Raw genomic sequence first — 60,948 nt, forward strand, 5'->3', positions numbered from 1 at the left:
AAAAAGCATTTACAAAAGGACATTTGTATTTTAGGGCCAAAGGAGATGTGTAACAGAACTGTTACGTTGTGTGTCCATCACTCCACGGCAAGCCAGCCCTGAGCAGGGCAGACACAGGTTTGTACACAATGCTCGGATTCATGACCTTCTTTCACTTATCAACAAAGATGTGGCCTACAAACTATACAACTCAGTGCTGAAGCTCTCGCCTTGGATATTTGCAGCATTAAGAACTAAGACTTTTTTCTGTTCCTTTTTTTTGCCCTTTCATTATCTTTTCCAAATAGCAATGTTCCTTATCTATTTACTTAGACTTATATACTTCTACTCCAAACCCTTGATTTCTGTGACTCTGATGGATCATGTTTTTCTCAACTCTTTACTGAGCTTCTGACTTATCAGGCTTCAGCACAGGTCACTAGTCTCTAATGAATTTTATGGGTAATCTGGAGAATGTTTCTAATATGTTACAAAGATTCTGATAAGCTCTTTATTCATTATCCATCCTAGAGCGTGGCTCTGGGGGTGAAACCACTTCTCAGGGCTGTTAGGTTGTTTAATGCTTACATATTTATTTCTTAAAGGTCAATAAGATCATGCTGGCTGGCTTGTAAAGAAGTACCAAAATTACACCCACTACTAAAGCCTGATGCAGTACTGATTGTAGTCAATAGAAAGATGGAAAATGCCAGTCTTTTTTCAGTGATGATACTCTGAGAAAAATCATAAGTGCACGGAACTTCACATAAAATAGTGAGTGCTCTCTGTTGAAAGAGATTTTCATTTTCTTGTGGAAAATCCTGTACAAAATAGACTGAAACAATCAAACAATGGAAATTATAATAGGTGATTTTTCCCTATGTATATTTTTTCAGAACAGACTACACAGAGGAGGGGCAGTGTCACTTATTTGTGATCCTATTCAAGAAGCTCTCTCCCTGTGACTTCTTTTTTAGTACGTTCTGAAGCTTGAAGATGTCAATTGAGGGGAAAATACAATTAATAACAAAAAGACTCTAGCTGATCTTGGTTGGGAAAGGAAAAGTTTTTCAGAGTTTGTTCTAGTGAGACATCTAGCTGCCCTTGCATGCTAGTATCAGTACAAAACAGAAAGAAAATGGTTGCATACAAAGCTGAAAGTTTCAGATGCAATTAGGAAAAAAATAAATTTTTATTCATCAGTGAGAGTAAGCTGAAAAATCACATCCTGGCTGAGGTCTCTTTAAGTCTAATACACGTGTAAATTCAAACATGAAGGCTCCAGCACAAATAATCAGATTATTCTCAACCTTAGAGTTATGCGCTTCTCTGGAGTAAGATCTTTATAAGAGAAAAAGGAACAAGTCTACCCAGCTGCAATCCCAGTGAGCTCATACCAGGTTTGAATCTACTCCAGGAAAGATAAATGGCTACATATCCTTAATTTACAGGACTATAAATATCAAGAATGCTGCTGATGTCAGACTGGAGTGTACAGTACTCCATCAGGTGACATTTCTGTTTGCTATGACACAAGTAGCTTTTAGAAAAGGACTACAGGACTGAGCTGCCACAACTTATTTTTAAAAATTCTCCTTAAAACCTTCTGTGTCCCAGTTCCTGTGCTTTCCCATTGAAAGTTTATAGCTTGTTTTAGCAGAGCTCTTTTATGAAATGATGTGACTGTAGCAGCTTTAGCATTTGAAAGATTAAATGTTGTCTGCCATGTTACTCACCTGGGTCTTAGCACTTGCCCCTTTACTGAGATTGCTGAGGGCTAAATTTTGCCCTGACTCATTCAGTTTTTGGGCTCACAACAGAAGTGTGGCACCTGGAGGGGAAGACAGACACTAGAGGTGTCTATAATGTCTATAGTTCATCCATGTACTGTAGCTACTAAACTACAGTTCCAGTTCTTGGCATATTCAAACTGTGCCTCGAAAAGGGAACAGAAAAGGTCAAAAACTTAGATACTACTTCTCCATTATAATGGTGAAGTTTTAAAAAGTCCAGGGCTTTTATTCTGAAATTTATTATGCATTCTTTATTTTGGCAGGTCTGAGATAAACCAGCAAACATACTAATGAAGACAAGAACTGTCCTGAGGAAATACCTCCTATTAGTTAATAAGCAGACACAGTGGCCTGGATTAGGAAGAAACATGACAACATTGTTGAAAATGAAGACATGTATCCTAAGTGAAGCCAATGGGTTCACAGAAGCCAGGGCTGTGTAACCTGCTGCTGCACATCAGGGTTCCAGGAGAGGAAATGAGCATTACACATGGTGAGAGCAATGATACACCAGGGTGAGATAAATTTACTGCTTAACTGCATTTCATCTCAGAAATATTAAAGTAGCATTTCTGTACTGAGAGAGATTCCGGAAGAACGGCTGTCCAGTGCAATGTGCCTTCCAGACGGAAAGATGATTGTCAGCTCTCTGGTTCATTAGTTTTTATCTTCACTGATAAATGAACACTAAGTGGTCAGTTGTTGACAAAAGCCCTCTTTTTAATTGGATACGTGAACTGGACCTTGCACAACCTGGCAACATGCTATCATCCCTGGACCTTGTCACTCAGATAAAGCCATCTTGGCTCCTACAGGAATGCGGGTGTTCAGTGTCGACATTTCTGCTGTTTGGAGGAGAAGATCCCAGACATATATGCTCTAATATAAAAACAGAAAATCTCCCAAAGTTTTTGTTTAGCAGAAATTTGCCCAAAATAGGCAATAACCAAGAGAACCACATTTGAAGCCAGATAGAGAAAGTTGCATAGCTTGTTCATAGGTCTGGAGGCAGATATGACCAAACACACAGAGCAGTTTGCAAGAGACTAGGGAGACCAAGATGCCCCTTAGTCAGGAGTTCTGCTGTCACTCTGTCTCTCCATGGGCCTCCTAGGGAAAGGAGGCTCAAGATGTCACTAAAGAGACTGTGCACACATCTGCCAAAGCTTTCTTAGCCCTTGGTGGGTCCACTAGTAGAAAGAATTTGCCAGCACTGTCTCTTTTTTCTGAATAGAGTTCCAAGATATTTTCTATGAGAATTTCAATGGCTGTGAAAGTTAGAGTTCATGAACTGCATATTTTTCCTTCTTTTTTGTTTTGTCTTCCAGATTTCTTTTTAGCCATTGATTTATCTCTAGCTGGGAAATCTCCGAGTCTTTTGAAATACTTAAATTTTTGTTTTGGATTTGCTACAGGTCTGTATGAGGGTCAGTCAAATTCCCCATCACAACAGATAATACTGCAGACACTCCTCCTTCAGCTTCAGGACAGCTTCAGCTGCTCCCTACATAGATGACAGTTCCAGCCTAGTCCCAAATCCTGGCCATCACCCCACTGCTGCCAGTGGAATACACAAGGAATGGCAAAGAGTCCAGGGCCCTCTCCTCACCCAGAGTGACTTCAGACAGCCAAAATTAAATGGGTAGTTTCACATCTGTGTGATTGCTTATTTAGCCCATTTCATGGCAAGTGCTCACACAGGATGAGCCACCACAACACCTGAAAGAAGCTTAACTACTAGCAGAAAAATGGTGACAAGCAGCTGGGGAACAGCAAGAGCAGATCCCATCTGCCTTAACATAGCTGGAACTGGAAAGGACCTATGACCACAGCCCAAACATCCCTCCTTTTGAAGCAATCCTAAACATTCACTAGAGAGCGAAAGGTCAGCCTGTCCCTCACAACATGCCTTGTCATGCCTCATCTCTTGAGCTTTGTGGTCCTTTCTCTTCTGTAAGATAGACATCACAAATTAAGAAGTACTGAAATAGGACCAGTTTTATGATTTGTGTTAGTAGTCCATGGAGCTCTGAAAAGACAACTTCTGCGAAAGACAAGTTACCACAATTGGCTTGTCAAGACTGCTCTCCTGGTGTCTGTTGTGTGATCCCACTGCTTGATGCAGTTCCAGGAGGCAAAACCATATAATCAAAAGAGAGTTCAAAGAAGGGAGACTGATAATAGGCCTGGTCTTAATTTGATAGCTGTATTGCTTAATTCTTAATTTATTTTGATGTTAGTTTTAATGATCCAGACTGAGTGATAGTCCAGGGCTTCTTTGCTGGGTGTTGATGGATTTAAGTTGTTGAGGTTTTCTTTTTGTTCTTTTTATCTATTTCATTATGTTTCAGTTTGTTTAACTAACATAATAAAGTTATTAATAAAGATAAATTATTTCTGTCATTGAACAAAACAGTTCAGAATCTTTAAAGAACTGAGTAGTGATCATCCAGCCGACTTAAAAGCCTGTATTTAAATCTTACTTCGTAAACTTATTTAAATCACATGTTCTTACATGTTCTGTCACTTGAAAGTTGCTTCCTTTGAAACTTTCCTCTTTATGCTTTCATACAGGAAATACGATAAACTTGTTTATTTCATTTGTCAGTTTTGTGTTTCTGAATTTCTTCATCAAATCTGTTATCTTCCTTAAGTATCCAATCCTTGCCCAAGTTATGTGCAGAGAGGAGAATAGTTTTACTGCTGTAATTCCAGTGCTGGAAAGACAAGAAAAGAGCAAGCAGAGGTGCTGACTTCTGAGAAATGCAGGAAAAAAAAAAAAGACATTAAATGGGCACTTCATTTTGGAGGTAACCTTGCAGGATGAGAAAGTCCAATATTTTTAGGATCATGGGATAAATTCATGTTGGAAAAGTCCTCCAAAGGTTAAATGGCTCAACTTTTCCAGTCTAATGATGCATCACAGTCAAATACTTGCTGATCTCCTTACTCCTTTTTCTGAACTTGTATTTTCTTAGTTAACTCTACCTTCTATTGCTTTTTACTTTGAACTGGCCTTATCAAGTCATTAGCATTACATAACAGGAGTACATTTTATTTATTAGTGAATTGGGAAGAGCTAATTAAAAACAAACAATCTGTAAGCTGGAGGTCTGCTGAAATCAGCAATAGAGGTAATTTTTTAAATATACTTGTGAAGAGGACCCTAACAGACGTGGAAGCCTCTCTTTTTCCTTGAGTAGTGTGGAGTTTTTCAAATTCTTCAGCTTTCACAAAGGGGAACAGGGTGATAGGCCTCAGACATTAACAGAGCCAGGGGAAGGAGAGGAGCAGCAGCTCCATTTCAAAGGAGAATGAAGGCTGGGAATCCCCAGGGTCTCTTTAGGCAGGAAGAGTTAGTTTAAGAAGAAAAATATGATAACTGTTGAGAAATAAGCAATTTCCATTTTTTTAATTTTTTTTTTATCATTGCATCATTCACTCTCCAGTAAGAAATTTCTCCACTTAATGCCCTGAGGAGGAGAGACTCTCTCTCTACTATGGAAATGTTGGTAGGGTTATCCATACTTTTTTGTGCTTTGGAACAGACAAGAAACGCTATGTCTAGATGCACAAAAAGGCCAGCCTTATTTGCCACTCCCTGGTTTTCACCAAGTACAGAAGTATTTTCTTTTCCAAAGTTTATTGTACTGGTATCATTTCTCCAGCTGTAATGCCTCTAGTGAATCTGCAGAGAAGAATAGCAAAGTTGTCTCCATTTTTATGAAAGTGGCAAGGATTGGTTACAACTACAGTGTAAGGAAGTTTCTGAGCTTACTATGGACCACTGCTAGGAAGAAAACTCCTGGCAATTCTGTGCTCAAGCAGCCTGTGAGCAGATGAAAGGTAACAGAAGTGTTCAACAACGTGCACTGACCCTCACCTAGTTAGCGAAGTGAGGCTGTCAAACAAAACGGGGCAAACTGCACCCCCACGGTTTTCTTTTGTATTGTGTATGCCAGCCTTGGTGTTTCTGTTTGTGTGGCTGGTAGCCAAAAATTATTTAAAAGGCCTTTTCAGACTGTAGCAAGGAAAAAAATCCCTCCCCCATTTTGAACTTGGGGGTCTAACAGACTCACCCTTTCTGTCTAGATGACAGAAATTCGGGATTAGGACTGCTTTTTTCCTTAGTGCTCGTACAGTTTACATCACAAATACATACTGATTAATACCTAGAACTTTCCACACAGAATGAACCCAAATCTAACAGTGATTGTAGCAGGATTTTAACAGTCATTAACCATGAGTATTTACTTCTATAAATTTTCTTTCCCATGAAAAACACACATATATGTGGATGCATTTTTAAGGAGTTGGGAACTATTCAAAACAAAAGTTATTTTGAGGGTTAGGAAATAGCTTGTCTTACAGCTGCCAAGTGATTTTGGAATAATTCTTTGTATGATGGAATGGAGAAAAAAATGGAGATAAAAACATTAGTCCTTCAGTTCAAGGAGACAAGATGTTTAAAAAAGGGAAGAATAAAGAAAGAAGGGAATGAAAAAAAGCTTTTCACGTTTTTCTGCTCCTCCATCTAGATCTACCTGAATTTTCTGTCCTGAAGATGTGAGGAGGAGCATACTCCTGCCTGTGCCCCTTGGCAGGCTAGATAAAAAAGGCAGGCAGCCCTTCTTCCAGCATTTTTGTCTCTCATTTTAAGCAGGTTTGAAAGAGAGAAGGAAAACATGCATTGATAGGCATGTGGAAATGTCATTAGTCAGGTTTAGATAAGTTTATAAATGTACAAAGTAGCTCTCAGGGCTAAACATAGGGTTGAGGTGAAACATCTGAGCCTCATCCAAAACTAGGGACCTTCAGCTGGGTGTAAATCAGGTATTGTGATACATTCCAGCTGAGGCACCAGTACAAGTTCCTGACTTATATTTAGGATATTATAAAACATTAATGAATAGTTGCAATAATTGAGCACTGAAAAACAGTGAAATGCAACTGTCCCTCTGATTCATTTTGTGCTTGTTTTGTATTTTAAAGCAGGAAAAGAGGATCCTTTCATTTACCTTCAGTACACTTTGTTCCAATTTCACAGGATGATGGAAAGCCTTCGGATGGGCATAGCCATGGTGATAAACACTTGACTGTCTGACTCCAGCCTTGCACAACCTATGAAAGTTGCATACAGAAACCAACATTTCTATAAGCATGATACTGCTTTACTTTCATATTGTGGACTAAGATGAGGGTAAAACAACAAAAGCAAACCATCACTCTTCCTTTCTTTTCCTTCTTCCTCTTAAAAACAGGCATTTTTGAGAGGAGAAAGGATAAAACCTGTGCTATAGTGGTGCTTACCTGAGGCCGGGACAACACACTGAAACAAGAGTGAAACAAGGAAAGAAGAAACAAAATGTTTTCATCTTAAAGCACCTAAAAATAAAATTAAAAAAAAATACAAATAAAAAAGCAAAAAAACAAACTCAGGACATTAAAAGTTATAAGTATTATTATATAAAATTGCTAAAATTCAAAGTCATGCCACTAGTAAGTCTTTTTACTTAACAGATATTCTTATGCAAGCTGAACAGAAACCCCTACCTCCCCCCCACTTCCAAATCTTGTTGACTTTTTGTCAAGATTAGCTTTTTACCCAAAACATAAGAGTATTCTTTCTGGAGGTGGTGAGTACATTCTATATTTAGGATGGTCAATCTGATCAATTCTGCAGACAGATAAGTTTTAAAATATGTATCTAGGTAGTCAGAGAAATTAATTTTGGAAATACTACGTTTTTCTCCCCCAAAGTTAGCAGGAAAGGAAAATTAAGCTCTTAGATAAAGTTTATCGGTATAAAATTTACAGAGGAACAAGGGAAAAAGAGGAATGAGAAAGAGTATGGCACTGAAAGAAAAACAAGCACCAAGCCTTTAAGATTTCTTGAGTGCAAGTTGAATGGCCGCTACTTCTTCAAACAAAGCAGACATCTCTCTATTCCTTCTTGGTATCAGGGCACATTGCTTGCAGTGACATTAACTCTTTTGATTTGCCATTAATGGGAAGCTGCTTGCTTGGATGTTGCTGTAGAGTCAAATGTCAGGGGGAAGATACATATTCTGCAAGCACAGAGGAACAGGCACATAGAGTTTGTCTTCAAAAGAAATCTCAGAGTCCTTCACCTGGCACTGTCAGGCCAGAAGGAGATGCCACACTGTGGGAATCCTGCAGTGTGGCATTTCATTTTATCAAACCCAGTCCCCACTTGTGAAATCTGAGGTGTGACAGACAGAGCACTGTCAGAAATTGTGGGGACAGTCAGTGTGGGATCTAAGTAAGTCTCAGAGTGCCGCTTACACCCGCGAAGCACTCCTAGCCTTAGCAGCTGCAACTTGTTTTCACAAATATCTGACAAGTTTCCTTGGATTCCAGCCAGTTTGAGCTGCACCAAACACTTCTCTCCTTCCCCTAGTTCCACAGTCCTTTGTAACTGCTGCTCAAAGCTTAGAGCATGTACCAAATGAAGCTCCTTTCCTCCCCTCAATGTGCAGACATCCCACCCCAATTAATTAACCCAACAGTGGCTTTGTCTCTCGGAAGCTGTGACTTCCCACACTTTATCCCCCTCATTCAGCTTAAAGACATCAGCACATTCCTGACTTCATCACTTGTTAACTCCCTTTTGCTAATAGCCAGTGCATCCTCTCTCGATGGCCTCCTCCGATTTCATATGACTTGAACTCAAACGCAAAAAATGCTGAGGGTTGTTCACTTGCTATGATGGCATGTAAAAATATCTAAAGTTGGGTTTTAGCATGGCTTCTGCATCCAGAATTGAGAGGCTTTCAGACCTTCTCAGTCTGTGTTGCAACGCTGTTCATCTTGTGAGCACCTGGTAAGGGGCAGCAAAGCCTGAGTCACAGCAAGACCTCTGCTGTTTTGTGTTTGATTACCAAAGATTAGTCCCCTGGAAAAGTGCCAGAGAACTTAATGATGGTGGCAACCAGGTCATTATATAAAACATCAAGTGAAAAGTTATTTTCAGCTGCTATTCAAAAAAATCAAAAACCACATTCAATATAGCATCATTATGTGTTCCAGACAGATTTTTAGCTATGCCACCAAACCCTAGAATTTATGATAATTTTAAAAAAAATTATATTTATATTTTAGAATGATAAAAAGTATTTCAAGAATCAAAGGGTTCTCCAGAGATCATCTGCAACACTCCCTTGCCTAAGTACAGGTTAATTTATATCTGTTTCATTCCACACCTGCTTGTTCAACATGGTCCTTAAAAACCATCACTGATGCAGACCCCCGATGGAATTCTCTCCTTTTCTTGAAATAGATTGCAGTGTTTAGCTTTGCATTTGATAGAGAGATTTTAACTTGTTTGCTCCTAGAATTTAGTGTTGAAGTAGACAGCAGCAACAGCTGCTTAGAAAAGAAGTCTGAAGTACAGGAAGATGGAAAATTGTAAAACCTTAAATATTAAAAAAAATAAATAATTTTTTGTAATAATATTCCACAAAATATCAGGCATACTCAGCTTGAAAAGTCAGAGGACACACATAAATTTTTAGCTGTTCATTTGACTCCAGACTACTTGGATTAAAACAATTTAGATGGTCAGACAATAGTAAGCATTCCCATAAGATTTCTTTCAGCAATCTTCATATCCAACTATAATGAAATAAACTCCACCTGAATTAATCAAGAGAAAAGTTCCTGAAGTCGGGGATGTTTTAAAGTGAAAATATAAGTTCTTTGTCCTTTTCACACTACACAAAATGTATTCCAATCATTTCTAGCTTATTTTTTCATCTGTTCAGAGGAAAATCTAAAGATGTATTTGTTTCTAAATCAATAACCTTGAGTTAGCAGAGGTATCCAGCCCCAGGCACTGAAGTCTGTATTTTAGCATAATGTTTCCTTACATCATTTTCTCTTCTTACAGACCTAAATATACTCACCCTTGAAAGTCACTACAAAATCAATTGAACAACTGTCATTTTAAAACTGTTGCAAGAGTTTGTCTATTAGATACTTTAGTACATGATCTGTTCCTCTCCAAACAAAATAGTCCACAGTCTCCTGTGCTTCCATCACTCTCTATGTCCAAAAGACTCTTCATTTTGTACATCATCACTATATTTCCTGGCCCTCAGTATTTGCTGCAGTTTTGCAGGTTTTTATCACAACAATGTCACCAGACCAAGTTGTTACTGTTGTTAGCCTTCCTTTCTGCTTTGAGCTCTCTAGGCTGGCTTGAAGGGGAACAAGCTGACACTGAATAGGAATGCTCCAAGCCATTCCCTTTCTTTCCTTTAAGCCTTAGTTTCTGCCAAGGGCTGGACTGCAAGGAGGAAGAGAAACATATGGGAAAGCTAGCAGTCCTGCCTGATGGTTGCTAAGAAGTGTGCAGACTGCTGTAAATTAGAGCAGCCTCTGTAATATTTTACATCAATGCTCCTCTCAGCATGCCAAAACCTGAAGATGAGAAGGTGCTGCTAACTTTGGGTTGTGAGTAGAGGGGCATAGCAGACCTTAAACCCAAAGATCTTCAGCAATGATTTTTTTTCCCTTCATTGTAGACAAGAGATTGCCAGAACAAAGCTGTGAGGAACAAATCAATGAATATACACATTTCATCTGGTAATTCCTCTGTTTCTAGAATCTGGTGTGACATTTTCCAGAAACTATTGCAGTCATGATGTGACTGTGTTCTAGTTGTGACCTAGAACTGCAGGAACAGGTCAGCAGCTGACATGCAGCTTGGGAAAAGCTTCTGAAATTGAGAATGTATGCCCAGACTGAGGTCCACCTCTCAGCTTCTAAACACTAGTTTTCAGTGGTTGACCATAGATTAAATTTGTTTTACAAATCAGGCAGACAAGGCATTTACCTCTCCAGCCATCTCCCTTTGGAAGTGCTGTAATGTTGCATTTTGTATGTAGAAAGAACAATGGCTAACCCATTTTTTTTTCATAGAATATTGCAGAGAGTACCATTCAGAAAGTTTTTACTGACAGGCATTTCACATCGATAGAATGGAAATTAAGTCCATGCCTGCAGAACACTTTCTTACAATCTATGTAGATTTTGCCCTATGAACAGTCCTTCACATTTGCATTTCCTCCTTCTTCCTTTGAAACCAGCACCCAAACTTCCAACTAAATGAGTGCTGAAATCTGTTTGCAGTTTATGTGTTTTGTGTCAGAAACAACTGGGCACAACAGTAAGAAAAGTTTTCATCATACCTGTAACAAATACATTTGTTAGGAAGCAAAAGATGAGTTTGACTGCTGATGATCGGTATGTTTGCCTCTTCATTGTAAAATGTAAGTAACAATAACATAAACCAGCCCTGTTTAAATTCTTGTTTATAAAATTCAAGTAGTATTACATTTTTTTTAATAGCTGGCCTAGAAGAAGCATTAAAGTAGCTTTCATGCAATTCATAATGCCAAAAAATAAATGCAATTCTGCACATTCTTTCCTGAGAGCATCCACAAATGACGTGCAAAGCATACACATTGGCCAGAGGCCATGAGCAAAAGCATTGTGTTAAAACTTTGTATGACATCAAGCCAAAAAACTACTTAGCATTTGTATCTCAGATCTCAACTGAATTATGAATTAAATAACCAAATCAAAACAAAAAGCACACACAGCACACTACATCGTGTATCTTGTTATACACACACATATACACATGCATGTAAGTGGCATGGATCTGTTGTGAATGGATATAACCTTGGTGTTCTTGTGTGTGTGTGTGCACTCGAATGCAAGACAGAGACAAAAAAAAATATTTGGAGCTACATTCAGAAAAGAACACACTCCCTATGCCAGTAAGTGGATTATATCCCAGGTGGGCTCCCTCTGGTGTTGAGAAGATAATGTATTTCCCCATTCAGCCTTATTTCTTTATGTCCATCAATGAGGGTGTTAAAAATCGCTAAATGTAGTCATGGCTTTATTATTGCAGAGTTCCTTATTCACATAGACCCTTATAGATGGCATAGAATAGTTCAGCTTTTCTACTGTCTCTCATCCAGTGTTCATGAATAATATGAGGCATATACACATATATGTATCCAGATATCTGCACACTTCACTATGCCCAAACAGCTTTCCGTGCATGTACATATCGCTTCTCACCTGAGACACGCTGCAGTGCCATACTGTGAAACTCATTACCTGTAAGCAGTGTAACTCTTCACAGTTAAACAGGAGAATCTGAATGCCCAGAGAACAGCAGGCCCTGCAAAAGCCAGGATCTGATTCTCCAATATGTGGAGAATTTTCACAATGCCTCTTAAGCTCAGATCATGTCTCTTCATAACACTCATGCACTTGTGAAAGTCCAGCCCAGGAACCATATGAGGCACCCCAGCTAATGGGAACACATAATTATCTATTTAACTGCTAGATTCTCAGTTTTGGAAACCAGGACTCAGCATTGTTTAGGAGCATTGTGTCATAGACAATGGGTAGAATAATTTTAGCCATGAATATTAACTAGGCACCTTAACCCCAATCTTCTTCAGCTTTATTTATCACCAATTTACCACCTTCCACTACACCTAAGGAAGTAGTTCTGGAAATTATCTCCCACTTGTACTATAAAACTATCATTCAGTGAGGGAGTACAAAAAAACATCTTTGCCCTTATTTCCCAGATGGTACATGCTTAACTGTTTATTTTGTGATGCAATCCTTTCCTTGGAAAAACAGCACCTTCCTTCTTGTCCTGTGATGGAGGTGGAATCAAGGTGACTCCAACCTGGCTGGCTGGAAGAGCATGACCTCCCTGCAGCCACAGCACACCTCTCCCCTGCTGAAGTTCACAGCAGAGCTGGGTCACTTCCTGCAAACTGACACAGAAGGGAGAAGGAGACAATAAACACACGCGTCCAGCAGTTGCTCACAGATGTTCACTGACAAGAGAGAAGTAAGGAGACCAGGCTCAGCTCCCAGGCCCAGGGAGAGCATGTCCTCATGATCCCAGACCTCTGCTCCTGCTCCCAGCACACCCAGCTTCCTCCTCCTCAGCTCCTACAAGCCCTCCCTCTCCATCTCATTCTTCCCTTCCAGCCCGCGGCTCATTCATTGCCACCCACGCCTGGCTCCTGCCTCCTCTGTCCTCACACCCTGTGCGCTGATAGATGCTGGCAACACAATGCTTGGGCCAGATCCCAGGCTTGGTAAAAGCAGGGGAAAAACCCAGCATTCACTCTAGTGGCCTTCTTGGACTGAGTCCTGAACACATAAAAGCAAAACTGGTGTTAATTTTCCTTTCCCTGGGACAGTGCCGTTAGAGTTGGCACGTTCTCCTTCCACCGGTGAAATAAGAAGCGGGGGGGGTGGCAGCTGGGGGAGCAGGAGCAGAGGAAGAACAGAAAGCATACGTAAAAGGAGGAATGATTGCACACATGTGCTATGAATTCTCCAGCTCAGATTAATGTTTTCCTGTGAATTTAATTGGCTGCCTTCTGGTTTCGGCCAGATGACCAGTTACATCTCAGGACAGATATAAAGTGGAATCTAAATGAAGTATTTGGACAATGAGTGCCAATATCTGTGAGCTATTCCAGAAAATTATTAAATAAACAAAAAACATTGCAACTTCTAACTGCAGACAATAATTATTATTCTTGTTAATTCGCTTGTAATATTAATTCCTACTACTGACACAAAAACCCCACAAATCAACCAACTGCTGTTTCAAAAGATAAGCTGTCCCTGCATACTCATCACATGTATGGCACTGAGATCTTCTCTTAATGAACAATCTAGCATCATTTATTGGAACAACTAGAGGGTTTCACTGAAAATTAACTAAATTTCAATTTTCTTCTTCTTAAAATGTTCACCTTCCCAATTCCAAACTGTTGTTAAATGGCATTGAGAGAATAAAACTGTAGTAGTTTTGTAACTGATAGTAGTTACAGTGGGGGGAACCACACCTGAGTAGCAAAAGTGACAACAGACTTTTATTGCTGTCCTCACTTAGATGTGGACTTAGTTCTTTTCACCAGCCTGTCCGCTGATGTAGGCTGGTAAATTGGCTCTGGTGCAGCCAGTTCATCCTCATGAAAGTGTCAGCATGATCAACCTGTGGGCCAGGTTCCCCCCTTACTGCCTCTTGTGTGGGCTAATCTTAAACAGCTACCGAGAGTCATCATCCACAAAGGAAAACTTCCTGCTGGCATCAGCCCACCACAGCTTCCTCCTAGACCAGCTACTCTCCTTCCTCTGTGTGGGTGTGGACACATGGCACAGGGAATTTTCTCATAGCTTTGGCAGTTCTTCACTGGCTGGTGGCATAATTCACTGGGGAAAATGTCCCTGATCCAAATTGCAATCTGTCCCGGCCTTATGAGCTTGCAGAACTAAGCAGCGCAAGAGAGCAAAGCGGAAAGCAGCTGTTCCTGCCTGGGGACAATTATGCACAGAATTAAAGAGGTCCAAATGCCTACTCCTGCATTTGTTAGGAAACATCCACTCCACCCTGCAGCCCAGGACCCCCAGAGTGTAGTGCCAGAGGAGAGGCAACTGATCCCTGACAGCTCTCAAATGCTCGTGTAACCAGATCAGGAGGCACCATCTGAAGTAAATGTGGTTCAGTGGATGTTCCCCCTAGAAAGAGTGGAGTTACATAATACTGTCAGAAAGAACAATTAAAAAGGCAAATTGCAGAGCCTTGGCTGTGCCTTATCATTCCAATCTAGCTCTGCCATCTTGGTCTGGACAGCATTTGTCAGAGCGTCCTCAGAGAAGGGAAGGGGTCATTACATAATAGAAACATCTTGTAATAACATGACAGCACCTTTCAGAAACAGATCTCAAATCCATTTTTCAGCTCTAACTCATACGTGTGTAGCATCAAAACTATGATATCTGAATTCACTTTGGCCTCTTCTATGTGCTGAATTGGCTTTGCAAATAAAATCCTCTGCAATTCTGGGTAAGCGGACATTTCTCTTTTGAAAATATACCCAGTCATCCTTAAAAGCATCTACTGGGAGTTAAATTTCCCCAGGTACTGGAAAATCAGATGCTTGTAATTCAAATGCCACAAATCTAAATATTTAAAAAGATAACAAATTTTTAATCTGTTTCTCAGAAAACCTTCTGAATCTGTTCAGACTCCATTGCTGCTCAGGAGGCAATAATGACTGAAAATATCTCTAAGTAATATACATAAGTGCCTAATTACCATCCCATTCTCTGAGATGACTCTGGACGGAAATCTAGGGTTACAGAGACACAGCAAGGACAAGAGCCAATGTCTGGGAATTGAAGCTCAGCAAATCTAAACTGAAGTACGATGGAAATTTTTTAACCGATGGGGTAATTGACCATAAGAACAGTTTGTGGGGAGTTGTGATGAATTCTCTCCACCACTCACAATTCCTAAATCAGGACTGGATGTTTTTCCAGTAGATAGACCAAACAAGAATTAAGCCAGAGAAAGCTAATGGCCTCAGTTGTAGCAGAGGTCAGACAAGAGGATACCAAAGGCCTCTCTCGGCCTTAGAGTCTTTGAATCTCCTAAATAAAAAGTTCAGGGTTTGCAGATTGTAGCATAAATCCTATTCTATTTCAGGCTGCTTTCAAACTTGGGCAATGAAAGGAGAAGGAAAATAAACAGATGCTGCAAGACAAAGTCATGTGAGTGATGAACAAAAAGCCCTATCCATGCATCAAGCGTGGCAGAGCATCTTCCCAGGGGTCTGTCTTATCAGTGACCTGGTTTACTTTGGCCTATTTGTCAGTGGCAGAAAAAGAAAACAGCCCCAGAAACTGATAACTATATAGGAGTGATTGTATCATGTAGTGATAATGAATTTGAATAGCTCTATCAGAAGAGCAGTGTGGCCTGAAATATCCCTCCCCTTTTCATGGATGGTGACTTTTCTAGGTTGCCTCTTATCTAACAACAGGGTGTTTTTCCAGGGCACAAATTCTTTAAAAGCAGAGAAGTGTTAAGAGATTCCTTCCTTGCTTGATAGGAGTTACCTCCTCTTGGATGTGACAATTTGATGGCTGAACTCCAAACCAGACCTGGGGAACAGTCGAGTTTTAAAAGAAAAAAGAAGAACATAGATATCTGTTTTGAAAGCAGGCACTATGACAAATCTGCTTGGGAGCATAGCCAGCCAAACAGTTGACTCATCACAGCAGAGCAGATCGTGAGCTCCAGCACCACAGGGAAGAGGACAGGAAGGAGCAGCAAAGCCAAAGAGGGTGGTGAGAATCTCTTCAAGTGGGTCTGTGACCGCAGGGTTTGGCCTGTAGAAAAACCATGTCCAGGACTGCAAAATGCACTGCTTTATAAGGGTTCCCTCAGAGGAGGGCTCATTTTGGACTTTTGTGGAATTCTAAAAGCTGGTGACTTGTGATCCATTTCATGTGTTGGTGTTTTTCTATCATAAATTTCTCAGTACGCATTTTCTGAATGAAAAGGAGTTTCTCAAAAATATTAAAAAGTCTGGAGGAAGACATGCAAAATTTCACCCAGCTCCCTGACAACTCCTGCTATTCTGCTCCCTGTGTTCCTATACCCACACCACCAGCATACACTGCAAAGAACTGTGACGTTTACAAGGATGTTTGGGAAGGGAAGTTCCTGGATGTCAGATTTCTGAAAGCCCTTAAGTACCTGCTAGAAGGTAAGAAGAAGGCAGAAAGGGATGGAATTTTATGCTACTTGGAACTGCATTTTCAGGATCCTTTTCATTATTTCAATCCCAAAAGAGAGTCTATTTCTCAAGCAACGGTGATGTTTAATAGATTGGTGCCATAAACAGGCTGGGTGGATAGTTTTGTAAAGATCAAAATTAAATCCATTGTTTACAACAGATGGTTTTGCCTCAGTAAATCCCATTCAGGATGCAAACTGTATCTTTGTGTCAGATACAGCATAAAATTGATGTAAGAGTCCTCATCTAAACAACCAAAGAGAACGGATGAGACAGCAAGACACTGAATGAAAGAAATCACTCATTTGGAGTGGGTAAGCTAATCTGTAATGCAGCTATGCATGATCTACTCATGATCATATTGCAAATGTTTGGGCATTAGGATGTGAATCTATGCTCCTTAAATGCCAGCATTGTTCCAGAACTCACATCACAAAGCTTTCCAGAAATGGTAGATTGACCTCATTAAATTTTCATCTCAATGAAGAATCACAGCCCACTATCAGTACCAAATTTTCAGACACCTCTATGTGAAATTCTGAAATTCAAGTTCACAACAAACACTTGAAATATTGCTGCAGTCTTTGGTGGAAGTGAATGCAAGCAAATAATCTGGTACCCTGTGCCTAGTGGTGCTCTCTGTGTCTCTTAGGTATCAGAATAAGGATTAAAACAACCTATTGGATAAACAGTCAATCATTCAGTCTTTCCTGTGTCCCCAAGGGGGTTTATTTTATGCTGTAAAATATGAAGTTGGACTGGCATTTTCATGATCTTCACTTGCATAGTTACAGATGTTGCTGATGGTGATAAACTTATCTAGCTCTTTTAGAGTCCAGCCACAATATATTATCTTGATGACTGCTTATGGCAGTGGGAATTCCACGGATTAGCTAAATGTTGGGAAAAGTGGGAATTTCTTTTTATAGGGACAAAATTTCCTACTTTTTAATTTTACTGATCAGGGGCACACATCTCAGATTTTCTATTATGTGAAAAGGTATGTCTCATTTCTCTCCTGGATCAAAAATAGTTTCAGAAACTGTAAATACCATATGATATTTATCAGATGGAAAAACTGCACTCATATGCCAAAGTGCAAACTGGAATGAGACTTACAACTCCTCACATGCTGGTGGTCTCCTGTAATGGGTTTGCATTTGTGACACCACACCCCCCTTCCCTCTCCCCCTCACCACTGCGTTCCTCCCAGCCTCCAACCTTTAGCCTGTCAGCACTAAGCTCTGTCCAATTATTCACCTTTTCAAAAGTGATTTATTTTCAGGATAACCTAATAATGTCAAAACCAACACTGTTATGCTCTATCACCCACCAGGATGGGCCAGAGAAGGAAAGGGGTAACCATATTGATCCATTTTGCCTTGAAGCTTTTACCTGAGGACAGATGAATTTTACAGCCAATGACTTAGGAATCATTAGGTCAGTTTATTGTAAACAACTCCCTACTCCTCCTTCACACTTCCTTATAACCTTACTCTGTAGCATTTCTAGCACTGTTCCCTACCTCCTTTTTCAGAGGGAATTGTTTTTTTCATGCACCTCCATCTCTGCTGATAAGGCATCACACAAGCTGACCAGTGATGTGTGCCACTGAAGAAATTAGGTGGAGTTTGTCAGACTGTTTGTCTTCCAAAGAATTTGTTGACTAAAATGAGAGCACTCTTGGCAAATAGTTCTTTTTCATCTTACAAGGGATTTGTTGAGTCTCAACTTAAAGACGTGAAAACTGGCAGTTTTACATCCCAAATAAGTGTTTCAGGAAAATCAAGACTAGCAGAATGCTTTCTCTGTTCCTGTTTCCTTTCTTGTAAGAAATAATATCCACCACTGGCATAATCTCTGTCCATTTCTACCACATGTTACCTGGCTGATGTTGGCAGAATATAACTTAAGGCTGTTTTTACTTCCCCCTCTTTTTTTGTGGCCACTGCCCACACAGTTGCTGCAGCACCAGTGAAGCAGTTTGTGCTCCCTCTGTTCTGTTCAAATGTGGCACATGGAGGAGCAAGTCACTCCCTGTTCATGGCTGTACGAAAACCAGGCAAGACTCTGCACAAAGATATGTGATGCTTTTAAAAAGAAAACTGTAACTGCAGCTGAAAGAGGGCTGGGAGAACTTATTAATGTTACATTCTTTTACATATACAAGCAAAGTCTCATGAACTCTTATTCCATGACTGTGTTCATTCCGTTTTTGATGCAGCAGCCAATTCACACAGTGGCAAGAGTGTCTTTAAGGCTGCAAAGATACTCGGGTTTGCAGCTCCTGGAGAACATGGAGAGATCCCTGTACTCTGTTTTAAGTAGGAGTCAGCAGATGACTTGGGATAATCTAATTTGTGCAAGGAATATATTTCATTTGCATTTTGCTCCCAGAAAAAGCAAAAGCACAGTAAACAACATCTTATCTACACCCATATATTCAGCTCAGTTCCATGGAGTTTTGCCATTGACTCAAACTGGAACAACATCAGTCTTTAATCATTAAAAAAACACATTTTTACTCTTGTTCTTCTGCACTTTATGCAATATATTATATCAGAATGGAAGAGACTTCTTTTTAGGAATGAACAAGCATTCTGTTATATTCCACAGGATTCTGGATGACAAATTTCTAGTGTAATAAATTGCCCACTCCATGGTAAATTCTTACATGCAGTCATTTTGCAAATGTTTATTTTATAGGTTCTTTTTTTGCAGTCATGAGCAAAAGAATATTTGTTTCCTGACATTCTCTCTACATTGTTTTTCATTTAAAAGTTGGAAATTAGAAAAAAATCATCTATTCTGCTTGTTTTCTTCATGAGGAAAAATTTAAAAAGATAAAGATTTAAAATAAAATTCATTTCCATTTCAATTATAGGGCCTGAAATGAATCCTTGTTATTGTGTCCCTGTACTTTTACTTCAATAAAGTTACATAAAAAGTAGGATTATCTAATTTATGTAGCTAAATAACTTTAAATGTTTTCTTCAATTATCATCCTGGAGATAATAAATCTGTATTATTTATTATAAGACTAAATAGGAAATGAGCACCTGAAATGTCACTTTAAAAGTGCTTATTTCTGGTCCCTTCTGAAGAATCCTTCTCATGTATCCCATATGACTATTAAAAAAAAATAAAAAAAGCTCCTTATATTGAAACACATTAATATAAAGCAATTTGCTGATTATCATGCAAAGTCTGTAAAAGTCCAGAGAGCACAAATAAAAACCACAAGTAGAATGGGATAGTGTCAAACCAAGAAATTCCTGACCAAATTCCAAACACTGATCTACTTCTTATTGCCAGCCTGATTCCCTAAACAGGAGATAGGGAACCGTTACAAATGAAATGTTTCTTCTTTTTTGTTTGCATATGAATGACACTGAAAAATATCTTTTGTTTAACTGTTTAACCTGGCACTGGGTCCTGATGCACTCACATCCTAACATTGAAGGATGCTTCTTATTAGGCCTTTGTATTAGGTACAAGCCTATCTGAATAGGTGTTTCCATTCTGGTCATCATGAGCACTTTGGGTCAGGCTAAATTGCTCTCTTTGTCTCTCTTTGCTGAACTGTGAGCAGAGGTGTCTGCCCAGCAGACTGTTAACCTGACATAAATTATCAGACAAGGCTACCACAACAGGAGGAGGAAGCTGAGGAAATGTGTGGGCTAGCAATCACCAAGCCTATTAAACTGCTTCGAAATCCCACCCTTTGGATTGGCAATTTCTCATGTTTTGGCTTGACCAAGAGGCAGGTTGGTGAAGCAAGAGGATCTGTGAGAGTGTGAAAGGGATGACCCTGGAAACAAAATATTGGTTTTACATCGCAGGGTATCCGTTACAGGAGAATTTCCTCTGGCGCCAGCAGGTATTTGAGCAGGCATCTGGATGGATCCCAAAGGGGGGAAGGAAATGGAGATGGAAGTTTTTAGAGGGGATCAAGATGTTAAGCCTTAAAACTGTTTGAATGACCCACAACAACTAACCTGCAAGGTTTGATCTGCGTGATGACTTTTAGTGATATGGGGTTTAAGACTGATTTCTTTTCTCTTTTCCTTTTTTTTTTCCTTTTTTTTATTTTTTCTAATTTTTTTTTTCATGTTGGTGGGAAATTCCAGCCAAGACTGCAAAAGGGAACCAGTAAAGGAATGCAAAATCCACCCTCCATCAGTGATGAGGAAAATAATCTGATCCATCGCAGCCTCCTTTTCACTGCACAGGACACATTGATCATACAGCTGATCCTGAGAGATATTTGCTGCATTCCCAGTGCTTTTCAAAACACTGTTAGTATTGCTAACTGCAATCACAAAATATTGCTAAAAAGACTGATAGAATTTTATCCTGAAGCCAAATTTTGTTGAATATTTGTTCCCTTTGGGCTTGGGAAAGAAAATCTTCCTTGGGGGTCTGAAGGCTGATTCATTAAATCTGAGCTGTCTGCTGAAGTGCTCAGTAAAAGTGACTCTGATTTATTTGGATTTGTCACTATAAAGGTCTCTGGAGACAGGTATTTATCCTATGGGATTCTTGACAAATTGGCCAAGTGGTCTGGGCAGTCCAGAAGGAGAATGGTCTTCTTTGACCCCTCACACGGCCAGAGAACAGGTAATTACTCCCCCAATCACAAACATGAAACAAAACCATGTCGTTGCCAAGACTTCTCTCCCCACACAGAATCTGGTTATCTGAGCTTAGACAAGGACTCAGCTCTATATTTGATCTCACTTAAAGACACATCTGAGATGAAAGTATAGTCTATAGATGTAGAATAGGCAGATAATGGGATGGATTTATGCTGGTGAGGGTACATCCTGCTGAGCTGGACCATAAGGAAAGGTGTTCGTCCTGCTGTGGTCAGAACTTATAAAATACTTGATTGTAATGCTGAAGGATCAACTTGGACCCTAACTTTGTCAGTATATTTTAACACCTTCCCACTGGGGTGAACTAAGTCAGGCATCCTTCTAACTGCAAGATAGAAGAGACTGAGTTTGTCAAAAAGAAGGGAATTTGCTGCTGTTTTCTTACAATCCCACTTGTGTGACTTTCCCCACATCATAGTGCATAAGGTGGAGTAGTGTCTAGTGTCAGTCCTTCCCTTTAATTATCTGCTAGCCTGGTTGAGAGCTGTATAAACACATTATGGTCTCTTGCAAGAAACAGATACTGCAAGTGCAACCATCTTTCCCTTTTAACTCTTTCTGTCTTTCCTGCCTTTTGTGCTCCTCTGAATTTTATGAAACTGTTTGATAAAGTGCACATTGGCTGAGTTTCTTTGTGGCTGACTAAAGCCACTATTAATTTATAGTTGTCACGGGGAAATATGCACCTTCAGGACATGATTAAAGACACTTAAGATCTATGTTACCTCTCAGATGTGGGTAAAATAAATTCAGGATGCCACATCCAGAATTGTTGTTCCAAATTACTAGAACGGAGTTAGTAAGAAAAACATAAGTAAAGGGAAGTGCAGGGAAAAATCTGGGACAATGACAGCCTGTCTTTGAGTTAGCTTGCCATGACTTAGGGATTTTTACCTCTCAGCAAACAATTCTCCTCTCCATTCACACCCATGAGGTGAAAGAGAGGTTTGACTGATGTCAATGTACTAGCACAGGCCTGAATCATTCAAATAAGAGCTAAACAAGTTCAGTGGCAGCTGAAATAAAGTGGGGGGGAAGGTGGAATTAAACACAGTGTGATGGGGAATTCTGCACCAGGGACTGTCCTTTGCAAGGCTTGCACACAGATGAGTTAGTCTCAGCCTGTATAACAGTGGAGTATTTGGGCCCCAAATAAACAATTCCATATTGTGTTCAGCATAAAAAATGGTGTGAAAGTAACTAGAGTTCATATTAGAACCTCAGAAAGAAACACCATAAACTTTTAAAAGGCACTGAGGGTGGGGGTCAGTCTTGTAAAGGTAACAGCAATGGTCTCTTTACTCTACTTGGTGGTTGGATGACTTCAACCCAGAGGTTTTGCCTGGCAATCTGTCTTGCTAAAAGTCAGGGTAAGATAAACTGTACTCTGTCTCTGATTTCTGCAATAAAGAAAACAATTGAATGACTGGTCATTCATCACTGAGCCACCCTCCCCCCTCCCCAACACCTTGTATAGGGTTGTATATTCTGGAGATGTTTAGCTTTCCTCATCCATTTCTTCAAAAGAAAACAAAAAATTCAAGTAGCAAGATATGCACTTTACATCTTTCCTGTAATAACAATAGTTCTGAACTGAAAGGGACCGATCAATAAGGAAATTACTTGACTATTATAATTGGTTGCACATCACATCACATCACATCTCTTGTAGCATTACATGCTACGTGTTCAAGTAAGTTTAGTATCAGAGGGCCTCATGATATATTACAGGGCCCAGCTTCTACAACTTTGCTCATAAATATATTTACCTCTTCATAAAAATTTGCATTCATTTTTGTATATTGAGGAGCTCAAACTCAGCTCAGATGTAGCTTATGGAGTTACAAATGGGTGCAAATGTGGAAATTAGAGAATATTATTTGAGAAGTTTCTTTAGCAGCTTTAGTTAGATGAGTTATTTAAGTTGCTGAGAAACAAACCTGGACAGAACAAGCTGAAAAAATTATAAGTTTGCTGTGACACAAGCAGTCTGAAAAGGGGAAGGGTTGCATACAATGATGGGAAACAAAAGTAGTCACCATATATTATTGTAGGAAAAAGCAGTACCTTGGGTGCGAAGAAAACAGCCAGGCTTGCTCTGATGAGCTGAGCATATGCTCAGCTATCAGGGAAGAAAAGGAAGCTCTACTCCTCCTTCTAACAAAGCCAGCTTCGTTCTGCTTGTGGTACAAAGTGCTCTGCTTTGGGTGCCATGCATGCCTGCCTGCTTCCCACAGCCCTGTAAAGAGATGCTTCAGAGCACGTTATCCTGCACATGACATGGCCACTGCACAGGTAAGTAACAGGAAAGTCTTAGAAAGCTGTGGATGGAGTGGGGAAATTAAAAAAAATTACTCAGAAGGAAGATGGGCATGAAAGCTGAGTTCTCTACAGCCTCACTACACCCTGAGAGACTGCATTAGCTCATGGTTCGAGGAAGTGAGACCCTTCATGGAAGAGACAATTAGTTACAAAAAGGCATAAAGAAGCCTAGCAATGGATTTTAACTCTCCTAGGGGAATCCCCTGTTTTTACTGGGGAAGGATTACAGGAAACCAAAGTAACACTTTATTTTTCTTCACAGAGAGCTCGGGGACTTTGGAGTAATTTAGTCAATGGTGATTTGCTACTTGTGCTATAGTGTTACCAATGATGGTACTCCTGGTCTGTTTCTTAAACTTCTGGCTTGTCACTCATCACTAGCAGGATCAAAACTCATTGTTTTTCTTCCTATGAAAGCAGCTTTTCTATCTTTCAGAATTACTATGAGGTTGAGAGATGAGTGCTTTCATCTAGAATCAAAGTCAGGAAAGTATCCATTTAGTAAGACGTGTGGGCATAAAAATGCGCCAATGTAAACATCAGGTATCTGAGTGAAAAATGTTAATTGGCATTTCGAGAAATGAGGAGGCATCACAAAGATATTTTAGGCTTTCAACATATTTGTAGTATTCTAACATCAATCATTTTCTTGCATCTATCAAGTTATTTATCTTAGCTACCCTCAGTATCCATTACCATAGTGCCTAAGCCCCTTGTAATGTTTCTGTAGGGCAGGGAAGTGTTCTCATCCCTGTGTTACCACTGAGAGATTGCAGCAGAAAGGATCCTACTTTTATGGACACTTAGAAAGCCTGTAACATAGGAGAAAACCATTGCACATAGGCCAGGTCTCTGGCTAGAGTCTTAATCAAAGAAGAGTTTGTCTCTTTAAATTAGCCCGAGTTTGCACTTGGTTAATTTGCACCATAAATTGTAGAAGCAAGGTTGTGTTAGACATTTCACTGAGCCATTAGCTACAAGAGTAATTCCACCAACTCTTAGAAATGCAGGGAAAATCCAGGGCTTGCACTTATGGCTACATACAGCCAAGGAGAGATGAAACACTACAGTGAGTCAGGGCATGGGAGGAAGAGAAATAGAAAGATGGTGTGTTGCACTGCTATGGGTGCTGCACCAGGCAGTTCCCAGAGACTTTCCCTGGAACTGCCAGTTCTTCAGGACAAAACAGCTCTCACCCTAGAGAGCCCAAGCTAGCCCCAGACACCCCGTGTGCATCGGCACCCTACAGAAGTTTGCACTGACTTCCCTTCAAGTCCCTGTGCTCAGACTGGCTGAGCAGCTCCCCAGTGAGGGATTTGCATACATGGAAAACCTTTTTGAGGAATTCATTCACATGGTTAAAGAAAACTTTTGGGTGTAATGTTACACATCTTTTCCACTCTGTGGAAATTTCAGTCAATCCAGCTCGTACTGATCACAAGTACACCTTTGTTCAGGCCTCACAGAATACACATCAAGATACTTCTGATACTTCTGCCAACAAATTTTGGTATATGTTAAATGGAATTATACGTGATATCTGTAAATTTGCTATGTAATCCAAAATGCCTGCATGATAAAGAGAAACCTGCCCTATTTTGGTGCAAAATTTGGCAAACAGAGGTCTATTGTTCAGGGTGGAACAAGCTGAAATGATTTAAATAAGACATCAAAATCCTTCCTTAGTGTTTAAAATCAGGAGGTTCTGGCTAACATACCTCTCCACACTAGCCTCAGCCATCATCTCATCTGATTTTAAAACATTAGCAAATACATATCTGAGTTTCATTCCGTTCTTTCTTAAAAAAAAAAAAAAACAGAGCTGCTTTAATCCCTTGGAACAGATGCCTTAACTTCCAGGCAGTTTTAAAAAACTTGTGTTTTCTGCTTTGAGTAGACTCAGAGAAGCTCTTAGATATTGTTTTGTATTTCCCCAAACTGAACTGCACAAGAGTGCTGGACCTGGCTAACAGAAGGTCTGATGACTCATCTCTCTGTTTTCCTCCTTTCACCAGCTTTCCTTCTGCCTTAGTCACACCCCCAGTTAACAACTGCATACAAGGGAGTCTGAGCATCACCCCAGATCTGTACACATGAAAGAAAAAAAGAAAAGCAGGAAGGAGAAAGAGAGCCAGCCTACCTCCATAGTATGTACTTGAGGCTTTTTCCTCCCTCACTTCTGTACTTTCAGTACTTTGGTCCTTTCTCAGCCTTGTGGGACTCCACTACAACACATGTTTATGGTCTTCTTTGCATGCTATTCCTGGTTCATTGTGAAAACTATTTTTTTCCCTCTGAATTACTTAAATAGACTTTTATTATGTGCTTTTGCAATACCACTTTCTAAAACAACACCATTTTCTATATGTATTATGAACTACGATACGCACCATAAAATCAGAGGACTGCACTGTGGCAAAGTGCCATGACCCCACTTTGGGGATGTTCCAGGAGCTCCGAGAGTCACAGTTTGTGAGGCATGTATAAGGCCTGTCAGAGTCAAAAGAAATGCATAGTGACTGTGGTCTTTCTATGTCACTTGAGTAGGATGTGTATTCTGCTTTCTCCTCTGTCTTGCCAGCTAACATTTCAGATTCATCCACAATGCATATGCTATTCAGCTGACTTCTGAGTTGGTTGAACCCCTATGAATGATCACACACGTGGATAGCTGAGTATCACCAGTTTGCTGGTTTATTATATCAGTATTTTTAGCCAAAATATTTTTGCAGTTATATCACTGTAGTTCAGCATGTGTTTTTAAAGGCTTAATGTGGCCACCTATGGTAAAACCCAAAGCCCCTGTGAGAAATGGAGCTCAAGGGTGTCCAGCAGCACAAATTGTGGCCAAATCAATTTCTAATAGAGTAAAGCAGCCCACAAAGTGTGGGTTCCAGAATGTGATGTTTCACTTGGATAGGAACAGAGAACATAGCCCAGCCTTTAATATATACATATATAAAGTATATACACATAGCCCATGTATTTAATGATGGATGCTGTGGGAATCCAACTTTCAGAAACTGTGAGCACTTTAAGTGAAAAGGAATTTCAAAAAAATCTGTGTCTAGGCATACACACATCATGCCATAAAACATGCGAGTAATAAAATCTTACCAGAATAGCTGACATTCTTCCTGCCACTCCCCTACAAAATGTTCTTCTTTTCCAAACTTCCCTCTGAAAAAAAAACTTATACTTTCCAGAACTTGATCCAATGTGCTAATTACTGCAAGGCAAAGAGAATTTATTTCTTATCGACAAAATTCATGTCCTAAAGTCACAAAAATGCAAAGGATTAGCCAATAAAGAAATATCACAGAAAGAGATATTCAAAACCAAACAGTTATGCCTGCATTTTAATCCTTCAATGACTATTTTAAATAAGATACATTGGCTTTTTTGCATATTTCTCTTTTGATCACTTCATAAAAGAGTCTGAAGTTTACAATGTAAAAGTATTTCAGAGATGCATTCTGGAAGCAATGCCTAGTAATGGTCTCTGCGGTAGAAATTTAAAAGGATACCTCTCCTCACTGTCTGTGAGGAATAAATAATATAGGAATAAATTTGTATAGGAATAAATAATAAAACAAACATGACACAGCCACTTAGGTTTCACAGAATATTCTGAGTTGAAAGGGACACTTCAAGGATCACCAACACCAATTCTTCAGTGAACGGCCCATACAAGGATCAAATCCATGGCCCTGGCATTATTAGTCCCATCCTTGGACCAAATGAGCTAATTTCTCCTAGGCTTCCTTCATACAAGCATCCTGCTGAAGGAGATTCACTAGCACATCTGTGAGCAGTACACTGAAAGCTTGGGCTGAGCACTCATGTCAAGGATTAGCAGTCTTGTTTCCGCTTCAATGACTTCTATATCTTACATGATTCTTGTTTCTGGTGTACACAGGTTCTAAATCACAGCAAGACATTGCTTAACACAGCATTTGAGACAAGGGCCTCACCATAGATCTGGAACAGGAGGAGGATGTGAGTCACACCAGTATTTGATGAATTGATGATTAAGATTTGCTTTAGCTCCTGATTAAGACACTGACCTTGTTCTAGGTATCTCTCTTAGGCATTAAGATATTTAATCATGGCTTTGCTTCTGTAGAGGCAGTTTTTGCTATTCTCATTTGTACAGGATAGTTTACCCTGTGAGCAGTCCTGATGATTTTTGTAGAGCCACTCAAGGAAAAAGTACTTGGTGCCATAAGGCTGGGAGGTAAAAGTCATCTAGTTATTACGTGTACAGGTACTCCCTGTGGTAAAAAAAATCACTATTTGTCACAGATTTTGTCATCAATGTGACAAAAAATATTAAAATACAAAATCTGTAATTAGGTATTTTGAGTTTCGCAAAGTGTTTTTCCAATATCCACTGAAGAAATTTTTCTTGAACTCCACAGTGGAGTTCCACCCACTTCCAATGGGTTTGTGATATTTCAAGGTTTAAAAACATCACATGAAATGGAACTATGGCTCCTGCATAATTTTCTACATAAATTTTCTTGGAACTACAACTTATTCCCTTTTAAATTTTCTAATCAATAAGACTGAATTTTTTCCATTCTAGGTATCCACAAAACCTTCAGTTTAAAATGATCATAGAAGGAAATATTGTTGGGTTGGGGTTTTTTCCGCACAATAAAGTATTCGAGAAGCTCTGATTTTTCAGGACTGTGAAGGAAGAGATTGGGATTTCTTGGGAAGGGACAGTGATGTTGATGTCACATACCAATATGTGCCCCTTGGGCCAGTTCTCCTGGACAGCCTTTTTACTCTCTTGGCAACGACATCACTTTTTTCCCTTGTGTATTGTTTTATGTTATTTTTCACAATGTTTTTTACCTTTCAAACTAAAACTGTGACCAGAAGCATACACACACCACTGGAAATGAGATGTAAAAGGGATTCAGACTCTTCCCACAAGCAACTCCACTGTTACGAACAATTTTGCTCAATTTCCCCAGCACAGTTCATACTCTTACAATATCTAATATTACTAATACTGTTAGTGTTAGTTATTTTTAGATATGATATGATATGATATTATATATGATATGATATGATATGATATGATATGATATGATATGATATGATATGATATGATATGATATTATATTATATTATATTATATTATATTATATTATATTATATTATATTATATTATATTATATTATATTATATTATATCATGGCATTATTTCACTTAAGGTATGTTAAAGTATGCTTCTAAAGCAAACTAACCATTTCACTTGGTTTCTGGGTGAGACCAAGAGTAACCAGGAGAACTCTGAGTGCAACCAGGATTTTTTTTAAAGCGGCAACCTGAAAACACTAATGCAGTTGTACCTTTCTTACTGATTATTCTCAAACCTGACTGAACATGATTCATGATCACCTGGCTGCCTGTGGGTGACTTCCTTGGTTATTCTCCAAGGAATACACCTGTATTATACTCGGCCAAATTATTTTAATATCAGCAACTGATTATGTTTTCTTCAGCTCTGGGTCATCTGAGTTTCTTCTTGAGTGACTGTTTAATATGTAGTGAAAATACAGTGCCTTGATAAATGACAGAGAAAATCAGAAAATTAACCAAGCTGTGTCATGCAAAACCATTAAATACTTGCAGAAAGCTTGGGCTCAAGTCCCAAAGTTGTTCTTGAATTACCATGTTACACCTTCACAAGAAAGGGAAGATTGGAAGCATAAAAAGTGGGACTTCTTTTCGAGAGGGAAATTTGTAACCTGCCATAGACCAGCACAAGCCTGTGGCCTGTTTTAGTGGGCCTGTTACCTTGGAGTGAGAGAGAGATGCATGGCCCTGCATAACCAGAGCACCGCAGAGGAGAAAGTAATCTACAGGGTAAATCCACAGAGTTGCCAGCATTTCAACTTCCTTTTTAAAAGATGAATGAAATTGCAAATGCTCTGGAATGGCCAAAAGGACTTTAGCTCCATCTGTCTTCCCAGCCAGTTATTAACCCTGTGGCCATTCTGTTAGTACCAGTCATCTAACTGGAGAAGCAAGTGGTTCCACCATTATCTGAGTGGCTGCAGCCCCCCCAGGTTTGCCCTTCCCACAGGGCTGGGTTGGTTTCCACCCCGTCAGTCTCTACTCCAAACCAGGTGCTGTTCAAAAAGTCAGAAGGACTGGGCTAAAGGTGAGGGAAAAAGGATTAAAACTGGTAGTCAGATTAAGGGTACAAGCCCTGGGCTTTCCAGGTGAGACATAAGGAGCATGAAGGTAATGAAAGTCATGTAACAAACAAATAAGGACATAGACTAGAAGACATGTTGTTTTTCTTAAATCTGCCCATGCTGCCCCCCTTGGAGAGGGAATAATGGATAAATGTGTTTAAGAGTGTATAAAAGTTTGTATGCATAAAGAACTCAAAGTGTACTCTATGTATAATATGTATAATATACATGTATGTATAATATGTACGTGAGTATACATTGCATACATGCAGAAATTAATACAAAATGTGCTGCAAAATGAATACAAAAATGTGCCCTGTGTCTCTTCAAACGTGTGTGGCCTTTCTTAGGTCAATTTTAATGACTCTGAGTATTTAAAAATGTAAAGAAGTAAAAACTACAAATGTGTGGAAATTCTAAAGGCTCATAGCACACATGCATGCATATCTTGATATTCAGAAAGCATATGTAGCCACATACTAAAGGCATTTTTAAAAAGCCATATCATTCCTTCTGTTTATTACAACAAAAGTTTAGAAAGTACTCAAAGTTAAAAATAAGTGATAGAAAGGCTGTAAGTATATATTGTTGTAGCTGTTTTGTCTTCTGGAAATTTCTGATGCTGAAAATTTGATGGACTTTTGTCCTCTCTGGTCACTCATGCTTACTTCAACTTGGTTTTCTGTCATCCTTGCTCCAGTAAGAGTCTTTTAGCTCAATTGTGACATCAATCACTTGGACTATAAATCTCTGCAATGGATATGGCCATTTAAATCTCCACCTGCACAAACAACAATCAGGCCTAGAAAATAAGGAGACTCATAAATCTCCACATTGGTGATTATTAATATTTTGTATTTGCAAGAGCAATGTTATTTAAAAAAAAGGTAATTAATTAATTAGGACTGATATACTGACAATCTGTTTAGTTTAGTTTATATACAGAGAAAACACAAACAGGGCACAGTTAACACAACGTGAATTTAGAAGTTAGTGAATTCCCAAGAGCCCAGGGCTTGGAGATATGATATCTTAATGTACTTATCCTATTGTGAGTGGGAAGGTGTTATCTTCCAGACAAATGATAAAGAGGTGGTTTAAAGTTTAGATCTACTGTTTTTTCTTCTGGCTTACATGAGCCAAGGAAGAAAGATGGATCAAGAGATAGGCAAGACTTCCTTGCTGGCTAACAAAAATTACACTCTGCCTCCTACTGAAAATTTAATCTGCAGACAGTACATAGCACTCGGCACACCAGCTTGGCCCTCCACAGTTTTTGTTGAGTTTTTTTAATGCATTCAGAAAACCCTATGTGATGCTTACACAGGTCAGCAAGAGACTTTTCCTGTGGCTCCAGTGACTTTGGATTAACTATTAAGTCACTAGTGACATCTGAGGCTGCACATATTTTTCTGGAGCTCCATGAATGCTCAGATAAGCAGCTGAATAAGTGGAATTGCTCCTGCAATAAGAGCAGTCCCTGTGTGCAGTTCTTTAGTCCCTTGTGTTTGAAAACTCAAAGGGCAACCTGTGAGGTTTCAAGAAGAGTGTGAGTAGGGAAGGAGTTACAGGAGCAAGTTCGTGATGTGGATTTAGGAGACTATTTTACATGGAGGGGGAGAAGTGATAACACAAGGTCAACTTCTTTCAAAAGCCTGCTCTGCTGAGACTGAATACACATGTGCATAGGTTTGTAGGGGCAGCATAAGTCTGTTCATTAAAACTACACAGAAACCCCCTCCCTCACACTTGTGGTAAAATGGGAATGTTTGGCTTCGGGGGTTGCAGAGCCCGGCCTAATGCCCTCAGTCCCACCACTCCCACAGGCAGGGCCTTATCCCTTATCTTGCCTCTTTATTCAGGCAAAACCTCAGACTTTTGAGCATGCACAAATCAGCAGCCAAAACAGTCCACGGGTACGGCAGAATGAACCACTGACATCTGCTCTGCACACCAAGTAAAGGTTTCTTTTCTGTGGGAACTCTAGCACCCAATAACCCCTCCCGTTTCCTTCGTTTCATGCACACCCTTGCCACCCCATCCACAGCCACACAGACCCTCCCCAGCAGAACGACACTCTCCCTCGGCTCAGTGGGGCTCACGGATTGCTGGGATCTTGGCCCACCTGTGGACCAGGAAGCCTCGGCAGCATTCACAGCTGGGAGGACTCAAAGACCGAGAGTGACCGGGACTTGTCGGACGTCACCCCGGAAGGCTGGAAGAAGTCAGATCCTCCTGCCTCCAGCCCCTGGGCTGTGACGGCAAGGTCCACGCTGCTGGCCAGGCAGCGGAGCACTCCCTTCCTGGAATATGCTACTAGCTGGACAGGATGCGTTCGCAAATATAATCATCCACAAATCTCCCCCAGATTAGGTTACAGGACAGCGTTTCGACGGCACGCATTACAAAGCTCCCTGGAAGGCTTGGCTGGTGGATCTGCTGCTCTCTCTGCTCATGACCCATTTTGGCTTTCATCAAGAATCATGACACCAGCTGCCTGGGTCATCTAGAAGGCAGAGAGGGGGAGAGTAACCCTGGGCTGTAAAGGGAAGTGGGGAAGGAGAAGAGAAGGAGGAGAAGGAGAAGGAGGAGGAGGAAGCGGGAGGATAGAAAGACAGAGCAGGGGGAGAGAGAGTAAGTGAGTTGCTTTACTCCAGTTGTGAAGATTTGAATCCCAGTTCCGTGTTCTCGGCAAAGGCTTGCTGGGATACCTCATTCCCTGTCCTGTGCAAAGGTCTGTGATTGGGGATGTGGTGTGCTCAGCGGGAAGGGCCCCTCCCCTGGGCTGGATCCGCCTCTCTTATCCCCCAGATAAATTACTAGTGTCCTCACTAAATTCCTCGGCTTTCTCTTTCCCTCTCTCTCTCCCTCTCTCACACAATCTCACTCCCTCCCTCAAACACAGGCAAAGCGAGGTTGGGGGGCGGGAGGGCGGGGATCCTCTCTGGACTGGTATTGTGCCTTAGGTCCTGGGCGGGGAGGGAAGGGGAGGAAAATACTGGCACCCCTTCTCTCCTACGTCGCCTTGAAATAGATTTGAGGAGCTGCCCTTCTTCCCCCCTCCCCCCTTTCCTGCTGCTCGTTTGGCATCATCCAGACCATGTCCACTGGGTCCCTCAGTGATGTGGAAGATCTGCAGGAGGTGGAGATGCTGGAGTGCGATGGCCTGAAAATGGATACTAACAAAGAGTTTGGGGCGTCCACCGAGAGCAACGAGGAGGGATCCAATGGCGAGAATGGCTCCCCTCAGAAGGGGAGAGGGGCCTCGGGCAAGAGGAAAAAAGCTCCCCCCAAGAAGAGCCCTTTAAATGGAGTGAGCCAGGAGGGAAAGCAGGTACAGAGAAATGCTGCCAACGCCAGGGAGAGGGCGAGGATGAGGGTCCTTAGCAAAGCCTTCTCCAGGCTTAAGACCACCCTACCCTGGGTGCCCCCAGACACCAAACTTTCCAAACTGGACACCTTGAGGTTGGCCTCCAGCTACATTGCTCACCTGAGGCAGATCCTGGCCAATGACAAGTATGAGAACGGCTACATCCACCCAGTCAACTTGGTAAGTCGGAGTCTGCCGGGGACAGGCGCTCCGTGCCTGTGCATGGGGAGAGGGGGGTGAGGAGCTGGTGTGGGGCATGTGCGGGGACAAAACTTTGCTGTGCTTCTCACAGAGAACCTGGTGCCAGTGGGGTGGGAAGTGGTACAGTACAAGGGGACAGGCTCCCAGCTACCCTGCTGCCCTGTGCCCTGAGCGCCAAGCCTCCTAGGCCCCCTCTGCTGCTCCTGGCAATCCCTTCCAGGAGACAGGCAGCCACGCTGGCCACAACTAAGCCGGGGCAGGCTTTACACTTTACTGCCCCAGAAACCACAGTGGGTTGGTGGCAGCTTTCTACCTGCAAGTGGGCAGGTATAGGAATTTGGGTAGAAGAGGGTGTGTTTGAGGAAGGACCCAGGATTTATTCTTATCCTGTGTCTCTACCCTAACGTTTCCTTACACAATACTGTCCCCAACCACTAGCTTTTTAAAGACAGGACTCGTGCTCAGCCGCTAAGTCCAGGACATTTCTCCTATCCCTGTAAACTGGCACAGGAGAAATAAATACCAGTGCAGACTCCCCAGAGGTGTCTGCCCCAGGCACACTCCACAATACCTCTCCCTGGGCTGTGTGGCATCCCTCCTGCTGCTCCCACCACATAAAGTTTTACTGAGCAGCCCTGGATCTCCCGACTGTACCCGGCCGCCAGAAATATCCAGTTTCCAGCTCTAAAAATATGTACAAATGATGTAAACGGGGGATAAGAAAGATCTGCCTGGGCTCTTTTTAGACATACAGCCTTTACACTGCCCACACGTGCAGACCCTGACTCATAAATGGATCACAGAGGGGAGCTGGGGATGTTTCACTGAGGTCAGGCTCTGCCTTTTGAGTTCTGGACTCTGGGGGCAAATACGTTACCCGCTGTGTCAGCTGCTAAGGGCCTGGGAGATAATTTTTGATTAAAAACAAAATCCTCAGCGCACCAACATAGGAAAAAAATAAGTAAACCAAACCAGCGCCCAAAATAGATATAACCTCCCTCCTCTTCTGCACAGAGGCACACCAAAACATTCTCCCCGAGCCGCGGGAGGCCAGGGAGAGCGGCCGGGGGCTGCGGGGGCTCCGAGCAGCTCTTGCGCCCGGGGTAGCGCGGCGAGGTGTGAGGCGGCTCCCGCTGACCGGAGTCCCCACGCCGGTCACGACCAGACGCGGGGGGAGGCGCGGCCACGGCGGGGTGACCGCGGCGATTATGCCGGGGGGATGCGAATTGTGCCGGAGCCAGGTGGCTCCTTTCTCGCTCCCTTCTGCCGCGGATCAGACGGGCTTCGCCGCCCCGAGGACGCCCGGTGGGGACCGCCGGGGCTGTGAGGCGAAGCGGCATCAGCCGCCGGCGAAAGGCAAAAGAGGTCCTTGCCGAAGCCAGCGGCAGCTGCCCAGGCCTGAGCCCCGCTGGGCGCTGCCCGAAGTGGACTCAGGTGGGGAATGCCGGACTCGGTCCCCCCGGACGCTCCCGAGCCGGAGCCGCTGGCAATATGAGCGTTGCAAATGTGCATTTCTCCATGTGTAACCCCCTTCCCACTCGTGTCTTTTCCTGGCTACAGACTTGGCCTTTTATGGTAGCCGGCAAACCCGAGAGTGACCTGAAAGAAGTGGTGAACACAAACCGCTTGTGCGGCCCGACGGCATCCTGAGCCCCGCGGCCGGGCCAGCAGCGTCCTTCCCGGCGCGGCCGTGCAGCGGGCGGCGGGGCGGGCAGGGACCCACCGCGGCCCCGCCGCTGCCCCGGGCCCCGGGCAGAGCCACGGGGAGAGCCGCTCTGCCGGCGCAGAGGAGAACAAATGTGCCCTAGCAAAGACTCCATCCACCCCGAGAGATCCTGACTCTATTTAACTTTATTAAATGCGTGTACAGTCGAGTGTCCTGCAACCACAGCCTTGCTGGTTCAAGAGCTACTAGAAAAAAGGCAGAGATCAAACAAAACCTACCCTGCGTGTATCTTTTGTCTGAGACCTGTGAAATATGTAGATGCCTAGAAAAACTGACTTTGACAGTCATCTCTATGAAGTAATTCACCCTAAAGATATATAGATATATTTTCTTCAAGCAGATTCTGCTCTATTTCTGTGAATAAACCTTCCTTTCTACTGAGCACGGAGCGGTGTTAAGTGTTCGTTTGAGACTCGGGCTCGGCGGGGGAAGGACTGAGCCTCCGCCGGCTCCGCCGCCCCACGAAGCGGCCGTGCTGCGGGGATTCCTCCTCTTCGCCCCGGGCCACAGGAGGTCTGCTTTCCCGGAGCTAAAGACCTGGAGCAAACCCCTGGGGGAGGGGGTGGCTGGGTCCGCAGCTCGCCGCGGGAGCCCGGCCCGGCTCCGCAGCCCGGCGCCCGGGCGCTGCGGGAGCCGCCCCCGCCGCTCTGCTCCGCGGGGACAGGAGCAGTGATCTATTGATGAAGTACAGTCGGTCCTCAGCGCCGGGAATTTTTAACTTAAACATCTCCTCTCTATCGATCAGCGAGTCCGTGGGAGATGAGGCTGAGATAAACAGGAGTGCGGGGCGCTCCCCCTGCACCGGCAGCGGCCACCGGCAGCTGATGCGCCAGATCCCACCGCGCTGTTTAATGTTTCAGGGTTATGACCGCACTGTTTACAAGATGTCTTCGGTTATTTATACTGTTATTATTAGCAGAGGGGCTTTAAATTTCCGCCTCACTTGCTCTTTCAATACCGTCCCTCGGTTCCGTTTGATACCTGGGTACTTTCTTGCCGAAAGCAGGAGAGGGGCAGCAGGGGCTGCAGGGCCGTCCTCCGGACCAAGCCCTCCGTCCCCGTTAGTTACTGGGACCGGCGGCAGGGCCCGGGGCGCGGTCAGAGGCAGCGCGGGGGCCACCGACCCTCCCGGGAGCTCCCTCCCCCGGGTATCCCTCACAGGCCGGTGTTGAACTGCTCCGGGCATCCGTGCAGCCTGGATTGTGTTAATTCTCATCCCTCACTTTCCCCCGAGATAACTGGACGAGGTGGCGCGTCCTCCAGGTGACCCAAATTCACCGGTCGGGTTCATGCGTGGGCTAGGTTAGGTTTAATTAAAGCAGCTCGCTGTGAACTGAGAGCTGTGCAAACATCTCGGCCCTCATTATGAAAAGGGCCAGGACCTGCTGTATCATCCTAATGGTTGTGAAGTGGAGAGCTGTTTAATTTCACTTTTGCTCAGCTTTATCTCCATGCCACACAATTAAGAGCAGACATCTGTGCCTGGCCTAACCATGTGCAATTTCACTGTTGTGGACAGGACTGCACCAGGTGAGACACGCACTTATACGCAGGGGCTTGACTTTGCGGCCACACACAGACCCTGAGCAGCCGCAGCTTTTGCTGAAGAGACGAGCGGCTCTGGTAACCACAGCTGAACAGGCTGATTTGCTGATTTCTTTGGCACGGGGTATTCAGTGGGAATTGCTGGTCCGTAAAGGGAGACAGAATAGAGGCCCCCGGCCTTAAGCTGAGTGCAGGTGACTGATACAGCAAATGCACATTTTAATCTCTAAATTTACTCACTGAATTGAAACTAGCCATTGGATTTAAGCACTCAAAATCTCAACTTAAATCCATACTAAATAACATCTGGTCAAGACAATAATGACTGGTCAAGACAGCAAGATGTTGATTTCCTTCTAGAAAGCAGAAATTGATACGCATCTGAGATATGCATAAATTTGAGTTAAATTCTATTAGAATATTCTAACACATGCTTCTTTGCCACCCGGTCTTACAATTCTTGCTAACTGCACTCTGCATCCTCCCACCTAATTAACCATATGCAGTGTTCATTCGTCACCTGAAATACAACATTGAAGAAAGGGAAGGGAGGAATACAATGGTACCTTGTGAAATGTGAGGAACACAACTATAACCATGTGCCAAAAGCTGCTGGAACAGTTGAAGATGCTTACTGTGAACACACCGGCCGTAGACACCATTGCTTCTTGTACTGCTGTTTGCTTTATCTAGCAGTCTACGTTGCAAGTCTCTTGGGGACTAAACTATTCCTCGAGCATTCTGCACCTTCCTCAGTCTTTGCCTCTGAGCAACAGTTCAGCAACAAAGAAACAAAAAGCAACAAGAAATAAACAAAAGCAACCAGCAGTACACAGAAAGGTAAATAATTACTTCACACTGATTGTAAAACTATTAGTGGTTTTATCTCAATTTTGAAGACAATGAACATATTTTCCAGAGGCATTTATGTGGCTGGGAACTCCTGGTCCACTGACGTCTTGTGTTAAGGGCACAGACCAGACAGTAATGGCACAGTGCTGGCAGCTGGCTTCAACAGCCCAAGTTTCTTAGATGAATTAAGAGTTCTACTACGCACTTCAGGAGAACAATGAATGAAATTATTCTACCCTGCTGCTGAGTGCAATTTTACCACAAAATATTTGCAAATAGAAAATGTATGTTTAGTCTGACTGAAGCAATTTATACTTTTGAAAGGAACTCGCAAATGTGCTAAGGAAAAGAGGGAACAGGTTTAAATATTGATGTCAATGACTTTAAAGAAAATATTTTGTTTGCTTTCTTGCTTTTCTGTACAAAGTGATGCATTTTAATATTTACCAAAATATACTTATACCCCTTTTTCATGTGTAAAAAAAGTTGACTTGGTTTATCTTTCTGTATCTACATGGATGTAGATGCAGCTGTGTGAGTGTCTGTATACATTCCCTCCTAGTAATGTTTGAACTCATTGCCTGATTTCAGCTAGATTTGACAGAGGTCTCAAAGATAAGTAAGTTACTATAATTTTTAATATTTTTGTGTGCGTGTGTGAAAACAGGCAGCTGAGTAAAGAAAAAGTCTATAAATTTTGCAACTGAAGGGTTTCAACATGAGTTCAGCCTTTATTGGATACGAGAGCATATAGAGCAGTGTGTCAGCTGTAGATGAAACTCCAAATGCTGCTTCAGTCACAGGATACAAGTTCATAGAAAACTTGCTTATGGACCTACATGTTTTAAGATAAGAACTCTATAAAAGTAGTTTAGTTCCATTTGATTTTGATACTACTATTTTTTTTTGTTTCTTTGTTTCTTTGTAAAGAAACTAGTTTCAACACAGCTACTTCATGACCACTTTCCAATTCAGCTAGAGACTAGCAAATCCTTTATTTGCAGCGCTGACTCAGTGCTTAGGCTCCTGGGTTTGCTGCTGACATTGTGCTCCTTCACAGAAGTTTTCGCAGTCTGTAAGGTCTTACACAAAATACCTTTTAGGCTTATCTTATCCTCTCACTGGGATGGAAATCTGCCAGCCTGGAGCATTGGCATAGCAAGAAACCCACTTTGCAGACACCTGCAAAATGCCACGCTGTTCTGGGCGCTGACTGGGGCAGCGAGGCAACAGTGTTGGTCGTGCCCTCAAACTTCAAGGTGCATAAGGAGAACATGTGCAAGATAGCTTATTCTTTGAAGTGCCTCTGAGGTCAAAATTCCCAGCTCACCTGAGAAAATAAAAGACACAGAAAATCTGTGGGGTTTCTTCTGTAGGGAAGCTGTTTAGAATCCTGGACATAATGATAAGATCACAAGCACAGTTTTGCTTGATGTATTTGTATTTGTAACCCCTCAGTTGTGTCTGCCTGAAAAAAAAAACTTGTTTCCTTTTAACAAATCACATATATTTTTCAAAAGGCAATTTTTGCCAAAACTCTGTTATAATTTCCTCTCATTATAATTTGTAGTAAAAAAAATTTAAATATGCAAAATACATTACCTAATTGCAGGTTACAAACTTTCTAAAAGAGAAAAAAACCTTACACATATCTAGTGTACAAGTGGAGGGTATAATCTGATAAAATTGCCGGGTATTTAAATTTTTGTCTGGATGTCTGAATGCAGATTAGCACTCACAGTCTCCCAAAGGGACAGGATTACAAAAGAAATTTCAATTACATTGACACAAATTTCAGTTTCAGTGAAATTGAAATTTTTAGCAGCAAACAACCAAGCATCCTGTAATTGCCATGTATATACACACCTGGAAAATCCTCCATACAGAATTTTTCCCAACAGTCAGATTCAAATTACTTGTGTTCATTGCTGGCCCATGTAGCATTGACTATTCCCATATTAAGGCTGTGCTATCAAATGCAGGCCCACAGGGTAAATACCATCTTGTGCCCACTATTCAGCCACAGTTTGCTTCATGCTCTTCAGCCCAGAAATAGTTCATGGCTGGGAAGTGGCACAACCAGTAATAATGGCACTTTTTTGTCACTAGTGCTGCAAAACTACTGATGTGTCATGGCTTGAGGAATTTCTGCAATTCTGAGATGACATAGGTCTGACCTAAAAGTTATGCTCCAGGAAGGATGGGGTAAAGGCATGTGTTGCCTTTGAGAGGACTGTTGCCAGCAGACTGCAAAACCAGCAAAGTTCTGCAAGTAACTGGTTTCACTTCAGACACTGGTGTCTCTGAGTACAAAACTGACTTTGAGTAGGCCCAGGCATGCAAGTCATCCCATTTCCCAAATTCGGCAGGGACATACCCTAGGGTCACAACAGTCCAGAGATGACGCATTTTCTTGCCTTAGGGTTTTGCCCTTAAACTGAAACTTGTAAACAGATGAAACGCGTTTTCAAGCCAGTGCGCATGCGTGCACTCAGTTACACCATCCTGAAAACCTCCTTGCAAGGAAAAAAAGATCATAACAAAAGCAAGAAAATAAAAACCAGTATAAATCCTTCCTTCACTTCAAATTTTAAGAGGTCCTTCTCCATGAGCAAATTAAAAACCCCAATCCTTATTTAGACTTCAGGCTGTTGTGTAAACTATTAGACCATCTCCAACTGTAAATATGGATTATCTACAGCCTTGGGTTTTCTCTTGGTTGTTTACAAGTTGTTTCAGAAACAAGGCTCAGAAACACTAGGGAAAGAAAGCAAGGGTTTAGCTACACAACCAGGAGACATGAAGAAAGGGAGAAAAAGTTATAGAATAATTAATCTTCCTCTGATTATCACAGCTCAGTCCTTGTGGCAGGATGGGTTCAGGAAGGGAGGAACTATCAGCAGCTCCATCACAGATGGGTGGAGCCAGACCACCGCGGAGATGGAAACAAGGAGGTTGAGAGTTGCAGCTGCCTTTTCCTGGGAGGAACATCTGTGAAAGCCTGCACGGCAGCAGCAGGGGAGGAGGAGTGGGCACAAGCAAAGACCGTTCCCAGGGATGTGCTCACACATATAACTGTCCCTGGATGGTTTCCCAGGCTGCTGCAGCGGCACTTCCCTCCCCTGTCAGGGAAGAGGCAAAAGACCATCATGAGGGACATGCAGTCGAAGTGTCAGCACACTGACTCTCAGTGCTCTCGCTGCAGCATCCTGTTTCCTGTGATGCTTTTTGATGGCTGAGGTGACCAGAATGGGAACAGCTCTTCCTCGTTGATAACATGTCTTTTTCTTTTCTTTTACACTCTTGGCATCTAAGATTCAATACACAAAGTACACAGAAGACAGGAGTCATCTTGCAGCATTTGGCTGTCCCCTCATGACCAAATGTTTTTCTACAGGAGGCCACTATCATTATACAGATGGGAAGAAAAAGAGATGACAAATGACTGGCTGAAGGTTCACACGTAAGTTTGGAATAGGCACCAGCTTTTCTGGTGCACAAACATGTGGGCTGTTCTCCTAGGCACGCTGAAATCACCAGGGATGTTTACTCTTTGAACTCAGTACAAAGATAGGAATCAGAAATCAGTAAATTCTGGGGAGTGATCCTCTCAGGCTGAATATCTATATCTACAGCTACACTTACTAGAACAGACAAACCACGCTATGGAACATGCTCTGCCTCCAACAGTCAGTGCTGTGGCTGGGGACACATCCACACAGACATGAATTTCAGTCTATTCACCAAAGGTTAAGAGCAGCCCCCTATACTACTCCAAAACCATGCTTAGATACTTTCTGGGAAAAAGTCAGACAGGCCAAAGGCATAGCAAGGATCCTGCTAAAACCAAAGCACGAAGAAAGATAAGCCTCAGCCTTATTTTATTTATCAGTGTCACTGCAGCCTTAGCAGCTACAGCAATTGAGATACTTGATGCCTTTTTCTCACCTTAGTCTCATGCTCTTCTCACTTTTTTCTAGATCAAACTGCTTTCTTCTTTTATGGGCCAAAAATTCTTAGTTCCCCTTTGCTATTTGTATCTCATAACTAATATATATAAAGACTAAAGGTCACCAGGAGCAAGAGGCTAAGTTAAAGAACAAACATAACATGAAATATAAGCAATATTATACCCCAAATTATGACCTGAATGAAAACCTCTGTTCATTTGTTACCTAATTCTGCAGTACCTTTTCTACCTGAGTTGTGAGTTGCCAGACACTAGCATTTGACATATGCCCTCACAATATCTCTTTCTCACCATTGCCAATTAGCATCAAGTTAACCTCATCCCAAGATCTGGAATTGAGATATTCCTTAAATCCATGGGAAGAATTCAGACAGCCAGTAGGTGCTGTCTGTACATGCTTCAACGTCGTTCTGCTGGCATAGGAAGCAAGCTGGACAGGGAGGAGCAGAGGCCAGCGCCCTCAGTTTGGCTACAGATTCAGCACTGCAGGGAAGCTGCTGAGGAACCAACATTACTATCTTCCCACAAATTTTTCTTCCTCATTTCCCTCACACTCAGTCTTCTAATTCTACTTTCACCATGCTTCTCTTACTGCCAACAGAAGTAAGCATGCATAATCTGTAAATACCATTCAGTCATAGAGGCTGAAACTACAGATATGTATAGAATTATTGTGAAGGTTACTAAACAGAAGTCTCATTCTGATAGTTTGACTTTTATGTTGAGATACTTCACTGCCATTTTCTTAATATGCTTATTTTATATTAAATAGTACACCTAGCAATATATATTATGCAATATACAGATATACACACTATGCAATATATATATACACTATATAAAAATGTGACATAAATATTTACATGCCATGTAGTAACTATATTTATCTTTTCTATAAACAAACATATAAAATAATACCTATTATAAAATTAAACAAGGTTTAAATATTGTGGAGATGGTATAAGTGCCACTTACAGCAGGGAGGAAATTGTTCAACAGCGCCGGCATGAGTTATCATATCGTACATCATCAGAGAGGTGTGAGAAAGCACAGCTGAGTTTACTGTTTCACCTGATAAACTAAGCCCTGGAGCAAAGGATTCCCTCCCTGTCTGACTTCTTGTTCATTCCCTCATGGCTGCCAGCCTGGGAGATGTCTCATAATTAACCTGCAGCATCATGTTTGCAGCTGATGACCATTTCGCACTTGGTCATTTCCATGGAACATCCACAACACTGGTTGCTACTGCATACTTCCTCTTCAAATATGAATACTTTAATGCAGTCTTCCACTCAGACACCACAATATTTACAACACAGCTGCGTAAAACTCTCCAGCTAGCCTTCATTGTGGGCTGCCTCAGGAGGCCATCAAGATTTCTTCTCTCCCTGCTACACTTTCCCATAGTCTACCTTGCACAGGATCTTATCTGATTGAAATTTAATCCTGTAAAAATAGAAAAATCCAGATAACCAAGCATTTGCTTCAGTCTGATGAGCGATTTCCTTTTACAGAAACCTGCAGCTACAACTTAAAAACAACATAATGAAATTGCATCTTCATTCAGTCTCACTTCTGTAATTACTGAACAAAAAACATGTGCAGCGTCCTGAAGTTCAGTTACCTTGTTTTTACTGCACACTTACTGGTAGTCCCAAGCAGCCCACAGTTCCATGCTACAGAATGTCCAAGCACAGAAAGCACCCGCCCCACATCTCCATCTCCTTTTTACTTCCCAAACAAGGGATTGCAAAATAAAGGCATAGGAGAATGAAATGATGTAGTAAGGAAGTGACAGTGTCAGAAATGGCCTCTGTGCTTGCTCTGCCTGATGTCATACAGCATCTGGTAATTTAGAAACTCATGAAGATCCAGATTCCTGGCATCTCAGTCATACTAGTGGAGGAAGCCATGGAGACAAGTTAGAGTTGCATGGAAGAATGGAGACTGAGAAGTGGAGAAGGGAAGGAAAGGATAACCAGTTTTGTAAAATATATAGGTATGTAATAAAATTGCAGCACAACTGATAAACTTACAAGTCAAATTAGGTAGGTGCCAAATCACCTTATTTGCATTCCACATTAATGTGATCATAGCTACTTGCTTACATTTGCACATTTTCCAAATATGTATCTAAAGAGGAGATCTTCAGAACACATCGTAGTCTAAACAGGAAGAGCTCAGGCTGACAAAGCAGTCAAAACTTTTAAATGATAAGGGTTCATCTCTTCATCAGCAAAAATAATTTTCTTAACATCCAGGAGCGACTGCACTATTCTGAGGAATATGTGCTAGAAAAAGTTATATCCTGAAAACAGCAAGCAAGTGGAGACAGTGATAGTGTGTGCTTGCAGACATTTTGTTTTTAATATCTGTAGACTTTTAATGTTATGCTGAAATAAATATAAGCTTAGTCAAAATTCAAGAAAAATCAGGGTTTATAAAGATTTTCTTCATAATTTGCCGATGTGATCAGCTATTCAGAAAAAAATAAATCAGCATCTGTTGTGACCTGAAAAAACTGTCAGAGCGAAGACATCACAGCACTCTATCCCACTTTGGCTGTGTAATTGTAATGCCTCAGAGCCTGAAACACATAAAGAACAAAACCAGTCTCAAGGCACTCTGTAAAAATGCTGGAGATACCGTGCAGAGTTACTGAACTATGGTAAATTCAGAATCCTGCCTTCCAAAACCTTGCCTTGCTTGCCCCTACTCACTCGAAGGCGGTGGATCGGCGTGGATCCGTGTCTGTAGAAAGCCACAGGGTGGCAGCGCTGCCCCATGCCGCTGTGCAGCCAGCCTGGGAAGAGGAAAGAGAAACCACGTACTCGCAGCTGATTTGAAGTGAGAACTTGAAATACTTATTTTTGACAAGCGAACCTAGCCATGTATTTCAAGGATTAAACTGAATCTGGCAGAAGAAAACACGCCAACTCTGAAGAATTTAAAATTTAAATTTCATACTGTTCCTTCTATCCTCATTAAAGCTATTTTGCTACCCCGTCACATAAGCAAAGTACATAATCACAGAACCTCGGTTTCAGAAAATTGTCGATTCAATGAATACTCTGCAGAACACCCATATAAATATACATTTATATAATTTTCGTATAAAGACCAATATTCTTTATAAATCTGAAGTCGACATCTGTTTCATTCGTCAGTCTGGGTGGTGAGTCTTTATAATGGATCACATTGCAGGCACATTCCTGGGCTCCAATGTGAAGCACAATAGCTTTTCCAAGAGAAAATATAAGTGTAGATGAAAAGTAGTTCATCACAGGCTCTACTCCCTACAGACAGCACAGGTGGGACAGTGTCAGATTTAGAGGATCGTCCTGGACAGAGAGAACCAGTGCTACCCAGGCACCTCCATTGTGTCCACGTCCCATTCTGTCTGCCCACTAAGTGTGCACCGTGCGCTCACTTTGCAAGGATGAAACAATCTGCACATTGAAAGAGTGCAAAGCGGCAGTCTTACTTTAGTCGTTTTAACTTTAGAAACACAAAAAAATGTACCGAGATCCTCACAGAACTCATGGGACTTGGGCATATTTGAGACTTCTCGGTCACCTGCTTGTGTCTTTGTTTCACTTGGGGTGAGCAGTCTGCTCATATACCAAGTTCCCACAGATCATTGGTGTGGAGTATCTCTCCAGTACCAAATAAAGTCACTTCAAATTAATATATATATATATATTGTTATTATTATTTAGACAAGAGGCGGTGACCAGAGCCCTGCTGCAGTGCAGCATGCATGTGTGGAGCGGCAATACTGGTGGAGTGCTGTTGTGAGCCCTAATGCCTGCTGGCTCCTGCCAGACCACCGCTGACCACTCGCTTCAGTCAGAGAGTGTGTGTGGAGCGGCCAGGCCACAGACCAAGGGGTGCAGCAAGCTGAAGAGGTGCCAAGGCCGGCGCCCCACAGAAAGGCCTGGTGCGTGAGCTGAAAACTGCATCAGCTCTCCAGCAGCTTCGCAGGCAAAGGCGCTGCCTTGGACGTGGCAGCCTGAAGCCTGTTACCAGTTTTACAAGCTTTAGGACACAAGACAGACACGGCAGAAACTGATGCACAGGAAGTTCCAGCTGAACATGATGAAGAACTTCTTTACTGTGTGGGTGACAGAGCACTGGAACAGGCTGTCCAGAGAGGGTGCAGAGTCTCCCTCACTGGAGATACTCAGGAATGATCTGCACACAATCCTGTGCCATGTGCTGTGGAACGACCCTGCCTGAGCAGGGAGGTCGGACCAGATCACCCGCTGCGGGAATCACTTGTCCCGCTTTATGATTCCGTGTGGAGCAGCGCTCCGCGGGCCGGTCCCGGGGTGTTCCGCAGCTCCGGGCCCGGCGGACGACAGCGGAAGCGCTGCAAGCGCGGCCCCCTCCCTCTCTCCTCCCTCCCTCCTCGCTCCCTCCCTCCGCCGCCGTGACTTCCGGCGGCCGCTCTAGCCGCGCCGCGTCTATGCCCGCGGCGCTGGGGGATGTTTATTGTCGCGGGGAGTCGGCCCAGCACCCGGAACGCCGCCGGGCGACCGGCACCCACCGACCGGCACCGCGCTGCGCCCTGTCCCGCCCTGCCCCGACCGCCGCCCGGCCGCCCGCCCGCACGGTAACGGCCGCCGCCCGCCGACGGGCCGCGCTCCTCCTCCTCCTCCTTCCCCCCCCCCTCCCCCGCCGCCGTCTCGGGTCCGCGGGCCCGGCCCGGCAGGAGCCGCCGCCGCCGTTGAACCCCCGCCTCCCCCCCCTCTCCGCCGCCGCCGCTGCCCGGCCGAGGTGAGAGAGGCGGCGCGGGGCCTCCCCCGCCTCGCCGCGGCCCTGCCGGTGCCTCCCGCCGCGGTGCCGATCGCGCCCGGGGCGGGAGGGTGTGCGTGGCCGGGGCCGCCGGGGCAGGGAGGGGGAGGAAGAGGCAGGGCATCCTGCGGGGGAACGGCCCGTTCCCCGACAAGCCCGGCCGGCCCGCGCCCGGCCCCGAGGGCTTTGTGGCTGCCCCGTGCCCTGCGGCGGCCGATGTCCGCGCAAGCCGGCGCTGCCGAGCGGCGGAGCTCGGCGTGGCCAGGCCGCCTCGCTGCCTGCGCTTTGTTTGTGCCGTGCTGGCCGCAGAAGTTTCGGGCTGGGGTTGAGGGGGGAGAAGACATAGTTGTTGACCGGAGCGTTGTGGCACTGGTGCGTGTAGGGCTTTGAGTGAGATTCCCAGCAGCGGGAATAGGAAGAGTACTCCTATTCCTAAGAGTACTGAGTTCCTCAGCTGGGGCGCGCAAATGGTAAAAATGTTTGACTGAGAGGGGGTGAGAGGCTTATCCGTTGCCTTAAAATACTTTGTTTCAGCTAAACATTTTTACTTTTCTTACGACGTTCCATCATTTTGGAATGGCCACTGAATTTGTTGGTTCAGACTTTTGTCATGCTTATGATGATTTTCCACGTATTGTAAAGACCAAAAGGATTCTTCTTAATGCCTGGCATTCAAGTATTCCTAGATGTTCTAAGAGAAAGATGGCACAAACTTGAGTTCAAGTGCATCTTGCTTTGAATATGAATGGGCCTTTTGATGAGAGAAAGATTTGAGTAAAATGGCGTGTTATGAATTATTTAAAATATGCCTTCTTGTCTTGCTCTATACACTGTTTGGTTTTGTTCTTGCAAATGGATTTGTTTTGGACGACCCCAAGGAGATGCAGTAGGCTTGTCCAAGAGCAGGACTGAAGTCTTACTTGCTTATGATATAGCTGATAGTATCACTCTGTGGATGGATCCAATTGAACAAATCCATGCTTTGATACTGGCTTTGCACGTATTCGAAAATTTTCTCCTCCAAAATATAAATAGTCATGACTCTGCAGATCCTGAAAGGTGAGAATAGTAGTTTCAAGATGGCCTTTTGCTTTAGGCACAGTTTAACTTGCCATTGCAACAGAAAGTAAAAGCGTGCCCCACTAGCTCAGTGGCTGGAACTGAGGAAATTGTTTGGAGCAGAGGATGTTTAGCACAGATGGTAGTAGCTATGTTGCTCTTGGTTTTTGGGGAGTCATTCACCAGCCACTGTGACCATACTGTGTCTAAGGATTCAAGCAGATTTCAGAGGTCTGTCACCTCCAGGGTTTCATATGGACCCGTTTCCTGAGGGGCTAAACACAAATACATCTAGAATGGAAGGATGTAATCATCTCTCCCCGTTCCTGATAGGCTTTATTTATTCTCCATTCTCGTATGGAAACGTCCTGTAGAGGTTCATGTTAACTTCTTCAAAGATTCTTTTCAGGCATTAGTTTGACAAATGTCTACTGACACAATAGTGACCAATATCCCTTCAGCTGGGCTGTTGGAATTGTTTGTGGAGTTGGTCAGTTTGTGAACTGCTTTGGAGAAAGGTTAAAAATAACCAGTAAAAGTTGCTTATACTTCAACTGCTGGTGAAAAAGGTGTTTATTAAACTGTTCTGACATTAACATAACCATTGTTAGATATCCCCCATCTACCTTTATAGCTCCGAGTTTATTGGATCAGAGGTAGTCAAGAGCTTAAAATAATACTTTGTTTATATATCCTGTCCCAAGTGCCTTTCTTTTTCTTTGATGATGGTGCTGTGGTTGGTTTGGAACTTTCTGAAGACAGAGTGTTGGCTTTTTTAAGGTTGTAAGATTTCCGTGCAGGGTGTTTTTTCTTCATGTGTGTTTATAGAGTATCTAAAATAGTATGTCTGATTCTAACAGTGGATGTAGAGGTAATCGTTTAAGAACTCTAGTGTTCATTCTTCCCTCCAAAATATTTCTTATTCTGTGGAGTTTCTCTAGTTTCAGTAAGATACATTACAGTCTCAAATATCCTTGCATTAGCTTTTGTTGTTTTTATTTTTGTGTTAATTGTCATGCTTAATCTAGCTACTTTTTTTTTTCTTCTTTTTTTTTTTTCCCTCTTAGGGTAATATTCCAGATGTATCCCTGAAATCTATGTTGAAAAGAAAGAACAATCTTCTAAAATTTCCCTTTTAAAACAAAATAATGCAAACTTCTGCAGAGATGTATTTAAACTTGTTTCCTCCGTTGGGATAAATTGTGTTATCAATGGTGCAAAACAGCTTGAAATCAAAGTTAGCTAGTTTCTTGTGTTGGAGAAAGTCAAGTGAAGTACATAATTTAAAATCAATGCTGTACATGTAGACAAATTATTTTCAGTTTTAACCTATTATTAATTAACATTAGCTGGCAAAATATCATTTTAGAAATGAGATTTAGACTGCCAAAATTCTACAGTTCAGATGAGAGAAACTTCAAAGGGCAAAATTAAACAACAAAACCTAAGCCGAGCTCAATAAAATCAACTTAAGCATTTGCAAATCTAGAACTGGAAAAAAACAGATGTTCAGTTTCTACTCAGGCTCTCTGTTCTGCAAGTGTAACTGCATAAGTATAGAATATAAATAAGCTTATATGTAAGGAACGGTATTTTCCCCATTTTGCAGAAAAGATATGGAAATGCAGAAATTCAGGTTTTGGGAAATAACAATCAGTGCTATGGTAGCGTGTATGAATAGAAGAGAATACAGGAGACAGCTGGGAAAGAGGAGGATCAGAATGTTCCAGCTAGTCATGCTTGCTGGAGATATGTGTAAATAAGAGCAACATCTTTCTTTCTTGGACATTGTAAGACCTTTTTTTTTGTAAACATGTTCTTTTTTTTTTTATGTAGCCCATGTATTTTTATTTTTTAAGAAAGTTTAAGTTGGTTTTGTTCTCACGGTTCCTCTGAATCTGAAGTTATTTAAGGCTTCTGAAAAAAAGGTAACAGGACATCTTCTCTTGTAAGATGTGTCACATTAAAATCAATGCTTAAATCAAAGATTGGGATGTGCTAACGCTTACTGTTTGGATCACAAGTATCCAAGCTTAGAAACATTTTGATTTACTCAATCTTTCCAAGCCATGCCTTGGAAGAGTTTTACGTTGTATTTGTATGCTCCATAGGAATGTGTGTCTTCAAAATCATTGCAGTAATATATACAATTTCAAATCAAAAAGCCCCTTCGTTAGTATCTGTTGTCTTGAGCTTTCAGAACATGGCTAATTAAAATGGGGGCACACCACTGTAATCGGTGTAATTTTTCTCCTCTTAACATCTATGCAAGTAGATTGTACTTCTAACCAAGATACATTGTAATTGCTGAAAACATTGTTACTGACAGCTCCACAGCCGCCTTTTTGCCTTAATAATAGATCTTTTCTTTTTAAATTGTAATTTTCCTCTCTTTTCAACCACTGTTTCCTTTGTTCAGAATGAGCACATGACTTTTCTCCTTGGATCTTTCTAAGATAAGCCATGTTTTATGGGGACATTATCATACAATACTATGGTTTGCCTAGATGTTAGCAACCTTTCAATGGTGTTATGCACGACACTGATGTTCTTTCAGAATGTAGAGGCTGAGTGTGCCAGCAGATGCTCACTGATAATTAGGAGACCTGAGTTCCAGTAAATGAACTCAGCAAGAGCCAGGAGTTGAGGCCAGGGTGGAAAACAAATGCCTCTCTGAAGATGCCATGGGTTCCAGCTCCATGCTGGCCCTGCCTGCATGCCATTCAAAATCTGCACATGTGCTATCTTTGGATCTGGTGCCATAAATTACTTGCCCAATCTGTAGTAGTCCATCAAAACCAGATGGAATAAGTAATTTCTAACTTTGAGGATTCATGTAATTTTTGGTTCAATAAAAAAGATTAAAAGAGGGATCTGGGAGTACTAATTAGTTACTGTTTGTTCTCTTCTTTGCCTGCATTCCCTCCACCCCCACATGTAACCTTTGGGTTTTCTGTTTTCCTCTTGCTGTTTCTTCATCTCTTTTCTGTATTATCATTCATCTTGCCTTTTCTTGTATTGGACAAGCCAACAATTACAGAATAATTCTTTCAGCAGGGAACAAGCTGCAGAGTGTAAGCAGTAACCACCACAGCAGCTGACCCAGTATGCTGTGCACATCTGCCATGTAGTTTGTTTCTTCTGTGTTGTCAGAGAGTAATAGTCAGAGATGCACCTTGAGTTCTTGTTTACAGATTATAACATGATGTTTAGGAAGGCACCGTCAGATGAAAGTACTGACAATAACATTAATGTTGTATATTGAAGATTTCTAATATAGAATTTAAGGCAAAAATATTTAAAGTTATATAAATACATCATAGTCTGTTAGGTTTGTTATTGTTCTTAATGCACAGTGTCCTGCTTCTCCCATGGCAATGACCATGTGGAGCATTTCACATATGTGACAGTTTTTCTTTGATTTGGTTCTTTGCTTTTCTTTTTGTTTATTTTGGATGAAGCACTGCTAAAATGCTTATATAAGTCCATTTCACTGTATACCAGTGATTTTGCTCTTGTCCCTTTGCATTTCGTCACCTGAGATCTGTTTGAGATGCCTGCTGTCTTGGCTTTGTATGGTTACAGAAGAGATGCTGGGCGTTGTTGGGCTGAGATGAGTGGTAGCCCAGCTGCCAATGTTAGGATTCTCTTTCCTAGCTGAGGTGTGTGTGAGGAATGTCATCTTTGGTGTGCATGGGCAACCTGGATGCTTCCTGGTGCCCTAGGTTTGCAGTGCATGCAGTGGGCAGCCATGCTGTGCCTTCAGTTACCTGTGCTTTTCCTCAGAAACATTCTGTCTCACTCTGCCCCTACAGTGCCTTCCTGTAGGCTGGTGCTGCCACCAGGACACTGTATAGTTTGCTTTAAGCTCTTGTTGGGAGAGATAGGCCAAGAGTGCTGGATGAAGATGGGAAAGCTGTGGTAACAGGCTGTCTACAGACTGCAGTTTGTGTAACCGGTGTTAGTTCAAAGTTATTCATAAGCTCATCCATTCCAACGCAAATGTCAAACTATTCAGAGTTATCAACTTCAGCAGCCACAGAAGTGTATTTTCCTGAGGTGTCTAATGACATCCTCAAACGACCTGAGGAAAGACTATCCACTGGAGCTGTGGAAGAAGTTTCAGTAACCTTTACAGTGTCTTAATATACTTAGCAAGAATTGTAACATATTTAACTGGCAATTTAAAATACTCTTATATATGTGTATATGTACTTCATTTCTGTTAAGTCTGGCAACATAGCTTTGAACAAATTACCTCCTATTTTCTAGCACAAAGGATGCAGACCTCCCGCTCCCCACACATTGTTAAAGGAGTCAGAGTGTAGGGACTTCTGCTTCCTGTCTCTTTTAAGGGGCAAATGTATACAATGGCATTGATAGGCAATTTTCTATTGGTATGTTTAATTTTATCGTTTTTGCTTCTCAGGATGTGATCTTCGTGGTGAGCTGGTGGGAAAACTGAGTTGTAAATCACCCCAATGGATGCGGACAGTGATGTTGCACTGGACATTTTAATCACAAATGTAGTGTGTGTTTTTAGAACAAGATGCCATTTAAACTTGAGGAAGATTGCATTAGAGGGAGCAAATGTGATATACAAGCGTGATGTTGGGGTAAGAGATTCAGCATATCTCAATTATCTGTTCTTAGAAATGTTCCTTAAGTTAAACATTCATCTGCCTAATACTTGTATGGTGGATAGAGAAAAGCAGAATTTTCTTTCTCTCTTTCTCTTGCTGTAGTTATTTAGTCACTAATACACTACTTGTACAGTAATGGGAGTGATGAAATGCTGTCTCAGGAGACAGCTCTTGGTGAGGTGAATATTGTGTACAAGGTATGTGATGAGGCCTTTTACACCTCAGGGTCTGTTTTGCCTCCCAAAATTTGATGGCTGTGTCAAGAAAATATATCTTGATAAGGAATCAGCAATATCAAAACACTGTAATAAGAAAATAATCCGCATGGTGCTTGTAGTTTTCAGCTTTTTATTCAGTGAAAAATGTCTTCATTTAATCTATTTAGTGTACACTGAAACATTGGCTATTTCATGCTTATTTTGCTCTTCTCAGGAGCTAGAGTTTTTTAATTACTGAAAGAGATGAAGGAGCAGTTCAAGCCTACCAAAACTAAAGGGAGTTTTAGTGTAACCTTACTTGATTTGGGTAACTGTTTTTGGGTTTTTTTCCAGTATGAAATTGAATTACTGCTAATTTGCAATTTTTCTACTTTTCTTTTTTAGAAGGTTTTAATGAAGCTTAGGAAACCTAGGATTACGGCCACAATTTGGTCCTCAGGAAAAGTTATTTGCACAGGAGCCACAAGGTGAGTTCCTGAAGATTCTTTCTCTAGCTCTAAATCCTTGTGTATTTTAAAACACAACATTGTAAATGATGAAGAGGTGGTACCTGCTCCTGCTTAGATTGGCTCACACTGGATCACATGTAGACCCATGTCAAGCTATGTATTTGGGCAGTTTTCCATGTTAAGTGTTGGCCTTAGACAGTGTTGAAATCTTAAACATCAGTTTAGCCTTCTTGGGAGAGCAGCAGGGAAAGCTGCCTTATTAAGAAAATCCTAAAGAGATTTGAGGAGCCTTTAAGAATTCTATGTGTTTAGCTAGAAGCTGAGACTTGGGAAGGGGTGACCTTTCCTGAGGATATCTTTTATTTTTTCACAAAACCCCACCTGAATTTAATCAAGTTTTACAGTGTTTAGGGACTGGAAAGAAGTAAAAGCAGACTCAGTTCAGATACATCTGACACTCACTAAACTCTTAAGAGCTAAATTCCTTTAAGATATGTTTGCATTTCAAAGTAAGGATAAGGTAAGGTAAAATAGTAAATTTGCATACTTTCTGTGTATGATCTCTGTTCCAAAATTAAAGAGGATTGTTCAGGATGTTAACTCCAGACTACCCATAACCTTATTTATCTGTTAAGGGTACTTAAAATCATGTATGATTATGACATGTCTCTCACTTCAGCTGGGACCAAGTGCCAAGATACTCTTTAAACAGGGTATGAAGCATTGGAATGTCTATCTAGTTAAAATACTTACAGTAGGATGAAGTGAAGGCTGTCCATGAGATCATGGTTGATGTGCTACATTATATAATGGTTCATTTTGTCATCTGAGTAGCTGTTGTTGTGTATGTGCACAACTATACACTCTATTTCTGTTAACGTTAGATCTTTTTCTTTCTCCTTTATAGTGAAGAAGAAGCTAAATTTGGTGCCAGACGACTAGCTCGTAGTCTACAGAAACTAGGTTTTCAGGTAATTCTGATGAAAAAGGACTTGCATGACTCAAGCAATGCTGGTAGTTAATTTTTTAGAAAGAAACAAAGAAGAGGGAGCATAATGATTTAGCAGTTAATGTGTTTTCACTCAGATGCCCTTTTTGTGTCGGAATACATTTTCCAGATGCTGTTTAAAGAGAAGCTGTTTTGTTTTGTGGATTTGAGTTTTGTTTGGCAGCTCAAAGCAGTGAGAGCAGTGCTTCTTCACTGGATAATGAGCAACGAAATTTGTTTAATATGTGAACCACCCACAGATGTGTCTTAGATAGAATTTACAATATCTCAAAAGATTTATTTGAAAAATGCTGAAACTTTACTCTAATTTGAACTTAATTTTCACTCACCACTGATGGAATAGCAGATATATTTCCATCTTAATAAGGGCAAGTTTGAGCCTTTTAAATTAAAGAGGAAGGAAAAAAAGTGCTCCTGCACTGTCATGTTGCACAGCTGGAAATAAGCCAAATAAAATACTTGGGACAGGAAACATCCTCTTTTATCTGGGTTTGGGTTAACATTACCAGTCAGGAACACCACTTGCATTTCACAGTAAGGGTTGAAAAACAGCAACATGAACCACTTAAGTGGTCTAAAACTTCCTGATAGTCTGTTCTGCTGTTTACACACAGGTTCAGTTTAGGGACGGACAATTAAATAGACACAGTAGCTGTCATTTTCAGGGAGAAACTACTTTTGATTATAGCACATAAAGGCAGTGGTGGCAGTCTGGTAATGCTGCATCAGACCTCAGCAAAAGTGTGACACTCATACTGTCACAAATGTGTACTTTGAACCCAGCCCTCTAAAGTTGGAATAGACTATTAAGTCAGTGAGGTTCACAGTACTTCCAGGGTGGACACACCAAGTTTTGTCATAAAGTGAGCAGCTTATATTTGAAGATTAAGTTGATTTAAGTCTAAGTTGCTTCTTTCTAATATCTTTCTAAAAAGTATAGATTGAAGAAGAATGACCATTTAAAGTTTAGGCAATCTCAGAAAATGAGCAAAAGTTTCCCCAGTGACACTGCTAACACTGACCTCTCAGCAGTGCAGTTTCATTATATAGTTGTCTTTTGGCTATTTTGTTGTCATCTAAAGTGTCTGTGGTAAAGAATAACTGAAAGTTATTCAAGTTGTTTGAGTTGGGTTTTAGAAAATTGCGGGGTAGAAAACCTGTTTGCTCTACTGGCCACTGGACACTTAAAGCAAAACAGTTGTCAGCTTTTTTCTTATTCTTAGCTTTAATGGAGATGGTGTATAGCAACAAGGCATTAAAGAAGGTCACAACAATATTTAAGCTTTGTCTCTGCTTACTTTGATGCTCCATGAGCTGTTAAATTTAGTTTCTTTTGAGTAGGGAGGTGTTTAGTACAGCAGTTTGAGTTGTTTCTGTGTCTCATCCTTAAACTGAACTGTAACCATACTGCTGTAGTGACCATGATACAGCTGTGAGGTATCTATTTCAGCAGTTACTCTACCACAGAAGGATATAAAGGTAAATTATCTGAGTCCATTAACTACTCTTTAGATGCCTATTAGAAGGGCATCAGTCTCAAGGTTCTAATTTTGACTCATCAAAATATTCTAAGTAGTATCCTTGTCTTTTTATTTTTTTGCAACCCATGCATCTGACTTGCTGTAAAGTAAATTTCTAATGTCTTTTTTTCCCTTTCTTTTGAAAAGGTAATTTTCACAGATTTTAAAGTTGTGAATGTTTTAGCAGTGTGCAACATGCCCTTTGAGATCAGATTGCCAGAATTTACAAAGAATAACAGACCTCATGCGAGGTACGTAAGATTTTTAAGAATTTTCATCCTTTCTTAAGCTTTTATTTTTCAGTTCTAGATCTCTCTTTTTTACTTTTCATTTTGTTTTCTAGTTATGAACCAGAACTTCATCCTGCCGTGTGTTACAGAATAAAATCTCTCAGAGCTACCTTACAGATTTTTTCCACAGGCAGTATCACAGTTACAGGTATTTTAATGTCAAAAATAAATATTTAACTTCTTGGGAATATTTAACTTTAGAGCCAGTAGGTTTGGGAAAGCAAGATGTTTAAAAGAGTCAGAAGATAATGTTGAAAATATTTTGTCTCCCCGTGCTAGCACCTAGTTTGTTTTTGAGTGAAAGTGCCAGAAGAGTTGTAGAGCAAGTGTTATTATTGATAGGTTCAAAAAATTAGTTAGACTGAATGTACACAGTCTGTTTTTTTAATGAAACCAAAAGTAAGATATCATTTAAGAGTGTGAGTAATTATTGTTTCTTTAAATACTTGAATTTTCTTCTTTCTTTTCTTGGGTTTGTAGAGGTGTTAATTACACTGCATTTAGCATTAACAACATCCCTTTCATAAATACATATTTCCAAACTGCAGATTTGTGGAAACTCAAAGGTATAGCATAGCATTTTGTCATAAACGAAGCTGACCAATATATCCAGTTCTTCAGACTTGTGCTCTCTTCTGTTGAAGCTCAGCTAAGAGAACCACCACATCACTGGCATCAGTGATTTTTCCTGTGTAAACAGAGACACGATTGTCCTGGGTCTTGGAGAGGCCATGCCATTTTTTCCTCTCTCTTCATCATTTTTATTTTTCATTCTCTTTTTTGTTTGCTTGTGAGATGTCCACCACTGGTGTCCAGGTACAAGAAATCAGGTTTTTGCTACAGAGCCAAAAAAATCATTGTTTATCACTTTAGCAAGAATTATTCTTGCAGTTGTTAGAGCTCAGCTACTGGTTCAGAGGCTGGGTAAGGATTTTTTTTTTTCCACATCTTAATTCCTTAACAAATTACTGTGTTTATGCCGAACTTTTCCCACAAGATATTGGAAGCAGTGTTTTCTAGAGAGCCAAACTTCCATCAGATTTCAGTAATCTAAAAATGAAGGACTAAAAAGTATTTCAAGATTACAGTATATGTTCAGAACAGTGCAACTGGTCTAGCCAAAACTAGGAACTAAATTTGAAACAAAGAAGCCTTAGTATCACTTCAATAATAAAAAGCTCTCTGCATGTCTTGTCAGCCTCCTAATGAGATTTAGCTTCTCTGTAAGATTCTTATTACTTCATTGCTTACAAAATCACTTTCATATTTTCAGAATTTTCCTTTCAAATAGGAAGGTAAATATGTTAAACATAGAAGTTTTGTATCCTTCTAGTTTAGTTGTTGCAGTGAGTTTGAAAAATTAACTCAGACCTCTATTGATCTTGTAGGCTTCTGCTTTGCCTTTCTTCTACAGGAAAAAAATTGTCCAGAGTCTTACACTTCTTATTCTAAAAATGTTTTAAATTGCTTTTCAGCCTTGGTGCACTTCTTCTCAAGTGGGTTCAGATGAGGTTTCTTTTAAAGATTCCTGTTTTCTGTAGTACTAGCACTTGTAATACCTCTGACTCAGAGCATTTTATTTGAGATACATAATTAGAAATGTTAGAAAAAACCCAGGAAGGTGGGTTCTTTTCATGGGACAAGCATAAAAAGATTTTGTTAACTTTCGTATAAGATAATAAAAATCACTAGTATGTAATAGAAAGAAGTATTGTTTCTTTGACTCCAAAATGAGAAATTAGGAGGTTGTTTAGGGGGGTTGTGTTATTTTGTTTCATTTTTTTCCTTCTCTTATATGCCATAGAATGATAATCCAGTTTTTACATCTCTTCAGCTTTAGAGAGAGTAGCATTTTTTTTCTGGAACTATTTGCCTACTGTATTCTCACTTTTTGAAGGCTTCTCCTTTCCTGAGAATTTTCTTTTCTAATAGCAGCCAAATTTAAGGAGGGTGCAGTATCTACCCAGAAGACAAGTATCTTTCACCAGGCTTGTTTTGGTTGAGTGCTTCACTCGAGCAGTTTGAAAGTACAGGAAGAATCCTATTCTTGTCCATTTGCATTCTGACTGAGCACATAAAGCAGTAATTACTTAAGTAGCTTATGATTGAGTTTTGGTTTTGGGAGTCATTTCAAACATTTCTCTATACTTGGAAGAAACTTTTGAAGTCTAAAGTGGGGTTACAAAAACCCTGAGCTCCTACTCATTAAAGTGTGCGAGAAATTTATGTTATCCTTTATCTACATCACCAAGCTTCTATCCAGAATTAATATCTTCTGGCATGTTATTGCTCACTTCTTTGCAATCTTAATTTTTCATTGCATAAAGTGGTCTGGTACCACCAGAAAGCATTGCTAGGTCACTTATCCTTTTCTTTGCCTGGATACTCGTAGATCATGTTAGATAACCTTCATATGTGTCATCCTGAGATGATAAAACCATTCCCTAGCTTGCCGGTTTTGTCCTGAGATCAATGATGAAGCTATTTGCAAAACCAGGGATAGAGAGTAATAGTCTATAATTTTCAAACCTAAAATAACCTTGCTTGAAACGTTAACTTCAGTTAAATCCAGCATTATTTAACAGTAGCTTTTGTTGGTAGGTTTTTAAAATGAGCTAAAAGTGGCTAGGCTTGAAGAAATACAAATTCCTAGAAGACTGACATAAGTAAAGTAACTTATTTTACCTCTGCCACTCAGCCTCTTCTTTGGGCTGTTTAAGCCAGTAAATTGAAAAACAGACATGTTGTTATGAAATTAAATGACAGTATTATTTAATTGTAATCTATCCATTGACAAATGTAGGACATCTTGAAGATTTTCTCACAAGAAAATACTTTCACATGAAGAGAAAAACTTTGTTAAGTTAGGAGAAATGGGGGAGAACTTGTTGTCTGTGGTATGAAGTTGTGATTGCTAATAATATTAGGAGTTTTTTTTAAGATTCTGTTGTTTTAATTTCTGATTCCCTGATTTTTCTCTTCCTACTGCCTTTTTTTTTTCAATTGTGTCTCAGGGCCAAACGTAAAGGCTGTTGCCAGTGCTGTTGAACAGATTTATCCATTCGTGTTTGAAAGCAGGAAATAAATTTTGTAATTCACCACTTGATGGTTAGGTTCCCTAACCGAGCACCTTCAAAGACTGCTGCACATTGGACTAAAAGCAAAAAGGAAAACTGGACCAACCATAGCAGAGGAATACAGACTCTTTTACTTGCTCGTGGCTACAGTATAGACTCCAGTTCTTTTGGATTTTACTCTTAACAGTGCTGTATTGTAAAAACGGAAGTTTACAAGATATGAAATTGCTGCTTTTAAAAAGACATTCTATTTATTTTTGCAGTAATTTCTGTGTATTCATAAGCAAAGCTGTCACGATGTGCACTACTTTTAAGACCTTTTTTTTTTTTTTTTTAGCTTGAGCTTGTGTTTTATTTGTGAATAGTCTTTTACATTTTTGTATGCTGAATATTGGGCACCAAAGAAGCTGTAAAAGTTATCTTTTTCACCTGATGAATGTGCACAAATAAAAGTTTGGAAAATATTTCTCTTCATACCTGTTCTGTTATATTCCTTCCCTTTTTATATTACAATTTAAATTGTATAGTTGCAAATTAATTTGAAACAATGTAAGAATAGTCTTTTGCTGATACCTTCTGTTTCTGTTTGTAGTATGTGTAAAACTTTGTGCGTGGGTTAGATTGAAATCTATAGTAGTTACGTATGTTTATCTGAGGATGAAATTTGGTTTGTTCCCAGTTCTCTTAACTACATGCCAGACTTCAAGTATTTTCTTCTTGTTACATGAAGAGAAGACATTTCTAAATATAACTGTCTACAGCAAGTGTTTTCCTGTAGATGAATTGTAGAATACGCTGAGTTGGAAGGGACCCATCAGGATCATCGAGTCCAACTCCTGGCCCTGCACAGGACACCCCGGGAGTCACGCCATGTACCTGAGAGCATTGTCCAAACACTTCTTGAACTCTGTCAGGTTTGGTGCTGTCACCACATCCCTGGGGAACCTGTTCCAGTGCCCAGCCACCCTCTGAGTGAGAAGCTTCTTCCTGATACCTGTACTGAACCTCCTCTGGCTCAGCTTCATGCTGTTTCCTCAAGTCCTCTCACTGGTCACGAGAGTGAAGAGATCGGTACCTGCCCTTCTGCTTCCCCTCGTGAGGATGTTGAAGACCACAATGGGGTCTGCCCTCAGTCTCCTCTTCTCCAAGCTGAACAAACCAAGTGACCTCAGCCCCTCCTCATAAGGCTTCCCCTCCAGACCCTTCACCATCCTTGTGGCTCTCCCTTGGATGCTTTCTGATAGCTCAATTACATTATCAATTTATGAAGCTACTGTAGAAAAAACAACTGCCTTGTCCACCTACTCAATGCAAATGAAAAAAATTTAAATGTGAACTTCAGGAAAATTGTGCTTCAACTGGAGAAGATGTTGTGGTCACTCTAATCCAGCCCCAGCCTATTTCTGAATGATTAACACAGACCTTTTCTACACTCTTCTTACTGTATACAGTTTTGATGACAGGAGCTGCCAACAAGCAATGAAGCTTGATTCTGGCATGTATTATTATTGGTATTAATCTTGGACTTGGAAGCCAGTAGATGTTTCTCTCAATAAGTGCACATTTGAAGCAGAAGAGAGGTGAATGCTTAAAAGTAACTGCAAATGCTACTTTTAAAAAGATACAATAAATATGTATAAATGTATGTATGTCTTTTTTCCCTATCTCACTGAAGAGAAATGTAACACTGCTCTTGCATGCTGCAGGTAATATTCAGTCCTAGGGGATGCTAAAAATAGTGAACTGAGCTGTTACTGTACCAGAAATCACAGAAATCTTTAAAAGTAGGGTGGAAGAACACCTGGAGGAAGCAAATGCCTGGCATGACAGATTTCATCTGCGGAGTGGGGTGGTATAGAAGGTGGGGCTGTCCATAGTGACTTCATGCAGGAAGTATGTAAAGGAAGGAGTAGTATGGGAAATGCTCCACCAAATCCCTCAGAACAAAAAAAAAAAAAAAAACCAAAAACTTTTCCATAAGTCCTAGGTGATATATTCATAAAAGCCTCTTGGTACTCTGTAGGTGTCAGAGAATGGTTTGGGTTGGAAGGATCCTTCAAGATCATCTAGTTTCATCCCCCCCCACTATGGGCAGAGACACCTTCCACTAGACCAGGTTTCTCAGAGCCCCATGCAGCCTGGCTTTGAACACAGCCAAGGACGGGGCATCCACAACTCTGGGCAACATGTTCCAGTGCCTCATCATCCTCAGAGTAAAGGATTTCTTCCTTATACGTAATCTAAACTTACCCTCTTTTAGTTTAAAGCTGCTCTTCCTTGTCCTGTCTACATGCCCTTGTAAAAAGTCCCTCTCCACCTTTTAGCTTACCTTCAGGTAGCGGCAACTCACAATTACATCTTCTCTTTTCCAGATGAGCAATTCCAATTCTCTCAGCCTTTCCTTGTAGGACAAGTGTTCCATTCCTCTGATCGTCTTGGTGGCCTCCTCTGGACTCACTCCAGCAGGTCCATGTCCTTCCTGTTCTGGGACCCCAGAGCTGGAGGCAGCACTCCAAGTGGGGCCTCTACAGAGGTGCAGAATCCCCTCCCTCACCCTGCTGCCCACACTGCTTTGGATGCAGCCCAGGA

At 41.4% G+C, this 60,948-nt stretch overlaps 2 protein-coding genes across 3 annotated transcripts; both read left to right on the plus strand.

Annotated features, from left to right (window-relative positions):
* Positions 1-31,922: 31,922 nt before the first annotated feature.
* Positions 31,923-38,796, plus strand: TCF21 (transcription factor 21). The gene is made up of 2 exons (XM_058836619.1): positions 31,923-33,183; positions 34,765-38,796. The coding sequence occupies exons 1-2, from the start codon at positions 32,734-32,736 to the stop codon at positions 34,852-34,854; spliced, it is 540 nt and encodes a 179-aa protein (XP_058692602.1). The 5' UTR covers positions 31,923-32,733; the 3' UTR covers positions 34,855-38,796.
* Positions 38,797-45,718: 6,922 nt separating this feature from the next.
* On the plus strand, positions 45,719-60,004 carry TBPL1 (TATA-box binding protein like 1). 2 transcript variants are annotated; one of them, XM_058835459.1, is made up of 7 exons: positions 45,719-45,912; positions 51,583-51,769; positions 52,399-52,481; positions 53,371-53,434; positions 55,140-55,243; positions 55,336-55,430; positions 58,297-60,004. In XM_058835459.1, the coding sequence occupies exons 2-7, from the start codon at positions 51,635-51,637 to the stop codon at positions 58,365-58,367; spliced, it is 552 nt and encodes a 183-aa protein (XP_058691442.1). In that variant the 5' UTR covers positions 45,719-45,912; positions 51,583-51,634; the 3' UTR covers positions 58,368-60,004. The 2 variants fall into 2 exon arrangements, with proteins under 2 accessions (XP_058691442.1, XP_058691443.1); XM_058835460.1 differs by lacking the exon at positions 45,719-45,912 and adding an exon at positions 45,968-46,076.
* The last annotated feature ends 944 nt before the right edge of the window (positions 60,005-60,948 follow it).

The sequence above is a fragment of the Poecile atricapillus genome, chromosome 3 (assembly GCF_030490865.1).
Source record: "Poecile atricapillus isolate bPoeAtr1 chromosome 3, bPoeAtr1.hap1, whole genome shotgun sequence".
Classification (NCBI taxonomy): domain Eukaryota; kingdom Metazoa; phylum Chordata; class Aves; order Passeriformes; family Paridae; genus Poecile; species Poecile atricapillus.

Coding starts and splice junctions, on each gene's coding strand:
- TCF21 (XM_058836619.1), top strand. CDS start 32,734: ATGTCCACTGGGTCCCTCAGTGATGTGGAAGATCTGCAGGAGGTGGAG. Junction 33,184..34,764: donor ACATCCACCCAGTCAACTTG/GTAAGTCGGAGT, acceptor TCCTGGCTACAG/ACTTGGCCTTTTATGGTAGC.
- TBPL1 (XM_058835459.1), top strand. CDS start 51,635: ATGGATGCGGACAGTGATGTTGCACTGGACATTTTAATCACAAATGTA. Junction 51,770..52,398: donor TATACAAGCGTGATGTTGGG/GTAAGAGATTCA, acceptor TTTCTTTTTTAG/AAGGTTTTAATGAAGCTTAG. Junction 55,244..55,335: donor AATAACAGACCTCATGCGAG/GTACGTAAGATT, acceptor TTTGTTTTCTAG/TTATGAACCAGAACTTCATC.